General features: G+C 37.9%; 2 protein-coding genes and 1 non-coding gene across 3 annotated transcripts; 2 read left to right on the top strand and 1 right to left on the bottom strand.

Moving 5' to 3' along the window:
* Positions 1-7335: 7335 nt before the first annotated feature.
* Positions 7336-8115, top strand: LOC149007669 (uncharacterized). The gene has a single exon (XM_089167130.1). The coding sequence runs from the start codon at positions 7336-7338 to the stop codon at positions 8113-8115; it is 780 nt and encodes a 259-aa protein (XP_089023256.1).
* Positions 8116-18082: 9967 nt separating this feature from the next.
* Positions 18083-41388, bottom strand: LOC149007668 (uncharacterized). The gene is made up of 6 exons (XM_089165336.1): positions 41230-41388; positions 40283-40402; positions 34995-35055; positions 34704-34875; positions 32065-32605; positions 18083-20571 (listed from the first exon to the last, which is right to left on the bottom strand). The coding sequence occupies exons 1-5, from the start codon at positions 41386-41388 to the stop codon at positions 32506-32508; spliced, it is 612 nt and encodes a 203-aa protein (XP_089021462.1). The 3' UTR covers positions 18083-20571; positions 32065-32505.
* Positions 41389-60958: 19570 nt separating this feature from the next.
* On the top strand, positions 60959-61044 carry TRNAM-CAU (transfer RNA methionine (anticodon CAU)). Its single transcript is given in 2 exon segments — positions 60959-60996; positions 61009-61044. It is a non-coding gene; the product is annotated as a tRNA-Met (tRNA).
* The last annotated feature ends 2291 nt before the right edge of the window (positions 61045-63335 follow it).

The raw sequence follows: 63335 nt of genomic DNA, 5'->3' as shown, positions 1-63335 counted from the left end.
GTCTGTGATTGGAAGGTTCATTTTAATATGTTTGTGTTGGAAGGTACTTTTTCCTGCTGTTGTTTAATGTGATGAAATAGTTTCCAGTCTTGGGGGGGTGCGTTTTTTTTTCCTTTACCAGGCGGGAGTGTGGATGGTTGCATATGCTAGGGCAGCTGCCCATTGATCAGGTGTGTTGGTTTGTAGTGTTGGGGGTGTGTAGCTTGTCACTTTTTGTCCACTTTTTAAGGGGTGCGGTGGGTAGTTTTAGGTTTTTTGTCAAGGTACATGTTTATTAAGGAGGGGTATTTTGGTCAACTAAGATACGTACCACAAGTGTTGGAGGTTTTCCTTTAACGGGTGTGGTGGGTAGTTTTAGGTTTTTTGTGAAGGTACATATCTATTAAGGAGGAGTATTTTGGTCAACTAACATACGTGTCACAAGTGTTGGAGGTTTTCTTTTAAGGTACATGTTTATTAAGAAAGGGTATTTTGATCAACTAATATACGTGCCACAAGTGTTGGAGGGGTATTAAGGAGAGGTATTTTGGTCAAGTAATATACGTGCCACAAGTATTGGAGGTTTTTCTTTAAGGTACATGTCTATTAAGGAGAGGTATTTTGGTCAACTAATATATGTGCCACAAGTGTTGGAGGTTTTCCTTTTATATAGTAGTATGATATGATTAGACACAATGGAAGAGATTTAAGGTCATTAATTTTGCCCAACCAACAACTCTTATTAATATGCCAACTTAGATTACATTGATATTTTATCACAAATTTAATTTCTTGTTCACATATCTAAGTTTTAACAAGGGATAAAAGCATTAAGGGGGAAAAATGCGAAAATGATGTCTATAGCCATTTCATGCACCACATTTGCAAACTTGCTTTGCTGGACTGTATACTCATTTTTCCCATTTCGATCCAATTCTGATTGTAAGTATATGATGTTTTGTTTCTCCCACACACACACACGCACGCACGCACCACACACACACATATATATAAATCATTATTTTATGAGCAAATTGCACTGACACCCCAAAATGAAGGCTTTAAAGCACTGACACCCCACTTTTTGTTTAAAAAACACTGACACCCCAGTTCATTAAACATGTTAGTCCATTCCGTTAGTGAAACCGTTAACTCATTATTTGTTTTTTAAATTCCAAAAATGCCCATATCAAAACCTGAGGAAAAAAAATGGCCAAATCTATTCTCTTTCCTCACTCCGTTATCCGCTTCACCTCCCCACCTTCAATTCCGGCAGTGCCAGCGACGCCGCCACCACGATTACCGCCTCTAGACTAGATGAATCGGCAGAAAGCAGAATTGCAAAGCTAGGGTTCATAAAGATCAAATATATTCTCTCTCCTCATTCGGTTCTCCACTGCTTCACTTCTCCGCCTTCAATTCCGGCAGTGCCAGCAACGCCGCAACCACGATTACTGCCTCCAGACTAGAAGACCATAAAGCCTAAAGAGTTCAAAAGGCAAAAATATTAATGGGATTTTTCAATCTCACTCAGATTTGGTTCGACCCAACAACCTTTCAGTGCACGAAAGCCACCGATTAAATCTCTCTCATTCCCTCTGTTGCCGCCGATGTCTTGCTGTCAAATATTATGAGTCGAAGGTGTTCAAGCTTGGTGGCAAAGATGGAGGAGGACATAGGCAAGGTTGATGTAGCAACATCGAGATGGTCCTGGCCTTCCATTCTTCGCTGGATTCCTACCTCATCAAACCATATTATCGCCGCTGAGAAGCCCTCCTTTAACCCTAACATTCTAACTTACCTTTGGTTCTCTCCATGTTGGAATTCAGATTTCTACGCTTTTGGATGATAAGTCTACCATTGAATTGAATATTGATGTTATGCTTTGAATTCTTCAGTTTTGTTTTCTCAAGGTATTAGGTGTTACACCCTGCGCATCCTGATTATTGAAACTCTAGTTTCTTGAATGTTTTCCTTCTAGTTTTATGAACCCTTGCAAAATTCTGCTTTCTGTAGATGAAAAATTCTGCTTTCTGCCGATTCATCTAATCCAGAGGCGGTAATCGTGGTGGCGGCGTCGCTGGCACTGCCGGAGCTGAAGGTGGGAGGTGAAGCGGATAACCGAGTGATGAAAGAGAATAGATTTGGCCCCTTTTTTTTCTCAGGTTTTAATATGGGCATTTTTGGAATTTAAAAAAAAAATAATGAGTTAACGATTTCATTAACGGAATGGACTACCATGTTTAATGAACTAGGGTGTCAGTGTTTTTTAAACAAAAAGTGGGGTGTCAGTACTTTAAAGCCTTCATTTTGGGGTGTCAGTGCAATTTGCTCTTATTTTATTGTAGTCTGCCAATGTGCCTGGAGTGGTCACTGGAGGTTTACAAATGTTCGTGTGTTATATTTACAGGGATGCAGTTCCAAATCCAGCGGAGGAAGTCTAAATGTTGAGGAATATGTGTTATTGTCACATCCCGCCCAAATACACCCAGCCTATACCCTATCTGGGTTACTCGGGGGAGTGATCCACAACCCAAAAGATCAAGTTTAGGAACGACCATATCCATTTAGCACGATAACATAATCAAAAGCAAGAACAAATCATTGTATTCTAATAAGTTAATAATAAAATTCAAGAAAATATCTCAAAATGATCACTAAGAATATCATAGTGCGAATTAACAAGATACCAAATCAAAAGACAACTGTAGAGTATAGCGGAAATATATTCCACAACATATGCGGAAGGTAGATTGAAATCTAAGTAAAGCTTTAAGCTAATACAAGTAAAGTAAAAGACAAGTCTAGAAGAAACAAGAGATATCTAATCCACATCTCCAGTCGGCTCTTCTTCATCTTCTTCACCTTGCGCTTTCTCATACGTACCGTCATAGTAAGCCAAACCTGTAGAGAAGTCTAACAAAAGATATGGTACAAAAGGAGTGAGTTTCGAAAGAAACCCAGTAAGGCAGTTAAATCCATAATAACATAAATGGCAAGATTTCAAAGCAAAACATGAATGCAATATGGTATGAGACAAACAATGAATGTATGAATCTAACTCTAGGTATGTTGGTCTCTATTGGCAGACATGCTTTAAGTCATAGCATCATACTTCTTTGGGAAGATCTCATCACACAACGCCGTTTGGTAGTGGGTCCGACATCCCTCGGGACATTCCATGGTTGGGGTTTATGTCACCTCTCTTTCACATCACCATTGGTCTAAGTATTGGCGCATGTCAAGGTAAAGCCTAGCTAAATGCACGTCTTCTACTTAGTTATATCAACTCAGTTCTAGATACGTCCATTCCTTGCCCCTGGCGATCCTTTCCGGTATCCTTCACACTAGAGTCCTCATAGTCCCTGACTACGGACTCATCAACCCTATTGGTCATCTACATATGGTAAACGGGAAGCTCTCATGTCCTCTCACGGGTTGGTTACCGGTCTTGAGCGCCCATGAATCCCCATTGCTACCACGGGTCGTTTGGTCTCAATACCCTTCCGACTAGGGTCTGATACAACGGGGACATCCTAGCTAAACACTGCTAGACAACCCTAGGTATGAAAATCAATAGTTCAGGAAGGTGTCAAAGGGCATCTCCGGAAACATCCCATAATATTCACGTTGATGTCCAAGGACAGAAGTGTCAAAAGGACACCTCTCCTTTCCAAACCATACCTAAACAGTCACAATCATCAATCAATCATATCACAAGCATAGTAACTCCCCATATGGAAAGTAATCAAGAACATGATCCAACTCATATATAATTGGCAAGTAAAGTCATACATAAACTAAATAATGTAAACAAGTAATGCTACTATGATTAGAGTAGTAGCATCAGTAGTACATCAATATAAGAATCTATTTATGGAAATAAATAAAAAAGATTCAAATATGGAAACTAAATCATGCAACCTATGAAATTAAAGAAATAATTATCCTTACCTTATATAACTTGAAGGGAATCCCAAGAATCAAGGAGAATCTTCCCAAACTTGGCAAGAAGGTCCTAAACAAGTATATATATCATATTAGGAAAGAAACCTAGAAGGTAAGAGATCAAATCATCCAAAACAGACCAAATATGAGATTGTTGTCCTCATTGGTCGATTGATTGGTCCTAGTCGACCAATCAGTCTACCAACAGTTTCAGGTGAAGACAAAAATAGGGATTTCTAATCTGAATTTTGTGATTCGAATCGCCACCATACAAGAAAGGAATTATCATGATAGTATTCTAGTGCTAAGGAACAAACCTAACACTATCATTGATAAAAAAATCTAAAGACACAAATAAGGAAAAAAAAAACTTACCATAAATGTATCAATCATGGTTTTCGAAGAAAGCATGGTATGATCAAGAAGAAAGAACTAGAGATTGATAGGTTACAACTCTTGTAAAGAAAACACAGCGATTGACTACTAATATGATCAATAAAACAGATCTAAGAAGATCATAATTTGAATCAAAAGATGAACGAAGACAAGATCATGATTCCTTCAAAAGCTTGCAATGATCATGATTAAGATCATTGCATTAGCCATTAATCCTTAGGAAATCATGAGAGACGAGTAAAGGGATGCTTGCAATAGAGAATGCAGCATCTTCTCGACTGTCTCAGCCCAAAAAGGAAAGAAAATCAGAGATGGAGAAGAAGAAGAGAGCGTAACATACCTTTCGATGCAAGAAGAGAAGAAACGCAAGAGTCCTTGCAAGAATCCAACCTTGGATGCAAAAGAAATAGTTGAAATGGAGCTTTGGCTCGTTCCAGAGGCTTAGGAGGTAGAAAATACGAAGTAGACTCGAGATTAGACTTAAATAGAGCAAGCAAATACCTAATCAACAAAACAAATCTCATTAGTCGATTGATTGGTCTACTGGCCCCAATCGACCAATTAGTCGACCAATGGAGACTACAAGGTACATAAATGCATTGTTTTGGTCATAACTTCTTCGTTTGAAGTCCGATTGATCCGAGATTCGAGAGGGAACTTCACACAAACATACTAAGACTATCTAGCATGAATTGGACATCATCCATGGTCCAAAAATCAGTACTTTATATATTGGGAACATGAGTTTCTAAATTGGAAACAACATGGTTCTCATAGCAAACTCACCATGGATTCAAGGGAAGAATTAGAGAGAACAAGGCTTCACTCTAATGGAATATCAAGAACATATCAGAGGCAAGAATAACTAAATAGAAAGTCAAAAGAATATTAATTCTAGAATGAGAGGAATCAAAAATAGAAACTTACTAGAATGCTTATATCAATGGTCAACATAGAAGACTAAAATGGCTAGAAAGAAAGGGGAATTGATTCGAATAGATGAAATACATTAGAACAACAGTAAAGGCTAAGATCAAACATGTTAAACATTAATTAGAAAAGAAACTACAATAGAATGGTCATGCTGTCCAAAATTCAATCAAAATCAGTGAAGAATTGAGGTGCCCCCCCCTCTTCCCAAAAACACCCAAAAAAAAAATTGTGTCCCCCCCCCCACCACAAAAAAAAAAAAAAAAAAAAAGATAAAAAAAAAACAAAACCCCCCACACCCCCCCCCCTCCCCCCCCCCCCCCCCCCCCCCCCCCCCCCCCCCCCCCGTCCCCCCCCCCCCCCCCCCCCCCCCCCCCCCCCCCCCTCCCGGTTGGCCCCCCCCCCAACCACCCCCCCCCACCCCCCCCCAAAAAAAAAACCCCCCAAATAAATAAAAAAACCAAATAAAAAAGTGAATCCGAATAAGATTCTAGCCAAAGTTATAGTATTCAGTTACGACTCAACTACTCGTATTTGAGTAGGACACAATGACTAAGAATCAGATTACAACCAAACTAGGGTTTGAGTCTCACTCGAACTCGTACGTGGAAAATCTATAAAAAGGTAAAGGAGCACAAGAGAAAGGTACGCTGAATAGAATTATCACTATTCGTATTATTATTGTTCATTACTTTCTTGCCTTCCTTAGTCGGATTTCTAACTAGATCGTCGGAGTTGAAAACTCGACCTCCACGGTCGAGCTCATCATGCGGTGTTTAACCGGCTGAAGGGACGAACAGGATTGTGCAGCAACAATTGGCGCCGTCTGTGGGAACTTGATCAAAAGGCTATTATGAAGACGAGATCAGGTTTGGTAATCGAAGAGTTGTCTGGTGGAGAAAAGGAGGTCGACCAGGGTGGGATGGAAAAAATTCCCGAACTCCAGATTCAGCAAGATTCTCCAATTCTCCCAGACACACCAGCAAATCCATATGCGACAACACATCAAATTATCGAAGTTCAAAAGGAACAAGTTGAGATGAGAAAAGAAATCTCATCCTTAGGCGAGTTGATCAGGATGGCCATACAACACATAGTTGCTCCAGAGGCGATTCTCGAAAAAAAACAAAAAGTCTCGAGGGGAGCAAGGCGTGACCGACCACCACGGTGATCGACCGGATCCCTCAACAATCTCAAAAAGAGCTGGTGAAATCTCGAGCATCGAGGGAGGATAATCCTCCAGTCAACAACGATGAAGATCGAGGAAGCAGTACAGATCCAGCAAAGGCCTCAAAGGACAAAAAAGATCATAATGGTTCAAAGAAGCGTGATGACGAGATGAATAAGAAAATTGCCGACATTGACGAAACAACAAAAAGGCGTTAAAACTCGGCAAGGAAGAGCTATACGCCGTCTTAAAGGAGGACCCTTTCATCAAAAGCGTCTCGGAGGCGGAGATGCCAAAAGGCTTCAAATGTCCGACCTTCAAGGCATACGATGGATCGAAGTGTCCTAAGCACCACATCACCCATTATAAGTCCGTCATGTCTACTCAAAGACATAATGAAGCAGCCATGTGCCGTAGTTTCCCAAAGCATCATTGACCGGAGCTGCTTTAGATTGGTACCAAGCTCTGCCTCGAGGCACAATAAAAAGTTTCGAACATCTAGGTCGGACTTTCTTATTGCGTTTCCAAAGCGGAGTAGAAACCAAAAAGAGAGAAGATACCCTGTTTGCCGTAAAACAGGGGCGAACGGAGTCCATTAGAGATTTCCTTGAGAGATTCAATAAACTGACCATGCAGATTGAGAATCTGGATGAAAAGATAGCCTTTCACGCCTTGTACCAAGGGCTCACCCATGAAGGCTTACTTGAAAGACTTTTGAATGACATGCCAGAAACATATAACGATCTCCGTGAGCGATGTCACAAGCAAGCTGAGATATCAGAAACAATTGAATCTCGAAAGAAGGAGCATCCGAACATGGAGGCACGAACATATAAAGAAAAGTACCAACCTGTCAGAAGATCGACCATAAACCCGACCAGGGATGGTCGACCCGAACAGAAAGGTTACCGACCATGAGGAGATCGGAAATCCTGATGCAGATTAAAGATCGAGGAATCCTCCAACAACCCGAAAAGTTACATTCTCGACCAGGAAATCGGGACAAAAGCAAATATTGCGACTTCCACAAAGATCATGGACACTGGACAGATGACTGTCGACAACTAAAAGAAGAAATTGACAGAATCATCGATCAAGGACGACTCGTAAAATACCTCAAACCTACCCAGCCTGATCAAAAGCAAATAGAAGGGGGTAGGAAGAGGCATAGATCTCCGAGCAGAGAAGGACGCCAAAACAAGTCCCGACCACGAGAAGGAGGAGATAATCAAAAACGACCACCAATATTTACTGTATTTGGAGGTCCAACTGAGGAGTCTAGTAGGCAAGCCAAAAGAAAAGCACGATATGTGGGGAATGCCGAGCTTGAAAAACCAGGTGAGAAGATCACTTCAGAACCAATCACCTTCTCAACCAAAGATAAGCAGGGGGTAAATACTCCCCACGACGATGCCCTTGTCATCAAAGTCACTCTGGCCGGAACAGAGATCCATAGAGTCCTAGTAGATACTGGGTCGTCAGCAGATATCTTGTCATTAGAAGCTTTCCAAAAATTACAGCTAGATGAGAAAATGTTGATCCCTTGTGGGACGCACTTGTACGGTTTCACAGGAACCTCAACCCGAGCAGAGGGCACTATCAGATTGGATCTTCGTATTGGTGAACACCCCGCAGACAGGGGTCGTCCAAACAAATTTTATGGTCGTCCGAGATCCAGCCGACTTATAATATGATCTTAGGACGACCAACCCTTTGTGCCCTGGAGGCGGTAGTATCATCCTTACACATGAAGATGAAATTCCCAACAAAAAAGGGAATAGGAGAATGTTCCGCCGACCAAAAGGGGAGCAGGCAGAGCTACGCCAATTACATGAGAAAGAGGGTAAAAACAAGCTCTACCATGGCGGTTGAAGTCAGAGATGATCGTGATGAAGAAAACATGCAAAGAGCTGAACCGGTAGAAAAATTGGAAAAGATTATGCTGAATTCAAGGGAAGATCAAGGAACTATGATTGGAGCAGAACAAGAAGAAGAATTTAAAAATAGTCTAACCAGCTTTCTACAGAAAAATACTGATGTCTTTGCATGGTCCGCCGAAGATATGCCCGGAATCGACAGAACAAAGAGTTTGAGCACAAAGTTGAATATTGACCCGCATGCAATTCCAATAATACAAAAAAGAAGAAATTTTTCTTTGGAAAAGCATGAGGCAATCCGAACAGAGGCTCAGAAGTTGAAGCAGTCCGGATTCATTAAACCCATCGACCACCCAACTTGGTTGGCCAATGTGGTGATGGTAAAAAAGAACAACGGAAAATGGAGAATGTGCACAGACTATACCAACCTCAATAGAGCCTGTCCAAAGGATTGTTATCCTTTACCAAGGATAGACTTGCTCATCGATGCAACCGCCGGGCACGAGATGCTCAGTTTCATGGACGCTTATTCAGGATACAACCAAATCTTGATGAATCCAGACGACCAGAAACACACAGCATTCATGACAAACAGGGATAGTTATTATTATAAAGTAATGCCCTTTGGTCTAAAAAATGCTGGGGCAACCTACCAAAGAGCGGTCAACAAAATTTTCGAACAGCAGATAGGCAGGAATATGGAGGTATACGTTGATGACATGCTGATAAAGAGCACATCTCAAATCAACCATCTGAAGGACCTAGCAGAAGTCTTTGAGGTACTCCGAGCATACAAAATGAAGCTCAACCCAGAGAAATGCGCTTTTGGAGTATCTTCAGGAAAATTTCTGGGGTTCATGGTATCCCGAAGAGGAATAGAAGCTAATCCAGAGAAGATAAAAGCCATACAAGAGATGAAACCGCCAAAAAGCATCAAGGAAATACAAAGTCTCACTGGTCGGGTAGCAGCCTTAAACAGATTCATAGCCCGGTCAGGAGAGAGATGTTCACCTTTCTTCCAAGCCTTGAAAAACTTATCCAAAAAGGGAGTACCAGAATGGAGCGAGGAGTGTCAACAAGCTTTCGAACACCTAAAAGAAAAGCTAACTACTCCACCTCTGCTCGTACGACCAACCACAGGAAAGGAACTGATCGTCTACTTGGCAACTTCACCCCTGGCTGTTAGTGCGGTATTAGTGCAAGAAGAAGGAAAACAGCAAAACCCGGTTTACTATGTGAGCCATGTGCTCATTGATGCTGAAACAAGATATCCAGAAGTGGACAAGCAAGCTCTGGCCTTGGTCATAGCAGCCAAAAAACTGAGACCATATTTTCAGTCACATCCTATTGCAAAGATCGACAAATTTTCCCTTGAAGAAAATACTCGCACCGACCGGACTTGGCCGGAAGATTGGTATCCTGGGCGATCGAGCTTAGTGAGCATCAAATAGAATTCCGACCAAGGCCAGCTATTAAAGCTCGGTCCTAGCTGATTTCATCCTTGAAACTTCCGAGCCGAGCAGCATGAACAAGAGGAAGAGGCCACTCCCGAAAACATCAAGAGATGGATACTTTCAGTGGATGGTTCCAGCAACGCACAGGGGAGTGGAGCGGGATTGCTCCTAATCAGCCCAGGAGGATTCCACATCCGGTATGCCCTACGTTTCCAGTTCAAAGCCTCAAATAATGAAGCAGAATATGAAGCACTGATAGCTGGTCTTCGCATAGCAAAAGCCCTCGACATTCAGAATATTGAAGTTAGAAGCGATTCACAACTAATTGTGAATCAAGTGAACGGGCTATATGAAGCAAAAGAAAAAAGGATGACTAAATATCTGACCATGGTCAACCAATACAGACAGTTCTTCAAAAACATCCAAATCCAACAAGTCCCTAGAGCAGAAAATGAACAGGCAGATGCCTTATCTAGGTTGGCTACGGATGAGATAGAAGCAGACCCGGTTGTATATATGGAAGAGCTACAATTTCCGAGCATCAATCTGACCGACCAGATGCACATTCAGTCCGAGCACGGTTGGATGACTCCAATAATCAATTATCTTGAAGGTGATTTACTACCAGAAGATCCAAAGGAAGCTCGAACTATAAAGCAGAGAGCAGTTAGATACACTGTCAGAAATGACAAGTTGTACAAAAAGTCTCTCACCCGACCATTGTTACGATGTGTGGGGGCTCCAGAAGCAGCCGTCATCCTAAAAGAAATTCATGAAGGAAATTGCGGAAGTCATATAGGAGCCAGAGCCTTAGCAGATAAGGTAATAAGGCAAGGATATTATTGGCCCACACTACAACAAGATTCGAAGGCTCACGTCCGCAAATGTGACAAGTGCCAGGCACACGCCAACATACCTCATGCTCCCGCAATGCCTCTAACATCAACTCTCTCTCCGATTCCATTCGCTAGATGGGGGATGGACTTGGTAGGGAAACTACCAAAGGCCACAGGAAGCAGAGAGTACTTGGTGGTGGCGGTCGATTACTTTACTAAATGGGTGGAAGCTGAAGCATTGGCATCCATAAATACCGATTAGATGAAAAAATTCGTCACGCATAATATCATGTATCGGTATGGTATCCCAAAAATCATAGTCACCGACCACGGTAAACAGTTCGAAAATGCTGAATTCGAACGATTCTGTAAAGAGCAAGGCATAGAGCACCGTTGGTCTTCTGTAGCATATCCACAGAGCAATGGTCAAGTGGAAGTGACTAATAGATCAATGTTGGAAGGATTAAAGAAAAGATTGGACCAGTCTAAAGGCAGATGGGTAGAGGAGCTACCTAAAGTTCTGTGGTCTTACCGAACTACTGCCAGGACGACCACCGGTGAATCTCCATTCCGACTAGCTTATGGAGTCGAAGCTCGGATTCCCGTAGAGGTTAAGGTCGGATCTATCAGAGAGGAAGAATTCAATGAAGAAGCTAACATCGAAGGAATGAGGGCCAACATAGACTTCATTGAGGAAATCAGGGATAAAGCACAATATCGATTGGAGGAATACCATAGACGCATTGCAACACATTACAATGCAAGGGTCAAAATGCGACAAGTATCTTCCCGGAGATCCGGTCCTCCGCAAATCATCTGCCTCTGATCCTACAAATCAAGGAAAGCTTGCGCCTAACTGGGAAGGACCGTACATCGTAGTACAACAAGTTGCCCCAGGAGCATACAAGCTGCGCGATCCAGAGACCGGCCAACTCATACCTAGGACCTGGAATTCAAACAACTTGAGGAAATACTATCAATAGAATAAAAGCCTCAACAAATTTTGGAATTTTCTTTCAGTTTTCGTCTTTAAATTGTTTAGATATTCACTCTAATTGGTGATTCAGACATTTTGATTTGAATAAAGTTTTTGAAATTTCTACATATCATTACAGCTTAAGCTAAAATGATCATGGGGGTATTGCCAGATAACTGAAATTCATCAACCGAAACCAAAAGCCCTAAGTCACTTAGGCACAAAAAGCCCTAAGTCACTTAGGCACAAAAAGCCCTAAGTCACTTAGGCACCAAAAGCCCTAAGCCACTTAGGCATCAAAAGCCCTAAGTCTCTTAGGCCACCGACCTACTAAGGTCGGAAAAATCAAAAGCCCTAAGTCTCTTAGGCCACCGACCTACTAAGGTCGGAAAAACTAAAAGCCCTAAGTCACTTAGGTACCAAAAGCCCTAAGTCACTTAGGCACCAAAAGCCCTAAGTCACTTAGGCACCAAAAGCCCTAAGTCTCTTAGGCCACCGACCTACTAAGGTCGGAAAAACTAAAAGCCCTAAGTCACTTAGGCACCAAAAGCCCTAAGTCACTTAGGCACCAAAAGCCCTAAGTCTCTTAGGCCACCGACCTACTAAGGTCGGAAAAACCAAAAGCCCTAAGTCACTTAGGCACCAAAAGCCCTAAGTCACTTAGGCACCCAAAGCCCTAAGTCACTTAGGCACCCAAAGCCCTAAGTCACTTAGGCACCAAAAGCCCTAAGCCACTTAGGCATCAAAAGCCCTAAGTCTCTTAGGCCACCGACCTACTTAGGTCGGAAAACCAACAGCCTTACGTCACTTAGGCATCAAAAGCCCTAAGTCACTTAGGCACAAGAAGCAACTTAGACATACAAAGACTTAAACTTTGGTGTTCGGAAGAAAGGGGTAACAATTGACAAAAAAAAATCTGTTATAGATTAAATGTCTTTCTATTCCAAATAAATAAAGATTACATTAAGCCTCAAAAAGAGGGCAATATAACAACAAAAAGACATTTAAAAAGTCATCCGAACTAAGTCTTCTTCTCAGATTTACTGGAAGAGGTCGAGCATCCGACCTTGGGCATTGGAGCCCAGTTCGAATCCAAAAAGTCGGTTACTTCAACATTTGAGGGCTTTGGAAATCGAGGCTGGTCGGCACACCACTGGGGACGAGGAACTTTCAGATCGTCATAGATGCCCGGATCAATGAAAGCTTTGAAAGCCTCTAAATTCAAATCCCTAAAAGCTGCTATGATCCCCTGGTAGACTTGGCGGCGAGCATAAATATACCCAGGGGCAGCAACCTTCGCCATAAACTTCCTGCATCCTGCAGTCTTGATCCACCTCTTAATGACTTCATGACGAAGCTCGTCGGAAAGATCTTCGAAGACACAGGGAGCTTTTTCTTCAATCATCTTGGTCAACCGAGCAACCTCACTATCCGAACTCTCCAACTTTGCTTGCAGACTACTGATCTCTGCATCCTTTCCGACCAGGGAGCCTTCAGCCTCCTCCAAGCTAGTTTGCAGAGTAGATTTTTCAAGTACTAATGCATCATTAGTACCTTTCACAGCTGCAAGCTCGCTTAGCAACTCGGCTTCCCGAGCAATCAAAGAGTCGTTACTCGACTTCAAAGCTGACAACTCCTCTTTTAACTTCTCGTTACGTTGCTCGGACTCTTGAAGAGAAAAATAATCTTGCCGAGCAGAGCCAATACTTTGACCCAAGGATTGGATCAAAGCACAAGCCATCCTGTACACCAGGAAAAAAGGGTAAGATTACATATACAGTAAAGAGAACAACAGATAAAACAAGAAGAAGGTACACATACCTCACAGTAATATTATGTGCCTGAAGACGACCAAAGGTATGGAGGTATTCAAGGTCGGATGGCAGAATAGCCCCAGTCAACCACTCGTTGGCAACATGGGACATGGACCGAGGATCGCCTCTAAAAACGGATGAGTTACCATCCAACGACCAATCTGGTCGAAGAATGTTGGTAGACCCTGAGGTCTTCACTTCATCAGGATTACCCTGACCTGAAATATCTTCACCCAAGGAAGGATGAGAATCAGGATCCGAGCTACTCTTGCTAGCCATCCTCTTGGTCGGTCGAGGAGGAAGATCGGATGAGTTGCCTTTCCGAACACGGGAAGATGATTTGTCCTTCATTACACCCTTATCTTTTGAAGGGGAAGACCGATCAGTAGTTGGGGCCTTATCTAGTTTAATAGGATGCTTGGCCTCCACTTCCAACATACTAGCTGCAGCATCCTCAAAATCTTCCTCACCGAGCATCACTGCATCATTTTTTCCGAATAAGATGACTTTGGAAATAATAAGATGAAACGAAAGCAGGATGAAAAGGAGAAAAGACTCGTCTTACCGGTCAAAAACCCCCAATAACGGAGGATGTTCGGATATTCCGGACAATACCCATTAACAGCAAATAAATTCCGATCTGCGGTTGGGATCTTCCGAATACGATCCCGGGCTTCCTGCTCGGAACAAGTAAGAGGAGGAATGGCATTTGAATCCTCCTTAGGTGCTTTTGGCCACAAGGTAGGGAAACCAGGAGAAGAGGGAGGACGAACAAAAAAGTATCTAGACCTCCAACCCTTAGTGTTGGTAGGGAGAGTACCCTTCCCCACAAAATTCCCTTCCCAACCAGAATGAGAAGGAGTACGTTTGGAAAGATAGAACCAACGATCTTGTTCTTGTTTTTTACACATAAAGAACTGAAGAAACAAATTCAAGGTCGGCACTACACCGACCTCATCATGTTTACAGAATCCCCAAAAACAGATGATATTACGCCAACTGTTGGGTGCTAACATTCCCGGACACATCCCAAAGCGATTAAGGAAATCAGCAAAAACAAGGTGCACGGGAAGCCTAAAGCCACTAACAAAGGCATCTTCGTATACAACAAACTCACCAGGAGGAGGTCGGTGAGCCCGATCATAACAAGATGGAACGCTCTGTACGAAGCTATCAGGAATAGCATACCGAGCCCGAATCTCCTTCAGATCAGCTTCTGTAAGCTCGGACGGATAGAATTTGGGACCTGAAGTACTAGGGTCGAAATCTATGTGTTCGGAAGTTTTAGGACGACTTCTCTCAAGAGCTAAGGCTGAGGGGGAAAGGCTAAACAACCAACGTTTCCTATTCGTACTAAACCGACTACGAATACTCAATGAAGCTAACTCAGCATCACTAAGTAGGTTTGGACGAGTACCTGGAGACAAGGTCGGGTCAACAGCAGTGTCACTATCAGTGTCACTGCACCCGAAGAAGAAGCCCCACTGTCTCCGTAACGAGCAAAGGGAACTCCCCGAAGAGGGTTGGCTAAAGGAGGCCCCGGAAGGCTTAGAAGCTTTCCTCTTCACACCCATTACTAAACAGAGGCGAAACAAGCGAAAAAAGAACGAGAAAAGAAAATACAAAAGAAAACTCAGAGATTGAATACAAACGCAATGATAAAGGTCATCAAAAGATTCAAAAGAGGTAGGTAAACTTACTCGTGAAGGAAAAGCAGAACGAGCACCAGGATAAAGCTTAAAAGGAATCTTCAAAAGCACTGCAACTCCTTTCGTTTTCACAAAGAACGGAAATGAAACAGCAGAAGCAAATGAAAGAGGAAGAAGAAAGGTTTATGTACCCCCAAATATTCCAATCTAAGTGATAAAGTAAGGGGGCTGTAGAACTTCCAAGAAGATTCTGATCCTGCGATTGTAATAACACCCACCTTCTGATGAATCTCCAAACGATGGCAACCGTACATCTTCCTTAAAGATTCTAATCTAAAAGTGAGGATTGAAAATCAAAAGAGAAGACAAACGGTTGCAATTCCAGCTTTTTAAAAAAAAAAAAAAAAAAAAAATCAAAGCATCCTCATCCAAAGTCATAAATGCAAGGCCACGTGTCCAAAAAGTCTTCCTCAAAGAACGTGCATTGTCATTCTCAGTTGTAATGGCGCAGTACTCGACCAGCTGACGTCAGTCATCAAACTTCCACATATCAGGATTGCAACAAGTAACCGTGGTCGAAAACAGTGACATATCCGATCATTAAATCTCTAAAGTCCGAACAGGAGAAAGCTCGGATTTCAGAGATTGGGGGGCTTATGATAAGGAAAGAACAAGTCAACTTAAACCAGTCCGGTTTGAGCCCAATCCGACCAGATCCGAATCAAACCAATTCGGTTTGAGCCCGGTCCGACAGATCGAATCAAACCAGTTCGGTTTGAGCTTAGTCCAACTAGAACGGATCCAGTGCGGACCGACCAAATCAAAGTCGGTCGGATAAGTACAAAAGCTGAATAACAAGGTGAATCCGAATAAGATTCTAGCCAAAGTTATAGTATTCAACCACGACTCAACTACTCCGTATTTGAGTAGGACACAATGACTATGAATCAGATTACAACCAAACTAGGGTTTGAGTCTCACTCGAACTCGTACATGGAAAATCTATAAAAAGGTAAAGGAGCACAAGAGAAAGGTACGCTGAATAGAATTATCACTATTCGTATTATTATTGTTCATTACTTTCTTGCCTTCCTTAGTCGGATTTCTAACTAGATCGTCGGAGTTGAAAACTCGACCTAGGAGCGGGGGGGGGGGGGGGGGGGGGGGGGGAGGGGGGCAGCGAGCCCCCCCCCCCCCCCCACCAACACAAAGAGAAAAAAGGAAGGGGGGGGAGGGAGGAAGGAGGGAGAAGAAAAGAGGAAAGAAGGGCCCAGCCCGGGTGTGAATAACTCATTTTCTCCCCCCCCACCAAAAGGGGTGGTCTCGCCTTGGTTGGGGGGGTTTTCCTTTTTTGTTTTTGGGGTTTTTTTTTTTTTTTTTTTTTTTTTTTTATGTTTTTTTTGTTTTTTTTTTTTTTTTTGGGTTTTTTTTGTTTGCTTTGTTTTGTTTATTGAATCTATTTCTGTTTTTTTTTTTTTTTTTTAATTTATTTATTATATGTTGGATTTTTGTTTAATATATATATAACTCGTGAAGGTAATGAAATTATCCGTGAGGCTGACAAAACGGAAAAGGTCTTATAATATATTGTTTAAGAGATTTATTATTAGTCTCATTCGAATTTCCAAAGGGTTGGTGTGGCCACAGCTACAACTACTGGTGCTTCAAAAGGCTTAGATTCGTTGGGCGCTACTGAAAGACTATGGGTATAAGCCCCGAAAGCCTTTGGTACTTCGGTGGGGCGAGCAGCCCTTAAACCAAAAAAAGGCGACTTCCCCTATTTCTGCATTTCATTCTCTATTTTTCCCGCCTCAAAAAATGAGAATAAAGGGGAGGCCTATGGATTCGAAGTCACTACGAAAGGGTCGGTCAATAGCATAGCTCTTTCTTTCCCGGGTCTCCTTTCGAAGGCCTTTCTTCAAAAGCCTAATCCGGTAGGGCCGGACGGCTTTGTTTGCCCCCAAAAAAAGCGAATCGCATCCCCGCGCAACGACATTGTTTGTGCTGTGCGCCCCATATCTAGATTTATGGTGTACATTACAATGTGACAATGAGTAAAGTTACGTGCTTAAAAGGTTAGTCTTTTATATGTAAGCAATTCATAAATGCAACAATTTGATATAATCATTCCATTGAACCATACAAGATGTATACTTTCTAATTCAGCTAAACTATATCGTGCATATGGCATAACCATAATGAAAATGCATCAAACAGAGAAGGTTAAGTGAGGCAAAACCCAGACTATGGAAAGATTTTTTATTCAGAAATATCTGATAAAGCAACCAAACTTCCCTCGTCACATGGAAATGTTGAAGGAGCACATCAGAGTTCCTGTGAGAAATGGGGAAAGTGGAATTCACTTGATGTCCTTTGTATGAAATGTTTAATGGACACAATCTTTATTCAAATCACCTGATTACATGGGGTTTGTAAAATACATGTGTCTACAAAAGGAAAGACATAGCATCATATATATTGCTTTACTAAAATTCAGTTTCTCAGGCTGTTGGGTATTCTTTTTGCTCCGAATTTCAGTGATTTGGAATCGACTTGAATAGAAATATTGAAAAAGTTAAGAGAGCTATCTCAATATATCTATTCTGGTTAATTTCAACCAAATTCCTTTGCATCAGTAAAATCCAATATCTGAGGCTGCACTAACCCTGACAAACAAATTTTGATATAACTGCAGCAAGAAACTATTAAGCTCTCAAAATTCCAAGAGACAAGATATGAGTCTTGATGGAGTCGAACCATCATCTTCTGGAAACAAATCCAAATGCTCTTCCCATTTTGAGCTAAAGACTCACCTAAGAAACTTGAATTCCCATCACTAGTACCTAGATTATTTTCATTACTTCTCACTGATTCCCTATCTTGATTTCCCAATTCCTTCATATTTCTTTCTAATCATTAGTAATTGTCTCTTCTGAATCTTCATGCCAATTGACCAAAGACTTTTCTGGAAACAAATCCAAATGCTCTTCCTTTTATTTTTTTGGGGGTAAAAGTGTGATACATGTTGGATAATACTGAACTCATCCTTGATGGCGATGAATTATGGAAAGGAGTCACAAGATAAAAGCATCCGACTAATCACACATAATGAAAACTGTCTGGAATAACATATGTACTTCAACAATCAACAATGTTGATGGAGACAAAAGGACAAGAAAGATTAACCGAAAAACATCACAAGTAACTAACATAAAATGAAAATAATCCTGGATCAATGGAACAGAATAGAAAATGCAGAAGAATCATAACCGTAAATGCAAGTATAAGCACAACTGCATTCATAAACTAAAGCCAGCAAACTCATCTGAGTCCATTTGTGACCCCAAGCCTGAAAGTATGTTCAACTACTGCATACCTGTCTGTTATACTTTACCTAGTCGAAGTAATTGATCTTCATAGTCCTACTGATAAGTCCAAACCACTAAGGCACAACAAACTTGACAAAGTTATAACTCCAATAAATCACTCTCCAAGAGAATCCAGAAACAGCTTAAATTTCGGTTGAAACTTGAATGAATGCCTTCATCAGAACATGGATGGGAGTTTTATGGGGGGAAAAACAATAAACCTTGAAGCTTACTGGCTGAGCAAATTACTAAAATATATTTTCATAGTTCATTAGCCCTTTTTAATCCAATGTGAACTACAAATTCACATCACCATGTTTTAATCTTCAGAGAAGCCAACAGAGTCAAAAGAGCTGAATACAAACAGCAAAACTCAAAATTCTCTCTGTCTTCTCCTTATTCATAGAACGGAAAACATTCACTTCCAGGACTAGTTGATCGACAAAAATAATACATACTGAGCATAAAATCCCTTGTCAGACTAAAGAAATTGGGAAGCTATGACAACCCGAACCACAAATGGAAAAGAAAAAAATCCAGCAATTTGTCTCACCAGAGATGGGTGATGAACAATCATTTTCCTGCATAGCGATGCGGTATTAGCGCTACTGAAACATTGACGATAAGCTCCAGCAAGAGGATTTGGTGGCTAATTGTCACTGGAACTGGCATTCCGTCCAACACATTTACTTCCCTCCATTTGCTTCTTGCCACTTACATTCTGTTGCATTGCAAATTAAGTGGAAGTATAGAAACAACCTGAATCAACTAAATGAAGAGGAAATCAACTTTCAACTTTTAGGAATTTAGACAAGAATTGAATAGGAATTGAGTTTAGCTAGAGCATGAACTTGAGAATGAGCTAACATTATTTCATTGTGCATGCCTAATAGTTCATAAGTGACTAGTTGCTATGTGGTGAAGAAGAGATCTGAAGCATTGCTTTCCAACTGAAGTTGAAATCCTTTGGAGTTAAGGAAATGTGGGAAGGGAAACAGAGAAAGAACTGAAGGACATAAGCTAGAAAAATGCCAGAAACGTTCTTTAAGAGCATTACCAAATGCACTCCTAGCAATTTCCAAGTAAATATGCAGTTCCTAATTCAATAGCACTACCTTTCCATTGTCAGCTTGAATTTGAACTTAAAATATGGACATTTACATGGTTACCTAATCTCCGGTCCAAGGGATGCATGTCCCCAAATTTTAATACCAGTCCATAGAACATGCCATTCCCCAAAACAGAAAATTGAATTATACAGATGGAATCCCTAGATCCTCAGCTGCCCAAAGCCTCAGAGTTATCCTCATCTATGGCTGAATGGTCCTCAGAAACAGGTGAAGCCATATCTCTGTTGAAGTTGTAGAATATGTTTCATCATTGTTATCAGATTCAAATGCTGGGCCTTCATCTAGGCATTCAACTTGCTCACAATCGCCTGGACTGTTAGATGGACGCTGGAAATACTTGGAACCATCAGCCTCAAGCACAAGAGTAGTTGGTTCTTCCTTCTTAAGGACGTTGAATGCAATCCCCTTTTGTATACTTTCTGTTTGCAATATATCTCCTTCACCTTGCATGATGCTAGTAGTGGATGGTGGACATCTACAATTGTTGACATCCCATTGGTTAAACTTGTTGTTCCCCTTGGACTCTGATAGTATTGATCCTCCTTCCCTGCTGTCTGGAAAACAACAGAGTTGCAAAACTCGGCATCAACATCCAAATTTTCGATGAAGTCAGTGTACTTGTTTTCTGAAGTAGTCCTCATCAAAGGACCACCAGATCTTGTCCAGGGATTCCACACGCTCTGACTCACTCTCACTTTCATCATTCATGTTGTGTTTGACACGGAAGTTCCTAGCTGAACACCCCTCCTGTATTGCCACCAACACCTTGGTTAGATGAACACGACACATCTGAAAGAGTATCTTCTTCAAGGCACCCTGTTGAGTTCTCTCTTGCAAGGCAGTTCCATGAGGGAATCCTTTTAGGAGCATTAAACTTAACCGTACTGCTTATTCCATGGGAAGCAGCAGCAGCCCTCTCTGTGGTTGAGAATTGCCACACTCTCATCCAATGCAAGTTCAATGCCACAGTTGGCCTTTATGGCAGCAAGCTTCTCCCTAGTGCACCTCCTGCCCTGGTTCATAGCCTTCGGAAGCTCCATGTATGACTGAAAGAGAAAGAGAAATATAATTAAAAGAAGCTTATTTTTCATCACTAAAGCTCCTTGTGGGCTTTCGGGATGGAACCAAGAGATGACAGGCATCACATAGCCCTTCAATTGGTAGAGAATACACGCAGAAATTGGAAGATCAGCTTCCTACTTGTGACAAAGACTTGGAAAATAACAAACAAAAAGCAATGGTCCTACCAATGATTGTATAAGGACCAATGGTGAACTGATCGACTCTAGCTTCATTACTAATATCCATTATCTTGGGGAAAAGAAATGAACTGGCTCAATACGGTAAATGATTAGCCAGAGAAAGAAAGAAACCTGGGGATAATGGAAAGAACAGAGACCCAATCCCAAAAAACAAAGACCTAGATTTCCAGCAAAACAAAATGGACATACAGTCTTGTTCTACGCAAAGAACACTGAGAATATAGTTCTTCACCCTCATTTGTGTGTTTAGTAACTGAAAATGGAGAGAATGCCCCGTTAAGAAACAAAAAGAAAAAATCAATTAATCCCATAGTATAGGAAACACCTAAAGATTTTGGTCCAGAGACCTTCAAACCAAATCAAAAGCAACAGAGCAGATCCTCAAAACTCAAGCTGAGAAGGGTCATCAACAAAAACAATGGAAACCCAATATCTAACTTCACAAATTCCACTTAATATAATCCTCCAAATAGATGAATGTCGTTCAAAAACAGCAATACAAAAGATGATAATAGATAATTAACAAGAACTATTACTTCCAAGCTTGGATAAGGAAATAAGAAAACCACATAAGATGATTAACGAACCTGTTGTTTGCTTCTAATAGGAGCAAACGAAATCATGAAGACGCAATGTGTGATGAAGACAATGACTCAATGAAGTTGCATTTTAAATCTTCTAAAATTTACAGAAGAGCAGGCAAGCAACAGCAAAGAGGAGAATGAATCTCAATTGAGAGAACTGCGGCTGTGATTTAGAGACAGAGACAGCGAGATTCTACAAAGCCGTATGAATCTCAACTGTAACCGTTTATCTTTCTTATACTTTCGCTCGTCTTTCTTCTTCTTGCTTAACACGATTTGCACATGACTTTGATGGAACTGTATAGTCATGTTTAAAATATATATAAATATAAACATCCAAATGTGCGTAATATATACCTGTGGCAGATTTCTATCTGGCGATGGTATAGGCATAATGCATGTGACTTTTCTTTTCTTTTAAGGCATAACACATGGTTTTTACAGTGTCTTTTGGTTTGATTTCTTGAATACTACCTATTTAAAGCATGAAGAACACAACAGCATAGGTATTTTGCTAAAAAAACCAATGAAGAGTTATAATTCAAGTGTTAGTATACATGAGAGGTTCTGAGAAATACAAATTTTGTAAAATTGAACAAATTGTATTGCATACATTAAATGTTTGACACAAAATTACAAATACGATAACCAAAAAGGGACTCCCAGGCTTCAGTTCCAAGTTTAGTGTCGGGGTGGATCCATCCCTTGAGATGAGTACTCTGAATAAAGTTTCAGAGTACTCCATATCCAGCAACTCCACCATATAATCCGTAAGGACTACAACCATGGAGCAAGTAGCAAAGAAGATGAAGGAAGACAAAGAACTAGGAGTGATGTTTTTAAGTGAAAAAGAACTTGAAAGAGGCAAAAATGGCAAAAGATGGGGAAAATCTCTGAAACAGCCGGCGGAAACTGCGAGTTCCGCGAAATTTTGCAGATTTTGACTGAGATTTGGGACTTTTGAATAGGATTATGCAGATTTCGGTTGAAACCAGGGAAAAAAGATTTTGCCCATAGGATTTTGTCTCAGTTTTGGAGAAAACTGATATTTCGGTCATCTCAACCAAATGTGGATTTTGTCTATCATTACCTTTAAGGTGTAAAAATCAGACCTATGGAGTAATCCAACCAGACGTAGGAAAGCTAGAAAAAACTACAGAACTGAGTGCAAGGTTTCAGATCAGAATACAATTTTGAAGAGAGGTTTAAAAAAAATGCTTCAGAAGGCACTTATGTTAATACCGTTAAAATAGTAATATATTCAATCAGAGTCAGTTTTACCAGAATCCAAGTCAAACCAGGGAACCATAAATATGCAGAAAATTATAGACTCAAAAGAGACTCAACTAACTGACCAATCTAATGCATAATAGCAGAAGTTCAAAGCCAAAATAGAAACTGGGGTTTTTAAGAAGTGGACTCAAAAGGAAAGTCTCTTAATATAGGGAAATCCCATTAGCAAGTTAAACACAAATTTACGCCCAGTCCAGCCTGCACCAGCACTACCATGAGAGGTAGATACATGGGAGTGTTGGTTTAGGCCACAGTCCCGGACAGAGTTCTTTTTAACACTAAAACAACATAGCCTCATCCCAACTAAAGGGCTTGGCCACATGGATCCTTGCCCTCCAATCAGATCTATTCAAGGTTATACTTGATATAAGGCGTAAGCTATGCATGTCTTCTCACATCTAATGTTATCCTATGTCTATCCCTAGAACTTTTAGATCTTTCAGTCTGAAAATCACTCTTTCATCCTGGGTCACTCAAGGAGCCTGGATTGAACATGGCCATGCCACAAAGATTTAATATCTCATTTTTTCTTTAAATGTTTTGGCCAAACCAAAATTTTAAAAGTTCAGCAAAATATGGAAGTTCTTCGGCCAAGTTACAGTGGGTTGTAGACCATACTAAGGCCTTAAACTTCATGGAAACCCTTTTTTATGCTATATACATTATAGTATTATACACACACGTTTAAGTGATCATATTGCAAAAAATAACTACTTAGATTGGTGTTTAGGATTCGCACCCTAATTGGCAGTACATAATCGAATCTGCATAATTACACAATCACAAATTATTTAAGTATGAGAGGAGAAAAACATTTAGCAATTCGAAAGAGTAATGAAGTAAATCATCAAATTGTCAAAGATTAATTTTCAAGAACATCATCAAATCAATAACCCTGCTGCAGTCCTAATATAATCATTTAGTAGTTAATAATATATACTAATAATACTTACCATGCTGTCCAGAAATCCTACCAAAAGTCTGATGAGCCAAACAACATTGTACATCAGTCTGAGAAGAAAAAAATGTAGTCCTCCACAACTGACATGTACATTGCATCATCTACATACTGAAGGTAACCTATCCTAGGATATGGATCATCAAACTGGGAAGAAATCTATTGGTCCACCGTGATACGAGTCATACGATGCAGGTTGTAGCATGTCAGCTGGCGGGTTGGGAATGAGAAGATGTACTTTGCAAGAGAAAATCCAATATGTCCATTTGAGTGGTACTCATACTCGATTTAAGGACAAGTGTCATATTAATAGCTCCCAGGTCTATACTGAAATATGAATCCAGCCTGTGGAAGCAAAAGGGGGGGGGGGAGGGGAGAAAAAAAAAAAAACACAGCCCCTAAAAAAAAAAAGGGGGGGGGGGGTTTGTTTGGCGGGGGGGGGGGGGGGGGGGGGGGGAGGGGGGGGGAGGGCAGACAAACCCCTTTTTTTTTTCTTTGGGGTGTGTCGGGGGGGGGGGGGGCCCCACGGCCCCGGGGAAAAGTTGTTATAAGCATGGTGGGAGATCTCGCGAGATATCTCGCCTTTTTAGAAAGGCGAGACGAGATCTCTGGCGAGATCTCGCCCATCTCGCGAGATCTCGCCAATATCTCGGCGAGATCTCGCCAACGGGAGGATTTTTCACACTTTAGGGGCTTTTTAAAGCCCCTATCTCGCTCGAGAGAGGCATCTCTCGCCTCTCTCGAGCCTCTCTCTCTCCTCTAACTCGCTGGAAGCCCATATTTGGCCGGAAAACTTCATTTTTGGCCGGAATTTGGCCGGAATTTGTTGGGGATTCAACATAGCAACATCATCAACTCATCTACAACAACAAATTGAAGCATATTTGTAGTGATTCAAGCATATTTCAAGGGATCTTCAAGAAATGTAAGATTTTCCCCCAAATTTGATTTTTTTCAAATACAAGGTTCTACAATGATTGTATGAGTGTGATATAAATATATGTTGATGTTCAAGCTTAGATCTACACTTTCATGGAAAAAAATTTAATTTTCTGTTATTAATTTTTTTTTTGAATTTTCGTATTTAAAAAATATATTATCTAAAAAATTAAAATTAAAGATTATAAATAAATACTTATGATATGAATGTGATTATTATTTATGTTAAACTACATTTAGAGGGCTACAATCTCATGTATTAATATTTTGATTATCATGCTTGCTGTATTTTTTTTATTTAAATAATTAAATAAAATAATTATGAAAAATAATATTTTATTAAAAAATTATCTGTTTTTTTTTTTAAATGATGCTTATATTATGTAGTTTATTTTAAAAATACAAACATGTCTTATTGAGCATTGTATATATGTTATCTTAGAACAAAGTGTGTGTTTTGTTGTTTTATAAATTATTTTTACATAAAATAATTATAAAAAATAATATGTTATTAAAAATTTATCTGTTTTTTTTTTTAAATGATGCTCATATTATGTAGTTTATTTTAAAAATACTAACATGTTTGTTTGAGCAGTGTATATATGTTATCTTAGAACAAAGTGTGTGTTTTGTTGTTTTATAAATTGTTTTTACATGTTTTTATGTATCTAAAAATTATTCTAATGATTATTTGGGAATATTCATGATTCATGTATGTATTTCAGACTTTCAAAGCTGTACATTTGAATCTTAAATGGCAACTAGTGGGAGTGGCGGCACCGGTAGTGGGACTCGGGACATTGCTTGGCAACATGGGGATCCACCGATCACGACAAGAAGAAATCCCGATGCAAGTATTGCCTCAAGACTTTGAATTCCGGTGGTTCAACCAGATTAAAGCAACATTTGGCTGGTGGTTATAAAGATGTTGCCAAGTGTCCCAGGGTTCCTTATGAAGTCCAAAAAACAATTGCAGCAACTTTAAGGGGAGGGAAACAAAAAAAGGAAGAGATGGCACAAAAGCAAAGGGAATTTGAGGATATAGTGCTATCTAGACCTACTCTTGATGTTGATGAGGAATCAAGCGATGATGAAGAGAGGAGGAGGGTTATGGGTGTTGAGTCACGAGCCGAATGGAGACAAATGAAGGCTGCAATGGAAGCTAGCAGACAGTCCTTACATGCTGATAGTGTGAGGCAATATGAACAAACAAGGGGAGCAGGTGGTTCGTGGTCAGGGGCATCCATGCCACCTAGACATAGTTTTCAGGGAACTGAGACTGAGAGGACCGAAAGGAGGAGGAGGAAGACTACACATTATGATTCCACATTTGTTTAAGACCCCTCCCTCTTCAACCAACAAGACATCTATCAAAGAAGCATTCCCTATATGTTTGTTGGAGGTAGAGAAAGCAGTAGGGAGGAGGAAGCTAGGTTATCAATCAGCAAATTCATGCTCTATAACAACATTGCACCCAATGTAGCCAAAACACCATACTATCGGGGATGATCAATGCAGTTGCTAGGGCAGGTGTAGGGGTTAAAGGCCCAACAGCTTGGGAAGTAATGAATAAATATTTACCCAAGGTAAAGCAGGAGGTGGATGAATACATTGAATCATTAAAAGAACAATGGAGTACATATGGTGTTACTGTGATGGCTGATGGATGGACTGGTCCTACTAGACAGTCCATCATTAATTTCATGGTGAGCTGCAATGGAAAGACATCCTTCCTCAAGTCAGTGGATGCCTCAGATAAGATCAAAGATGCTGACTACCTTTACAAGCTTCTTAGGGAGGTGGTACTCGAGGTAGGGCCAAAGAATGTGGTCCAAATTGTCACAGATAATGGTGCAAACTTCAAAAAAGCTGGTGAAATGTTGATGAGGAAGAAGAGCAGCAGGATCCACCTCTTTTGGACACCATGTGCTGCTCATTCGATTGATCTTATGTTGAAGGACTTGGGGAAAAGAAAGTCAATCAGTACTGTGGTTGAGAGGGCTAGAAGGGTAAGTAATTTTATTTATAACCATGGTTATGTGTCAAGATGATGAGGAACCACTCAGTAAGGGTGATCTAGTCGACTGGATTGACTAGATTCGCCACCAACTATGTAGCTCTAAAAAGCTTCCGTAAGAAAGTGGTGGGTCTTCGGCACATGTTTGCAAGTGAGGAGTGGTTTGGTTGGCGTGGATCTAGCCATCCCGATGCAAGATTAGCCCAACAAACCATTGCCGATGATTCCTTTTGGAGGCAGCTGAATAGGACACTGGGCATTATAGAGCCTATTGTGTTTGTTTTAAGGATGGTGGATTCGGAGAAGAAGCCCACAATGCCCCACATATATGCTGCCCTCCAAAGAAATGAAAGAGTTGGTTAGAGCTGCTGCCCCTAGCACCTTCAAATCCTACGAGAGGATCATCGATAATAGATGGGAGATGCACTTGATGCATCCTTTGCACTTGGTCTGGTGAGTCACTTTTAAGTCTTTAAGTTTTTGTTGTATACTTTAATTTAAATTCTTTATTTGTTATAACTTATAACTTATAATTTATAAACAAGTAAGTTAGTAAACAACCAAATCACTAAGTCATTAACCAAATTTTTTATTTCCACAATGCAAGCTTACTACCTCAACCCAAAGTACCATTACAAGAATGATCCGGGGCTTGATGTAAAGTTGATGATCATGGTGCAAGAGGTGGTGGAGAAGCTTGTGTCAAATCCCATCATGCAAGGGACAATTAATGGAGAGGTGAGAACTTATTCAATTGTTTCTTCAACTTCTTGCATTAGTGCATTAGCCATTAAGCATATACATGATAATAGTATAATACAATAATTGAAGAATTGGTGAATTGGTGTACAGATCAGGGAGTTCAGGGATGCCTCTGGGAGTTTTGGAAAGCCTTCTGCAGCTTGCAACTAGGAAAAAAACTGATCCCGGTAAATAGTTTACTACTCTATAAGTCATTAAGTCTATAAGTCTATAGACTATAAGTCTATAACTTTATAAATGATAACCGATAAGTTATATAAATATAAAGATTTGCTTGCCTAATGCATTCTTATTTTTGGTTATGCAGCTGACTGGTGGTTTCTATATGGAATTAGTGCGCCAAATCTCAGGGACATAGCAATTAAAGTACTCTCACAGACTTGCTCATCCTCTGGCTGCGAGAGGAACTGGAGCACCTTCTCGCTCATCCATAGTAAGGTACGGAACAGATTGGGGAGTAAGAGGCTCGAGAACTTGGTGTATGTGCATTACAACATGAGATTGAGAGTAGGGCACATACAAGATAATATAGATGACGACAATCGTGAACCGATTGAGTTGACTGATATATTCCACGAGCCCCCCGCAGAAGATGAGGAAGATGATGTCATATATCAGTGGGTTAGGGATCGAGGTGGCCCACTGCTGGATGGGCCAGAAGGGCAGCCTGATCCTACCATTGCTGCTGCTGTGGGCCCAGATGTTGTGGCTGAGCACCTATCTTCTGATGAGGGTCGCCGCCGTAGCGGCATCGAAGGATCAGCTGTACCATTTGTGGAGCCACCCGGTCGACTTCAAACAACCGAGGTGACAACTAGTAGTGGGGATTCAGATGATGATGCCGATGATACCACTCATACCAGACGGCCAAGTGGCCCAAATCAGACATCGAGTTCGAGTCATGGAGGCAATCAGGCTGGTCGTGTTTCTGGTGGAAGTCAGCGTCAACAAAGGGAGTCACCTGACTCACCTCCACCAGTCCGAGTCATCCGACACATGTGAGCCACGCTTCCCCTATCTCTCGGACTTATAGTAGGAGTCGGAAGAGCAGATCAAAGCAAGGGCAGGGGGCAACCGAATGATGATGCAAGCATGCATGATCTTGAATTGAACATGGGAAGCATGAGCCTAGATCGAGTGATTCACAACAGCAGAGCTCGTCATCGGGGTACCAATATGGGGATCACAAAGACCGGGTCGATTACAAAGTGGGTATTCTTCTTATGGAGGTCATACTATTCCTCAAGACCCTTCACCTGGAGAGTATGCATATGGGAGTGAAGGTGGGTTGTTAAATGAGTGGTTTAGAAACCCGTACCCAAATACTCAACAACTATATGAACAACAACAACAACAACAATGGCTCTTTCACCCACCCATGATTGAGGGTTATCCTGCATCGCTATTCCTCCAAAGATTCGACATGCAAACATATAATGATCATATAAACCGATATGTGACATACTTCAGTGATCAATTGACTTGGGAGTCATATGTGGCCACCGTTCAGAATCAATTGATGCGGAATGTTGAGTGATACTCTTAGTCTTGTAACTTGTAAGTTGTAAGTTGTAAGTTGTAAGTTGTAAGTTGTAATCTTCTTAATTCTTATGGAGTTATGGTTGTAAAATTTTGAAGACATTTAAGTGTTTAACAATTTATTACTTTGAATCTTTGATAGTTTGAAGTTTGAACTTTGATCACTTGTTGACTTGATTCTTGAATACTTGATGTGTAATGTTATTATATATTTGTATTTGATACTTGATGGTTGATAAATGATAACTCATTAACTTGAAGTCTTGAATTACTTGATATCTTTACATAATTACATTACATGTTGTCTATTCTCTAAGACTCTAACTTTGCATTACACAGAATTTCGGTTTTACACATAGGGTCGACGTAGGAGACATAGTTAGGGTTATTTTCTCACAAATCTAAGGCCACCAATGTGTTCAAAAGGCCTTAAATAGGCTAAGTACCAAGTTTCAGCCCAACCAGAGCCCTAAAACTCACCGAGATGGGCTACCGAGACTACCGCCAATTTTCTGGCATATCTCGACCGAGATCTCGCCATCTCGGTCGAGATCTCGATATTTCTGGGTGGCGAGATCTCGCTCGAGAGCGAGATCTCCCACCCCGTTTTTTTGGTTGTTTTTCCCTCCTCTTTTAAACTTCTTCTTCCCCCCCCTTTTGCCCCGCTGGCTAAAATCTAAAAGATTTTAACCAAAATACCAAAATCTTCAACTGGAATACTGTATTTTTTTTTTTTTATTTCAAAGTGGCATTTCATTTCGGCCACACTAAAATACTCACTTTCAAAAATTCAAATGGCATGCTACCTCACATGGATTTCTCATAGCTTATCATGCATTGGAGCTGCTCCCAAATAACATCTATTATGATCATTCCTTAATTAATGCTTCCTAGTTTTGCCACTCATCCTTCTTAAAATCCTCTTTCACTAACATACTGAGTCCACCTACATGAAAATTACGTATAAACCCACTATACTTTGGCTAAGACATTAATAACGATGAGATCCCTTGAAACAACCTTGGATAACCTCACAGTTTCTAAAAATGCAATGAAATAATGGTCTGCCATGAATTTGCTGTTAAGTGACAATGTGGTATATAAGTTGACATACATGTGATCCTTAAAACCTCATCTTCCCTAATCACAAATGGTTTTAGGTTAGATAAACAAAGAAGTATTTGGTGTGCAACTTAGGCAAGAATAGGATAAGCTATGCGGTGGTCAAACTTGGTGAGAGGGGGATTCCACAAAGTAACTATTTTAGGTTTTTTTGGCTCAATCATAAATTAGAAGGTGATACAGAGGATGACATTTCATATTGAATTAAAATAGAATGGATGAAATGGAGAGGGGTATACTGAGTCTTGTTTGATGGAGGCATCTTATTAAAATTTGTAGAAAAACTAGGATGTATTGAGCAGAATGTTGGGCAGTTAAAAAGCATCTTATAGATAAACTCAGTATGAAAATAATGAGGATGTTGAGATGGATGAATCATGAAACAAAAAAAGGATAAAGTAAAGCATGACCATTACTAAAATTGGTTCAATAGTAGCTCTTGTAAATGATAAACTATGAGAAAGTCGTTGAGGTGGCATGTTCATACTCAAAAGAGAGAAAGTCGTTGAGGTGGCATGTTCATACTCAAAAGAGATCTTTGAATGTTCTAGTACTAAGGAATGATTTAGTCCACATTGAAGGAACTAAAAGAGCCAGTGGCAGAGCCAAGAATGCTTTAGAAGTAGTGAAAAAAGACATGCATGGCTTTGGCCTTGTATCTGGCATGACCTCAAATGGAGCTGAATAGCTTATAGGAAGGCGAGAATCCATATATGGTTGCAGCTTATTTGCTCCTAGTCCTACATTATGGCATATATAAATAATGCATTTTGTTCCTAAGCATACACCATCGGTTCAAAATTATGATACTCTAAAGTTAGGAATGGAAGTGATTTCACGCACTGTCCAACCATAGAAGATAGAAATGGTGGATTGCAAACGAATTACTCAAATACTAGAACTCCTAACAAACCAGGGATTGATTGCAGGCAGACAGCAGCAGATGGCTGGTTGGGAGAAGAGGGAAGCCTGCAAGAAACTGGCGTTGCAGAAGAGAAAAGAATGCATAAGAAGAAGGGGACTGCACTTCTGGCCATGCAGACACTCTACGAAACACCTCTCTATTTTATTCTATTCAACTACTGGGAACCACATCCCAAGGAGAAATAAAAGACTCATAGAACAACAAATTCACTAACTAAGAAACTAGTATATTACAGCCATTTGTATCCTGACCAAGATAAAAGATTATACAATACTTTTCCAATTAACAAGTAAACTTCCTAAAATCCTACTAGATCCAAACACTAAACTGGGCCCTGTTCATCTCCATCTAGAAACCGAAATGGTTTTGAATTGGTCCAAGGCAATGCACCTGCATCAGATGGAATCAGACAATGGACTATCGGCAGTTGAATAGTCTCCTCTCATTGCTCTCAGGTGGAAGTACCACCTTCCTAACAACAGAATCTGGGGTTTTTAATATTCCCCTTTTGGTTTTAATTTTTTTTTTTTTTTTTTTTTTAATTATTTTCTTTTTTGCCTGAATTCCAAAGCCTTAGTTAGTCTGCGGAGTCCTTCCGGGGGGGGGCCCCCTTCCTACACGTCTGGGGTTAACATTATCTCCATAGTAAACATTTTTTATGGATTTTTGTGCTCAATAATTTCCTTCTTTGCCTGAATTCCAAAGCCTTAGTTAAGTACCATGGAACTCAATCAAATTTTAATTGGACAAAACTTTAATTGTCTGGATTCTGTTCTCTTTCTCAACACATATATGAACTTATGATAAGTTTTCCTCTTTTCACCTCCATGGTGCACCAATGCACCATCTCCCACCTATGTGTTGACTGTTGACCCAGTCAGATAAGCCCGACCATGGTTTTGGACCAAGTTTAGAACTTCATAATGTACTATATCAAGCAAAATGATGGCTTCAACCGTGGTGCTTATGTTCTAAATTAAAGGAGTTTTTGGCGAATTAAATCTTCAACATGTCAACAAGCAAAAGTTACTTTGATGATATACTAAGACTGGGGCAGCTGGATGCTTTTAATTAATGGAATTTTCATGTTCTTGACCCAAAAAAAAAAAAAAAAAAAAACGGGGGCAGCTTGTGATACCTTTAGACCTTTGAATCAGTAGTAGCCTCTATAGACAGAACTACGAACAGCATTTCTGTTGTTCTTTCTCGGGCTCGTCATCTACAATTTCCATCCCTTTCCTCTGCAGAGTTTATGAGAGGCCTTCAACACTGTTTTTCTTTTTCTGGAGCACACCTACAAGAAATTCATTAAAATCAGCACGTCTACATGGATATGCATGGAGACTGCTGAGGCCCTACAGGTTACAAAGACAGATTATGCACGTCACAGACTTAAAATAACTAATGCAAGGAAATGTTTTCTACAGTAGTCATTTCCTTGGATAATAAGAGGCAAAAGAAGTCAGACTTTAGTCTATGGATTTTTGTAATCAAACAACTGAGGGCAGCCTTCAAATAAAACAAGTATAGCCGATCTGAATGAGTATAACTTAAAGATCCTAAAGATGAAACAAAGTAGTCATAACATATGGGTTGCAATATCAAGGAAAACTTCATCAATGCCAGAGCCCAATTTGGGAGACGTAACAAACAGTTTAGCTCCTATTGATGCTGCATAGCTGTATTCAATAACAAGTTAATTCAACATAAAACTGGAAATAAACCATCATTCTACTGTACTCCTTTTACAAAATTTGAGCAATCATCTACACACAATGAACAATTATGTAATGATATTTATTTATTAAAAAAAAAATTTGGAGATATCTCCATATCATAGAATTTCAACCATTGCAATTAGTTTCATATCATCTGCCCTTCTGCCTCCTACATTTCATTACCTATAACAATTATCGAACACAATGGTGTCAATTAAAGCAAAACAGGTGTCAAGTATAGTATTCCACTTTATATCAATCGCACACTATTCCTTAACAATCGATCAACATAACACTCTTCCACAATATCAATTAGAATCACCATGTAACCCATTTCCCAAGTGAAAAGTTTGCCACAACCAATTCTCAATATGGCAGTATACATCTACAAAAGGATTTAGGAATTCAAAGACCTAGCAACCATGATCCTCCTGGACATTGAAGTTTTGAACAACCAGAAAAACCTGATTTTTTATACAACCAGCAGGTTTTCACACAAGGGAAAGAGGCAGCAACCAAGTTGCACATGCAAAATTACTAATAATCTGATCTCGTATATTCATCAAGTAAGCATTCATAAAAAGAGAAGCAAGATGAGAAAAAAGGGGGACAGCAAGCAGACTAACAAAATACGTCCTAATACTAGCAGGAGTTGACAGGAAAGTATAAGTAGAAACAACAAAAGTCCTATTAGGGTTAGGACATGAATCAGACTTGGAAAAAGAAATTAAAACAGATGTCTACCATACAACCTTGGGATGAATCTTGCAAAATCTTGGTAATATGAAATTTTTGGATATCTCGATCACCTTGCCCCGAGACGATATTGGGGGTTGAAACCAATTTGACCAAAATTTTGATTCAAATTCTGTGAGATTTTGAAATTTCAGAACTTTTCTTGAGATTTCGGTATCTTGAGGGTTTCCTAGTAAAAAGATATACAAATACCAACTTTCGTCAATTAGTAGAATTAAGATTTATTTTGCATATTTTAGTTATTTTCATTAATTTTGTATGTCAAGGTATTAACTTATGTGTAGCATAGGGTTTCTTCGAAAATCATACAGCCAAGTATACCATACACTGCAAACCTAGAGTAGGGAACTGGAACAAACAATTTGATCTCTTTTTAACAATCTAAAGGTTCCATTGTTTCAGGATGCTAAATTAGGATCTGTATGCCATTTGACGATTGAAAATGTGAAAAGTTTCAACTGAAATGTTTCTATGAATTATTTCTGTTTAATTGAAGGTCAAGACTTACTTCTTGAAACTTGTGCAAGAGCACCAGTGCTACCAGTTTTTAGTTAAAGGACAATCATGTCATCTAAATCGGTTATCCAGCCATTAAAACAATCTACAGTGAATACCTGAGAGAAATCCAAAATCACAGAGAAATATCGAAAGCTAGAGTATTCACTATTGCTGGGTAGTAGATGCTTGTGGATCCTCAATTGAGAAGGATAGTTCATTAGTATCGCTGGCAAGATAGAATTGTGCACTTTTAGTCGGATACAAGACTCGACTGAACTGATTTAGGGTCCATCTGAATCTTAGGTTGGACATGAACCAAGAAGCATCATGATTCCAAGCAAGGTCTGATCAATAAAATTTGGATGTGGAGTGGAGTCACAAGGATCTCACTCACTTCATGAACTAAATGATAAAAAGATCAGAACATCATGTATAAGCACCATCTTTTGAAAAATACAGGTCCATTTGTGCAGTGTAAACTGCTTCTGCACCTTGACTCAAACCACAGGGTTGTGAAAAATCATAGCTGCATCAATCTGGAGCTCTAGAAATGATCAAGGCTCGGTGGTCATTTTGTGCGACCCTGTGTCAGGGTGCAAGGGCTGTGTGTCTGGCATGACTGGGTCACATTCCTTCTCCCAAGAATATATTTTAAGTCCACCAAAATTGAGACATTTACATGTTCTTGTCTTAGCATTTAGAAAGGCATACCAAACAAATTGATGATCCAACTTTCCGAACTAGAATAGTCCAACACATAGATGGTACAAATTGCTTCCTAGGAGGCAAAGGAACAGCTCCATACCTTTCTGCCTCTTGAAGATCAAATTTCTTTGATCTAACCAAGTCACTTTTGTTGGCAGAAATTGCCATAACAATGTTTTTGGGAGTGGGAGCCATTTGTTGAAGTTCTGTCACCCAATTTTTCACCCAAATGAAGGTATCATCATCTGTAACGTCATACACCAAAAGTGATGCTGCAGCCAACCATTAACATAAAAATCTGTCAGCGCAGACTTAAATGTTGAGATGTTGTGATTTCATCAACATCAATGGACCAAACAAAGAACTTGACAGAAAATTCTGATATACAGACCATCTGCATCACGATAGTATATTGGACCCAGAGCACGAAACTGTTCTTGACCTGCTGTATCCTGCAATCAGAGCACACAATGCAATATAACATTATTAATTTCTTATAAATAAACGAAGCATCCCAATGCAAAATGGTAAGAAGATGTTAAATGATAAAAACTCAACTTGACTCCAGCCAAGTGGCTGGGTATGAGATCGAATCATCGCAAGATATGATTAGTTGATCACAAACAGGTGGAAGAACTTAAAAAAATCAGGTTACACAAAGGAACTTGGAGCTTAACTACTTTGAGCATATACGACAATAATTTATTCCGTTTGATACGAAAAAGAATTCTTAGTGATACAATCATTCTAATTATAGAAGAAAGACATTATATTACCCAGCTTTCAAACAAATCCAAGATCTCTCAAATCTAATATATACTGAAGGAGTTATGTTCCGACCAAACTTATTTGGTGTACACGAATACTTCAAAATCCGGTTCGAATGAAAACAAAAAAAATTAATATTTTACCACACTTTTAGTTTTTGGAAATCTTTTATCATATTAAGATTTTGGAATTTTTACTTTTGACTTTTGGGGAAAATCCCCAACATTAGAAAGTTGATTATTTCATCTACAGCTGAAGTCCAATTTTTGTCCTTTTAGAATGATTTCTTAAATTATTTCATTATATCCAAAAAGGGATTATTTATTTATTTGTGACCATTCCTCAGTTGGCACATTTAGTAACAGGTTTTTTTTTATTTCATAACTTAATTGATGTTGTTCTTTACAATCTTGTCATAATATGCAGACGAAGACAGTCCTAAAACTAGGGCTTCAAGACTTGGTTGAGAAACTTGATCGAGAGAAGGGAAAGTATAAGAAAACGCCACCAGATGGCTAGAGAGATAGGCACACCTTCTATAACAAGGCATTTGGTCAGATAGGAAGCCTGTGCAGTTGCTTCTTGTTTCTCAGAGAATGAGCTATTCACATACCACAAAACAAGTGAAGTTTTTCCAACCCTACCTGCATAAAACCCAAAGAAATCTCAAAACCAACAAAGCCACAAGTTATGGAGTAGCCAAGACATCAGATGTACTGTAATGCTTTATGTAAAGGATAAGTCTTTGAATTCAAAGACTTATCGATTAGTGAGTGGGAGATGTATATTAATATTATATGAATTACAATTCAAATATTTGAATTCAAATATTTGAGTTTGAACTACAACTTGTTTACAATCAAACTCTACAACTTATTGATACTTTAACTATAACTCAAAACTCTTCTTGATCGGTTGGAGCATGGAACAAAAATCGATCGATATGGTCGAAATATCGATCGATATGTCTGCATTTTTTGAATTCGAAACGAAATGTAGTAGTAGGATCAGAAAGTATCCATATCGTTTCGTATCGACCGATATATCGGTGGATACGAGTCAAAATATCGGCCCGATACCATATCGGGCCGAAATGTTACTTGCGCAGCTTATAAAGTGTCCAAACCGAGCCACTTTTTGACCTATCGAACTATTTCAACCTACCGAGCAATATTGCCCTCTACATTTCGACCTCCTATGGAAAATTTTGCTGATTTCTCTTGCTTTCATCCCCTTCTACACCTAATTTCTAGTATTCCATTTCTTTCAAACACTTGATTTGCTCCTCCATTTGTGCATTTTCTCAAATCTTGCAAGGTGAGTAACCAACTTCCTCATTTTTTTATTTTTGTTTCATTTGTGCCTTAAATCATGTTAGATTGCTTCCAAATTTATGTATGTTTACTTTAGAGTATTGATCTATGAATTTGTAGTGTCAAAATTATTTTTTCATTTTTCTGTTATTAAAATTATTTACTAATTATGTATATTGCTAAAAATGTATATGTATAGTACATGTATAAGCTTCAAATGAATGTATGTGAGAGTTGAGACACCATATTGTTGTGATGGTGTTGAATTAATTTTTTTTTCTGTTAATTATGTAATTTTTCTGTATTTAATATATATTTAAATAATTAAAAAAATATTTAAATATTAAAAAAACTAATTAATTTCTGTTTTAAATTTTAAAATAGCAGAGTATTAGTGGAAGCATGTATGCAATTTTTGGAGCATGTTGTGGATATTTTTAAGATAGTTTGTGTGTAGAATAGACTTGTAACTCACTAAACTTGTAAGTAATAACATTCCCGCTTCTTCTCTGATTCATGTTACTATATACTTGGCATGTTGGATACTTGGATGTTACATTTTCAGTAGTTTTTTAGTAAACTAGTAGTTCTATAGTGTTTATTATGCTTGAAATAGGTAGTATGCAAAAATCCAAATCAATTTAAGTGCATTTGAGGCTCGAAATTGACTTTTCAAGAGTAAGATAAAAAGTATCCAGTTTCGGTCGAAATTTTGATGAAACATGGAAGTTTCGACCTTTTTCAAGGTCAAAATTACCATATCGATCGAAATTTTTTCCTTGGGTTGGAGATAAGATCAATCGAAGATAGAGCTAATTACGTGGATTTGAATTTGAATTTGAATTTGAATTTGAATTTGAATTCAGAGATTTATCCTTTACACTTTAGAACTTTGAAAAGGATAAGACAAAAACCAACCTAAAAAGTAAAGCTACAACACAGAAAAGCTTAACCGATTTAGCCACAACAAAAAAAAGGAATCTATGAGATTCAGCATTTTGGTGCTCATATTGCATAGCACTGTAACTTACAATTTATGGTTCATATTTGATTAAGTAAATTATTACTTTTTAAGGAGTAGTATCTACAACAAACATTATGGTCAATATTTTTTACCACATTTACTACTTTAAAACCCTAATGGGCTCAACTTCATAAAATAGCTCCTATACACAAGATGTTAAATGGTTCCAAACCTAGAAACTCACCCAAACAACATCTTGAAACCCAACACCAAAAAGAAACACAAGAACTTAACAGATACAGAACAAAGAAAATCAACTAGAAGGAGACTCACTACTCACATGTCCAATCAAATGAGACCTCAACATCCATCTCAAGTTTTTTTTTTTTTTTTTTTTTTTTTTTTTTTTAATCAATGGCTAAGCTTCATGCTTTAAAGAAGAAAATGTACAGAGAAACGCAGCCTCAGAGAACTCTTTCTAGAAATTCCAAGAAAAAGGGGAAGAGATCCACACAAGCAGTACAGACCCTGCAACCAATAGAATCATCTAGTGGAAACTATAATTAACACCGGTGATACATCTTCCTTCCCATGTTCTACTGTTTCAAGTTGAGAAGCCTTTCATTGAAATCTCTAGGATGTAGTATTACATCTAGCAGTATAAAAGATTATCCTCCAATATAGTCTGCAGATTGGATTTCCTAACCTCGGATACTCCGTGTTCAGTAAGCCATTACCTGAGGTAGAGATTATTATGCACTTATGGGTTTGAGCACTCCAAGGCCCAGCAATTTCACCATTGAGCATATCAACTACTAGCTGAGAATCAGATCCGGTTGGTACTTCAATAAATCTGTTATGAATGCAGATGCTGGATCCCATTAGAATAGCCATCAGTTCCATGTTTAGCACAGATAAATCATAACTTGTACCCGTGAACGCTAGGACTGGGCTCCCTTCTCTATTTCGGACCAATCCACCAAACGAGGCCCTGTTTTTGGATACAGATCCATCACAGTGTAGTGTCATCCTGTTCTCTTGAGGGGGTGAACTGGTAGCAAGCTTTAGGGAAGCCCATCCACACAATCTGGATGCCTGGTTTTTCCAGCACAAATGTTGTTTGAAATTCTGACAACCAGATAACGAGAGAGTGGCACATTTAGAAATAACTTGTTCTTTGATATCTGCTACAATGAGGAATCTTGTCTCCAAGACTATAGTGTTCCTTTCTGTCCATAGATGATACACCATGGTACATACTGCCAATTTTCCAACCCAGCTGATTTTTTATTATCTCCAGAACACCATTTGATCCAAATTGCAGCCTCTTCCAAGGTAAGAGGAGGTTTCCATCGTCAGCGCACAATGAGAAACTATCCCTCCAAACTAGAGGGAATAGTGAGAAAACCTCCAGCTCATTGATGGACTGTAAGACACTTCCAATGGAATAAACACAGAAAGGCAACTGAACAACCTTTTGGATGAAATTCACCATAGTAAAGGATGAAGACACGACCCTTCTTTTTATCTCTTGCAAAATAAGACACTAGCTTTTTAAAGAAAGGCAACTTGACAACCTTTCAAACGCCAGCAACCCTACTAGTATATCATTTTCATAATTTTCAGATCTTGGTCTTCAGGTAAACATTAAATAAAGCCTAATGTTATTACATTTTTAAAGCATTATTGCCCAATATAATATTGCTTGTTAATTTAGTTTCACAAAAAGCACGAATAACTTTTGAAACATGTTAGAGATAGCTTAGGTTTTCTAAATGACAGAACCATTGTGACTTAATCTTCTTCATTTGAAGTTGAAAGGCCTACAAAAATGTCCCACCAAGGTGAGCCAAAAAAAAATCAACACTACTTGGAGCAATTGGTTTACAGGTTTAAGCGCATCTAATGCTTTGCGAGTCTTGATGGGTTAATAACCAAATTGATGAATACTGGAAAAGGGGGAGCCCAAAGGTAATCAGATGACACCCAAACTTCCACTCTGCTTACAATAGTAACTTCGGTATACAGCTTTGGCTTTAATACCAATGCCATATCTTTCTCTCACTCTAATTTATAACTGGAATTCCAGGCAAAGGGAAAAGGAAGAAGACACTGAACCGTCCAGCAGTAGAATTGTAAAAGTCAATGAAGATCTTTCTATGAAACTCTTAAGTATGAATACCAACGAATTTCTATCAGATTGAATTGCAGGGGAAAAAGAAAAAAGAAAATGTCGATTACAATGGAAACCCATTTGTAAAGGTCATATATAATATATTTAATTTTCAACAATGCCACTGGGATTTTTTCGACTAGACTACGATCTGGAGTTATGTTATGTCGGTCGTTCAACAGTCTTGAAGTTTATTCTAATCAAACATATGAAAGAAGTTAACTTTACAACAACTTGGGACTCAATCATCTATGAATTGAAACAAATATATCAGTGAACGAGTAGCCGAAACAAAGATCGACAGATGAGAGAAAAGCAAACCCTAGCCCATAAAAATCGCGATCCTAGATACTCCCAAAGCAGGAGCATTAAGCGCAAGCCAACCTCAAGACAGAACATGCATTTCAATACAAAAGTAACGAGGAAGAGGTCCAACAAATCAAGTTGTGATTTTGAATTACCGTCACCAAGAAGAACGAGCTTGAACGACAGACCAGATGGTTTTGGAATTCATCCTCGGACTTCTCAGCTGCCAGAATTGATCCGATTTCAACAACGAACAACAGCGGAAAGAAATCTAATGAGCATCACTGATCTCCAGAATGGAGAGATGAATATCGTTCTTTTCACGCCAAAACGCCAAAACGGTAAACGCCGAGAGACACAGTAGAGTTCTGAATGCAGAAATACTGAAAATTAAACTGCGAAGAGAAATTGCAAAAATGTAGAATATACGAATCTAACAAACCCTTGTGTAATTCCCCAAAAAAAAATTAGAACATGTTCAGAGAACATCAAGAAGACGGTTTGGTGTACATTCTTGGTTTTGCAATCTTCAATCCGAGTCCAACCGCAGACCACTTGGGAAGAAGAAGCTTGGCTTAGCTCTAGCTTTAAGCTAAAGTAACACCCACTTTAATCTGGCAGTTACGCCAGCACCGTTGAGTTATGCCACAGAAGCCCAGCCCACTAGATGAATTGTTTACTTTAATCTGGCAGTTACGCCAGCACCGTTGAGTTATGCCACAGAAGCCCAGCCCACTAGATGAATTGTTTACTTTAATCTGGCAGTTACGCCAGCACCGTTGGGTTATGCCACAGAAGCCCAGCCCGCTAGATGAATTGTTTTTTTTTTTTTTAGTAAATCAACTTCTACTCAAGCGAGGTAGGGGAAGGGGGTTACATAACTCCTCCAACCACAAAGTGGAAATGGGCCAATCAGTCGTGCTTGACAAGGACTGGGCCTTCCTTGTTAGGTTATCCGCCACAACATTGGCTGACCTAGGTATGTAGGAGAAACTACAAGACACAAAGTAGCTGCCCAATAGAGAAATATCTATTACAATGGGCCTATTATCTAAATTGGCAGCAAAGGGATCATTCTTCACCAGCTCCACCAAGGATTTACAGTCTGACTCCACTCCACTAAGACATTTTCCAAGCCTTCTCCGAGTGCATAAAGTATAGCTTTCCTCATAGCTAATGCTTCTCCTTCAATGGGAGAGCTAAACTGTGTTGGTTCTGATATAGCCTTGACTGGGGCTCCCAAGTGATTTCTAATAACCATGCCTAGGCCACCATGTTGGCTTTTTTCTTTAATTGCTGCATCGGAATTGATTTTGAATGATCCGTGAGGTGGGGCAGTCCAAATTGTTGTTGGTCCATGGGCTTTTGATGGCTTAGTGTTCCTTGGGTGGGCTTGGTAGTATTCTTCAAAGGCTAGCTGGGCTGCCTCAACAACTTGGATAGGAGTCCAAGATCTTCTTTTAAAAATTGAGTCATTTCTTGCTTGCCAAAGTTTCCAACACATGAAAGCACATACACCTATCATACTTTAGATGAATTGAGAATTTACAAAGTCATACTATCATACTTTATATACTACTATCTAAAAACCCCCCAACCAACCCACCCCAACCCTCCCAACTATTCGTATTCATTTTAGACTCTACATTCAGCCAAAGCATTGCGATCAGTTTAGCGACTGACTTAAGCTTCGAAGGTAGCCTCCCGACCCCAACGGTCGGGCCACGTCTAACCTCATTTTGAAGATTATCTTCACAGATCCAGAGGCTTAACATTTTCTGGGACGCATCGATTCAAAATTGAACTGTCATAAACTCCTCAAATTTTGGGTAGGCTCACTTTAGAGTTAAGATTATATTTCTCTTCTTATTATATTAAATAAAACTCACAATGATAAGTTATATTATTTTTTTTGTGTGGACTCCACATAATTTGTGGTTGTAACGCCGTTAAGGGAGCACAAAGTACTCTCCATCATGGGAGATAATCCACACTCATCACTACCGATCCTTATTAACTATGAATGTAGTTTAAATTCTGGTCCTACTTGGAAATTAATGCTTTGACCACCTTGTGATAAACCAAGGCTTCACTGATAAAGAAGAGAGAAGAAGAAGTGAGTTGAGGCCCACATAGTTAACTTGCTCTTAGAGTCCAGGTCGGACTCGATAGTCACAGAACAAGTTAAGTTCTACCTTAAGCAGATTAGGTTTAATCTTTCCTCTAAAAAGTAAAAGAGCAATTATAGAGTTCGGATTGAACTCAATCAAGGTAAAATCTTCTAAAAACTATAAATACACATACACACACCAATGGACGTGTACATTTTGGAGAATCATACCAATTATCCATCTGGTCGAGCACGTTTTTTATAGATTCGCTTGTTCGTTCGGTCGAACAAAACTTTGCAGCAATATTATATAAACCCATTTTCCCGTATCGTTGAAAACTTTTGCTTCTCATTCTCTATTGATCTAACTCGGAAAAGGTTTTGGAAGTCATCAGAAGAAGGCAACCATCATGTTTCTTTCCCATGAAATCAATTCAAGAGGAAGCCAAACCCTCCAATCTCTACTACCCAAACGAGCTAAAAGCTAATGTAGCACTCTTCATTGTCCCTTTCTTAACTAACTCAATCGTTTTCTTGATAGCAAAAGATACCAATTCGTAACAAATTCATATATTTGACAAAAAAAAAAACCCAACAAGGAGTGATCTTCATATATGTAACAAACAATCTAATCTATTGAGTCCAGTTTGACCTTTGAATATCAACTTGATTAGACAATTCAGAACCCAAATTGCTGAGGATATCACCTTTCACTCTTTTAGTCTGTTAGGCATCGATCGGTTGTAATGGGTTTGGTGATCCTACAATCCAAACAGATGCTCAATGTTAATATAATCTTGTAAAGCAATCATTTGAAACTACAGATTTTTATTGGCACAATACTTTCCAATTAACCTCACGAAATTTGTGACTTCCACATTAAAAGCTGAGATTCGAATTGATTAAGTCTTCATTGAAAGTAAGGGTAGTAAAATTCAGATAAACTAATGCACCCGTTTTGGCTTCAATTAATTCAGGCTTAACATTTAATAAAAATGGGTCTTGATCATTCGGATTTGTTAAATAGAAAGGCTTAAAATGGGTCCTTAGATGTATACATTCATCAAATTCAATCCGTCTTTTCCTCGAATCTCATTCACCGTTCCGTCAGTCAGGGAGAACAATGTGTTCTCTTCACACTTTTAAACCACAAATAGTAGTATGGCCTACCTATGAATCTATAACGCCTAATCGATTTTGTAACACACACATTTATCAATCTCATAGTTGACGCATACTTGTGGATAGCAACAAACATATTAGTGTCTTTTGGATGTGAGATAGGGTGAGCTTGAATATTATGAGAACCCAAGAATGAAAACCAAACAAAAGCTAAGGTCATAGTTGTTATTGACTTAATTGACAAGAGGAAAGAGTTGCCAAGTCAAGCAATTGGAGATAATGGTAAGGATTCTAAGAAAAACACTTTGATTCAACTTCTTTTTCTACCCCTTCTTCTATTTAGTTTATGGAAAATTTATGATTGATTTTTAACTTTAATTAGACACAATGGAAGAGATTTAAGGTCATTAATTTTGCCCAACCAACAACTCTCATTAATATGCCAACTTAGATTACATTGATATTTTATCACAACAGCTTCATATCACAAATTTAATTTCTTGTTCACATATCTAAGTTTTAACAAGGGATAAATCTTTTTTTTTTTTTTGAAGTTGGGGGGGGGGGTTAAAAAGAGCATCAACATGAACAACAATAGAGAAATGACTAGGTTGTAACATTGTTCATCTTTTTCTTCAATAGAAAAACAACACATTTACTTAGCTAAGGATGTAACCTTCAAAGGAATCACATAAAATATTGTTTTGTATGTGTGTCGATGCTCTGTTTTTTCTCAACACAAACCAATAAAGAAAATTAGTTGTGACTTAGTAGGATATAGTTTTGACATTGATACTGGCTTTCTGCGGAACAAATTCATTAGGTTTTGGTCTATATCCAAGTTTACATCTAGAATTCAAATCATTGATTAGGAAAGATAAACTAACTAGCAGATATATTCGCGAAACTTTTGGGTGGTTAAGGCTTATATAGTTTTTTCTATTAGTTGTGACTTAGTAGGATTTAGTTCTGACATATTTACTAGCTTTCAGTTGAACAATTTCATTAAGTTTTGGTCTATATTAAAGTTTATATCTACAATCTAAATTGATTAAGAAAGATAAACTAACTAGCAAATGTATTCACGAAACCTTTGCCACATCAAAGGTTCACTTCTCCGTTAACCAACCTCAACATGTTACCTTTTATAGCAACATGATTAAGATATAGATAACTATACTCGTTCAATTCACTAGAAATAAAAATATCATCATCATGTTATATTTGTTGATGATTATAATAGATTGTAAATGCAATTACAACTAAACCATGTAAAACTTGTGTGCTTCCTTTGCACTACGACGATAATTTACCAAATAAAATTACAGTGGATAAAAATCCGGAAAGATTATCTTAGGATGGCATTAATTAGAGATTACAGAAAAGATTACAGTAACATAAAAAATCCTGAAAGTCTATGTTGGGTTGGCATTAGGCGTTAAAAGGTGTGGATCTCATTTTTCGTCTTTATCTTTCTTTCTTTCTTTTTTTAATTTAAATAAAACAAAAATAAGATGATGTGTTTATGAAAAGAGTCAACTATGGGCTTGACCTTTCAATAGAACTTTGCCCAAGTATAAGAGAAAATACCAGATGAGTCCAAGGCCCAAAACGTCTCATGCGGCCCATTGTTCGAGGCCTCAACTGTTTTTAAGTTGTAGACTCTGCCAAATCTATGGCATCGCCATTGTAATCACAAGAAAGATCCACATTTGACGGTCATTGAAACGAAGTAACTGGCAAAAAAGAGAGAGATTTTGTACGAGACAAAGAGTGAAAGACAGTGCTCTCAGCATACAGCTCATACTTATCCTCTGGATTCTACTCTTTTTGTTCTGTGCAAACCGTTGTGTCTATGATATGGTTTATGAACCAGATCAGCAAAGCAAGGAGAATCACGCACAAAATGCCACTGCCAAATCAACAGCTCCAAACAACAAAGAAGATCACGTAGGGGACATACGGGGGGCCAGCACGATCACCACCATGCCGCGTTGTAACCATAGAAGGCTAGCAACTTTAGCAGATTACATATAACCGTTTGAGATAGGGACATAAAGGGTGTAAGGGGTTTTAGGGTTTTGGAGAATCAATGGAATATTACGCACATTGATGCGCTATATATAATGTAAGCAGCAATTGGCAATGAACAGAAAAGAATTATCTCTGCCTCTCATCTCTTTCTCCTTAACTAATCTGGAGGTCACCACCCTCGAAGCTGGAAAGTTGTATCAGTCTGCAATTCCAAGGAAGGAGAAGACGAAAGGGAAGAGAGAATAGAAAATGGGCGAGGTATTAGAAAAGATTGCATGTAATAGCTACCAAAGAGCTCCAGCTGAGCGGGGGGATATCAAGGGAGGGAGAAGGAAAACCGACAATTCACCAAAGTGGTATATCCTCAGGCGATGGGGGGGATTCAGAGAAAATAGGGGAGATGGAATCATGGAAGAGGAAAGTGATAGATTGCAAAACAAGGAAAATCGACAATTCACCAAAGTGGTATATCCTCAGGCGATGGGGGGATTCAGAGAAAACAGGGGAGATGAAATCATGGAAGAGGAGAGGGATAGGTTGCAGAGCAAGGGAGAGGATTGTTTTCATATAGTTTTATTTTTTCAATTGTTTCTTAAAATATGTTTATCTTACAACATTGAGGATGAAAAATTTCATATCTCATTTGCTGTATATCCTTTTTTTCAATTATTATTTTGAGAGTGTTAATCTTACAATACTAAATATTTAAAAATTCATATATTTTTACTACTATTATTCAACTATTTTTATTATATTCTAATTTGAATATTTTACATTGGTATCAGAATATTATTCAATATAATGTTATTGTGGAAGTATTTATAACCATTACTTATCTTTATTATAAAATTAAGTAAAGATTATTAAAATAATGAACAAAATATTCACCAAAGTGGTATATCCTCAGGCCATGGGGGATTCAGAGAAAATAGGAGAGATGGAATCATGGAAGAGAAAAGGGATAGGTTGTAGAGCAAGAGAAAAGATTAGGCTCATCCAATTGAGACTAACTGACTTTCCAGAGAGGAAAGCCAGAATTCTAAGAAAAAACATTAAGGGCGTCAAGTCACATCTTATGTGATCTGATCAATTAGGAGCATCATGTCATCTCTTTTGTGAGTTCGATGCCTCGAAAATCAGAACCTTTTATATGCATACTCACAAGTCATCTGGTTTTGAGACAACCACTGGCCAAAAACGCATCTGGTAGGCAATGAAAAGATCTTAGGAAGCTACAAACTTTTGCTTCAAAGTCACTATAAAGCGAGTTTCTTTAGACCAAGAGATCATTAATGGATGAGCTGGAAGAGATTCTTTGAAGGAAATCACTTGTGATGAAATGACTTGAGGGAAGAGTGTTAAGAGGGAGAGCTGTCTTACCAGAGGAGAAAATCACTTGTTAGCAATTCCTTTAAATCTTTCAACTCGTTGGTGTTCTCTTTCAACTCTTTCCTTTCCCGTTGCAACTCCTGAACGGCAGTGATCTTAGCTAAGCTGGTGTTCCTCGCTGGTGTTCTCTTTTAACTCTTTCCTTTCCCGCTGCAACTTCTGAACGGCAGTGATCTTAGCTAAGCTGATGTTCCTCGCTGGTATTCTCTTTCAACTCTTTCCTTTCCCACTGCAACTCCTGAACAACAATGATCTTAGCTAAGCTGGTGTTCCTCGCTGGTGTTCATTACAAAAATGGGGGCTAGTTTTAGGATGGTAAATGGAATCATGGGCAACATCTTTAGTTTAATGTTGTACTTGCCCCTCTGAAAATGAATACCAAGATCTTCAAGCAACAATCTATTGAGGGATACGATCTATTCATATTTCCTCGCAACGATTTTCTCCAGCCTTTGCTGGCTTTTATACTAAATGATAGGTTGTAAAAACCAGCTGAACACTGCTATTAATAGCTTTAGCTAAGGTTGGAGTGTGCATGCTTATTCCTTTTCATTTTGCAACTTACTGAGGTCTATAACGCAGGAACGAGAATGAAGGTAGATTCAAATTTTATTTCTATATAACAGAATTTTTTTTTTACTGTAGAAGCTAACTACTTTTCTTTGCATAAAATTATTTATATTGTGCTTGCGGTTGAATGTGCAATCGTTATAGTGATAGTGCTGGTCGTCATCTTGGTCATGGGCACTAATGTTCAGACAAACTTGTTCATTAGAGTTGTAAGTAGCATTGCAGCAAACATCATGTATGTTTTGCCATGGAAGCCTCTAGTATAATCTTCACCTAAATGGTTTTGTTTCTTCTACTTTCAGTTTGAGTTTGATTCTCTTCTTAGTATCAGAGCTATTTTTATAAAACATTCATGACGTGTCGGATGTATAATTGGTATCAGAGCTATCTTTATAAAATATTCACAACGTGTAGGGTGTTCACCTTGCAATATTAAGATGTAAAAATTCATATAGTTTTGTTTTTTTAATTGTTTCTTAAATAAAATATGAATATATATATATATATATATAATATTTATATATTTTTTTTAATTCTCAGAATCTCCCGATGGTGCCATAGTGGTCCATTCGTGGAATAAAAACTCACTACCAGAATCTCCAAATGGTGGGTCCCAGTAAATCCTAACAAATTCATTCAGTTACTCGGTACGCAACACTGAAACGTGAAACAAGACCCAGCAGATGAGAGGACCTGGACTTTTTCACATTTTCTTTAATCCTCTGTTTCTTGTACTGATAAAAATAACCGTTTCTTGGAATTTGTGTTTTGGAAGAATTTAAGCTCTAAAATTTAAAAGAAACATCTGTTTACGTGAATCAAAGCATCTTTATTGTACAGTAAACGCATACTTGGTTGATAAATGAATAGATTAGGCGTTATATTGAAAATGTATGAAGATTTGTAATAATTAATTACCCAAGTATTAGTGATTTACTCAATAATGAAGAATTTGTCTTCTTGTGTGGTAGGGCCACTAGAGTCCTTCTTTCTTAGAAATTTAAAGGTTCATCAACAAAGGCTAGGGCTAAGGCTAGGGCTAAGGCTAGGCTTATGAGTGTTATGTACACTAATAAAAATTAGACCAAATAAAAGAACGACTACCAAGAAGCTCGCAAGAGCAAGCGAAATGATACTTGAAAGTGGAAAATCTCCAATGGAAAAACCCACTTCAAAGATGTTATTAGCAACAACTTCTTAGATTATGTCAATGTCATTATCAACAACTTCTTGGATTTCGTCGGAGGGTTGCTGGTTCATTATGGTCAAAGAATGGCATGTGGGGAGCTTCCCAAAGAATGAAGGAAAACTCATGCTGAAAACTGTTGTTAATAGCATTGGCTTAGGATTGGAGTGTGAATGCTTATTCTTCTTCATTTTGCATCTTACTGACGTTCGTAACACGAGAACGAGAATGAATGTAGTTTCAAATCTTTTTCAATATAACAGAATTTTTTTTTTAACAGTAGAAACTAACTTCTTTTCATTGCATAAAATTATTTATGCTGTACTTGCGATTGAAGGTGCAATCATTATATCGATAATGCTGGTTAGCCATCTTGGTCATGGGCACTAATGATCAGACAAATATGTTCATTGGAGTTGTTAGTAGCATTGCAGTGAACATCATCTATATTTCGCCAGTGGAAAGCTCTGTATAATCATCACCTAAATGATTTTGTTGCTTCCACTTTTAGCTTGAGCTTGATTTTCTTCTTGGTATCAGAGCTATCTTTGTATTCTAATTTGAATATTTTACATTAGTATCAGAATATTATTCAATATGATGTTATTGTGAAAGTATTTATAACCATTATTTATCTTTATTATAAAATTAAGCAAAGATTATTAAAATGGTTAACAAAATATTCACCAAAGTGGTATATCCTTAGGCGATGGGGGGATTCAGAGAAAATAGGGGAGATGGAATAATAGAAGAGAAAAGAGTCATTCTTTCTTAGAAATTTAAGGGTCCATCAACAAGGGCTAGGGCTAGGGCTAGGTTTATGAGTGTTATGTACACTAATAAATATTAGACCAAATAAAAGAGCAACTATTAAGAAACTCGCAAGAGCAAGCGAAATGATACTTGAAAGGGGAAAATCTCCAATGAAAAAACCCACTTCCTGGATGTTATTAACAACTTCTTCTTGGATTCCGTCGGTGTCATCATCGACAACTTCTTGGATTTCATCGGAGGATTGCTGGTTTGTTATGGTCGAGGAGGGCATGTGGGGAGCTCCCCAAAGAATGAAGGAAACTCATGCTACGTATCAACTGCAATGAAGGATCATTCGCAGAATGAAAACTGAAATCTGGAGATCCAATCGCGGAATAAAAACTCTCACTATCAGAATCTTCAGATGGTGGAAAGGACTCACTTGCCGAATCTTCAGATGGTTCTTCTTGTGGCAATCTTGTTAAAGATGATAATTGTTAACACATAAGGACAAGTCATATGTAAATAACATGTAAGTCCTTAGTTCTCTGTATAAAGCTATTGTATCATCCCATTATGATAATAAGAAAAATTCATCTCTGTTATCTCTTCGTTATGTTTCTTTATGGTATCAGAGCCATTTTGGTGCTGACTTCTCCTTTGTCTGTCACTTGAAATTCTGTTTTTTTTTTTTTTGCGAAGCTTGTTCTTGCTTCTATCAAGGCTGCTGCAAATCCTTCTTCTCTTTATCATTATCCTTGCACCTTGAATGTAACGAATTTTGTAACAATTCGTTTAAAATCTGAGAACTTTCTGTTATGGGAGATGCAGATTTCTTCGTTAATTGAAAGTCAAGATCTGTTAGGTTTTGTTAATGGCGAGTGTTCTTCTCCTAATTGATTGGTTCCAAACGTTGTTGGGGAGGATATTCCTAACCCTAATTACCATGCTTGGCTTCGTACAGATAGGAAGGTGTGGATTATAGAAACATAAAAAATCTTGAAAGTCTATGCTGGGTTGGCATTAGGCGTTAGAAGGTGTGGATCTCATTTTTTGTCTTTATTTTTATTTTTATTTTTATTTATTTAATAATATTTAAATAAAACAAAAATAAGATGATGTGTTTATGAAAAGAGTCAACTATGGGCTTGACCTTACAATAGAACTTCGCCCAAGTATAGAAAATACCCGATGAGTCCAAAGGCCCAAAACGTCTCATGCGGCCATCGTTTTTTTAAGTTGTAGACTAGGGCATCGCCACTGTAATCACAAACAGAGACTAGGGCATTGCCACTGTAATCACAAACAAAGACAGAGAGGAAAAGACACCAGCAAACACTCTTGTTTATCCTATGGTTTCTATTCTTTTTTTTTGGGCAAACTATCACCTCCAGAGGAGAGAATGACAATCGACAATTCACCAAAATGGTATATCCTCTGGCGATGCAGAGAAAATAGGGGATGAACCACATAAGAGGAAAAAGATAGGTTGCAGAGGAGCAGGGGAGAGGATTGTTCATCCAACGATCAAGTCATCCCATAGGTAATGGTAAGCTACAAACTTCTGCTTAAGAATCACTATAAAGAGAGTTTGAAGTGAATCTTTCGCAACTACTGAGTGTTCTGTTCTCTTTCAATTCGTGTTCTTTGTTGTGTTCTATTCTCTTTCAACCTGGTGTTTTGCCTGAACGTGTTCTTTGCTGTATTTTGTTCTCTTTCAACTTGGTGTTCTACCTGAACATGTTCTTTGTTGTGTTTTGTTCTCTTTCAACTTGGTGTTCTGTTTTCTTTGTGGTGTTCATTACAAAAATTGGGATTAGGACGGTAATCGGAATAATTAACAATATCTTTAGTTTAATGCTTTACTTCACCAGCTGGATATGGTGGCAAAAATTTTTAAACAACAATCCATAGAAGGATATGAGCCTTTTATATTTCTGGCAACCATTTTCTCCAGCCTTTGCTGGCTTCTATATGAAATGATAAATCATAAAAACCAGCTGAACACGGCGGTTAATAGCATTGGCTTAGGTCTGGAATCTTCCTGTTGTTTTCTCTTCATTTTGCATCTGAAGGACGTCAGTAACACAGGAACGAGAATGAAGGTAAATTTTAATTTTTTTTCTATATAACAAAATTTTTTTTTTTTTTTTTTTTTTCTACTGTAGAAGCTAACTTATTTTCATTACAAAAAATTGTTTATACTGTGTTTGCGGTTGAAGGTTTGATCGTTATAATGATAGTACCGATCGCCATCTTGGTCATAGGCACTAATGATCAAACAAACTATATGAATTTTAACATCTTAATATTGCAAGGTGAACACCCTACACGTCGTGAATATTGTATAAAGATAGCTCTGATACCAATTGTACGATACAAAAATCAAAATATATTTAAAGATAACTCTGATACCAATTATACATCCGACGCGTCATAAATGTTTTATTAAAATAGCTCTGATACCAAGAAGAGAATCAAACTCAAACTAAAAGTAGAAGAAACAAAACCATTTAAGTGATGATTATACCAGAGGCTTCGATGACGAAAATACATGATGTTCGCTACAATGCTATTTACAACTCTAATGAACATGTTTGTTTGAACATTAGTGCCCATGACCAAGATGACGGCCAGCACTATCGCTATAATGATTGCACATTCAACCGCAAGCACAGTATAAATAATTTTCTGCAAAGAAAAGAAGTTAGTTTCTACAGTAAAAAAAATTAAGTTATATAGAAATAAAATTTGAATCTACCTACATTCTCGTTCTTGTGTTACGGACCTCAGTAAATTGCAAAATGAAGAGGAATAAGTATGCACATTCCAACCTAAGCTAATGCTATTAACAGCAGTGTTCAGCTGGTTTTTACGACCTATCATTTAGTATAAAAGCCAGCAAACAGTTTAGCTCCTATTGATGCTGCATAACTGTATTCAATAACAAGTTAATTCAACATAAAACTGGAAATAAACCATCATTCTACTGTACTCATTTTACAAAATTTGAGCAATCATATTCATACAATGAATAACTATGTAATGATATTTATTTATTAAAAAAAAATAGATATCTCCATATCATAGAATTTCAACCATTGCAATTAGTTTCATATCATCTGCCCTTCTGCCTCCTACATTTCATTACCTATAACAATTATCGAACACAATGGTGTCAATTAAAGCAAAAACAGGTGTCAAGTATAGTATTCCACTTTATATCAATCGCACACTATTCCTTAACAATCGATCAACATAACACTCTTCCACAATATCAATTAGAATCACCACGTAACCCATTTCCCAAGTTAAAAGTTTGCCACAACCAATTCTCAATATGGCAGTATACATCTACAAAAGGATTTAGGACTTCAAAGACCTAGCAACCATGATCCTCCTGGACATTGAAGTTTTGAACAACCAGAGAAACCTGATTTTTTATACAACCAGTAGGTTTCCACACAAAGAAAAGAGGCAGCAACCAAGTTGCAAATGCAAAATTACTAATAATCTAATCTCGTATATTCATCAAGAAAGCATTCATAAAAAGAGAAGCAATATGAGAAAAAAGGGGGACAGTAAGCAGACTAACAAAATACATCCTAATACTAGCAGGAGTTGACAGGAAAGTATAAATAGAAACAATAGAAGTCCTATTAGGGTTAGGACATGAGTTAGACTTGGAAAAAGAAATTAAAACAAATGTCTACCATACAACCCTGGAATGAATCTCGCAAAATCTTGGTGATATGAAATTTTTGGATATCTCGAGTCTCTCGACCGCCTTGCCTCGAGACGATATTAGAGGTTGAAACCAATTTGACCAAAATTTCGATTCAAATTCTTTGAAATTTCAGTCCTTTTCTTGAGATTTCGATATCTTGAGGGTTTCCTAGTAAAAAGATATATAAATACCAGCTTTCATCGACATCTCAATGGTTTTGACCGAGATTTCAACCGAAAGGTATTTCCAACAGATAACCCCATGAGAGAGGGAATTTTTTTCTTCCATTTTGAGCAAAATCTTCTTCAAATCAACACCAGCAAAAATGTGGAAGCAGTGGATTGAAGCTCCAAACACTAGGATTGAAGTGTTTTCTTTAGTTTGAGGTAACCCATTTTTCTCTAAGCAATTATTTTGGAATATATATGTACAAAAATTATTTAATAGTGATGAAACTAATATATGATGAACACCATGGGCCAATGTATGAACCCACAACGTCGGAATTCTTTGTTACAATATGTATTTTTTTTACTATTTTCTTACATGAAAAATGTAAAAGAAATATAAGATAGATGTATTGTATAGCAATGAAATAGATATATGTTGAACACCATTGGCTAATCTACTTGAGAAGTCCTGTGGGTACTAGCCTGGTAGACAGACTAATATGATGGTAATTGATACATTACCTAGCTCTATTAGTGGACTGAGTATTGGCGAGAGGGACTCCAAATCGAGTGGGTATTGGCATTTTCCATCTTTTATCAATGATGATAGTTCATCAATATCACCCTCAAAGCACAGTGGATCATATTTCAACCCACATGGTCAGTTGATTGGGATGGGCAGCATTTGCCTGCTCCATTGTATTCCAGTGTTTGACTATGAATCCATTAATTGTATGGCGATATTGGATCCTTGTTTTATTGATGAGATATTCTCCTACCTTGCACACCAGCCACCGTCCCCATACATGTTCCCAGTGGCACCATATGTTTTGTATGATGGTGGATCAATGATTTTTGGTGCCAGTACATCACAATTTGGTGACTCATATCCTAGGATGGGTTACCTTTAGTATGTCAATAATGTGACATCCATGTTTGTAGTGTCAAATTATATAATATTCTTCTTGGAGTCTATGAGACTATGACGTGGGATTCCAATTTGTCACAATCAGATTGCAGTCCAAATCGAGTCTAACTGACTTAGTGGGATTGAGCAAGGGCAATATAGTAGCTTACATTAGTCAACACTCAAGGGGAATTTCTCTGGTTTTGTATTTCCTATAAATTGAAGTTGTCATGTAAACTCTTATTCTCACATAGTTTGCACAATTGTTTTTAATATTTGATATTGATGATATATGTGCGTACGTTGGTAGTTGAGTTAATATTTTAATATAGGTTTAATATTTCACTTCATTATCAATTGAAATTGCTCAATCATTTATGTCAATTTATACTTCAAGCATGTTTAGATATCTAAATGTATATTTAGTTTTGACTGAACACAAACAAGCATGAGTGTGATTCCAAAAGACCACTATGGTTGTTTTTTTTAGTCAAGCTAACCATAGATATGTATATATGGGCCTTGAAATAGGATATCCAAGAAGAACCAGAACCCAAAAATGCATGAGCCACCAAAACCTGGCAGATTTTGTACTAGGTTTCAGCAAGATTTCGACCAAAATCTCAACATCTCGGTGGGGTCGAGACAAAACGAGATTTCAGATCCTGCTTACAATAGCTTTAAGGAATTGCCTAACTAACTTTAAAACAAACTAGGATTCCTAACTAACTTCTAATTGAAGAGATAACCCAGCTCAACTATAACTCTATAAACTAATTCAAAATAAAAGTAAATTAATTAACTATCCATTTTTGAACTCAACTTATGTTCCCATGCTTTAGGTCCAACTAGTTAGCCAATTAAAATGTAGACACAAGGCCAAAGGCTCATAGCCCATGAAACCAACCCATAGGCGAATTCCTATGAAAAGACGCCAAATTTGGTGTCTGACCTGCATTATGGGTAAACATGATTTAAACTTTAAAAATCGATCTTAAATATTTAATGGATACGTGTATGCTGTACTTGTAACAATTGATAATTAGAAGTATTAACATTTATTTTTGCAAATTGCAATTGCATATTTTAGTTGTTTTCATTAATTTTGTATGTCAAGGTATTAAATTATGTGTAGCATAGGGTTTCTTCAAAAATCATACAGCCAAGTATACCATACACTGCAGTAGGGAACTGAACAAAAAATTTGATTCTCTTTTTAACAATCTAAAGGTTCCATTGTTTCAGGATGCTAAATTAGGATCTGTATGCCATTTGACCATTGAAAATGTGAAAAGTTTCACCTGAAATGTTTTTATGAATTATTTATGTTTAATTGAAGGTCAAGACTTACTTCTTGAAACTTGTGCAAGAGCACCTGTGCTACCGGTTTTCGTTCAAGGACAATCATGTCATCTAAATCGGTTATCCAGCCATTAAAACAATCTACAGTGAATACCTGATAGAAATCCAAAATCACAGAGAAATATCGAAAACTAGAGTATTCACGATTGTTGGGTAGTAGATGCTTATGTATAAGCACCATCTTTTGAAAAATACAGGTCCAGTTGTGCAGTGTAAACTGCTTCTGCACCTTGACTCAAACCACAGGGTTGTGAGAAATCATAGCTGCATCAATCTGGAGCTCTGGAAATGATCAAGGCTCAGTGGTCATTTTGTGCGACCCTGTGTCAGGGTGCAAGGGCTGTGTGTCTGGCATGACTAGATCACATTCCTTCTCCCAAGAATATATTTTACGTCCACCAAAATTGAGACATTTACATGTTCTTGTATTAGCATTTAGAAAGGCATACCAAACAAATTGATGTCCAACTTTCCGAACTAGAATAGTCCAACACATAGATGGTACAAATTGCTTCCTAGGAGGCAAAGGAACAGCTCCATACCTTCTGCCTCTTGAAGATCAAATTTCTTTAATCTAACTAAATCACTTTTGTTGGCAGAAATTGCCATAACAATGTTTGACTATGGATCCACCGCAAGACATGATAACTGTTGGTCTGTTGCAACAAAAATGATTTCATAAACAATTAAACAATACCAATATAATATTTTAAACAATATTTAAATTTTTTTCGACAAAAGAAAAGGCTACCATATCAAAACCTACAATGAAACCATACAAGAAGCACTTGAAAATAATTATATAGGTATTCTATAATTTTTAAAATCATTTTCCTTATTTATTCCTAATTTTCTCTCTTTTTTCATAATTATTTATATTTTATATGCATATTTTAATAAATTTCAAAAAATCAAATAATTATGGGTAATTTTCATCTGGACCCCTTGAGGTTTGGTCTATGTCATTTTTAGTCCAAAAAAATCGAGACTTTGCATCTGCCTCCCCTGTACTATAGAAAAAAATCAATATAAGGACAAATTATTATTTTTATGACTAATTTGCCCTTTTTATTTTTTATTTAAGTAGAATTTTAGCCAAATGGAAGAAGAGATTCCCCTTCACCCATCTTCTTCATTGATTGAATTGAGCAAACGACCTTGTAGACAGAAATTTGTTGGCGAGGTGGGGTATGGTTTTGGAAAAGAGATTGACAGCACTGTAGCAGGTTGAATCTGAATTCTCCGACGATCTGACGAACACCAACTGGTAAATATACAAAGATCAGACCCAGCGATGGAGCGGAAGCGACGATCTGATCTCCATACCAAGAATTCTTCGACCAACTTTGTGTAGAGGTCTCTAGGTTTATAGGTGGCCGGCAAATCACTGAAATAACTGCTGCCAATGGTATTTTTAGCAAGCTTCTGTTTTCAAAACAGAGCAGCAAATGAAACAGTAAATGCTAGAAAGAGGGAAAAGAGAGGGCTGACGAATGGTATTCTTGGCGAACTTCTGTTTTCAAAACAGAGCAGCAAATGAAACCGTAAATCCTAGAAAGAGGGAAAAGAGAGGAAGGGAGAAATTAATTACATGGAATTCTTTCTTTCAAGGTGAAGATATATCTCTTATTGGAAATAGAAAAAGGTTAAGCAAGGCAGCATTGTTGATGGAGATGCAGCTAGCTTTGGGCCCAAGATTCTAATTGATGTCGTCCTGGTGCTACTGGGATAATCTACGAGAGAACCATAGCAGCGGATGATTGGGCTTCTTTCAATCCTCTCACATCGCTTCTGGGATAATCCTCTGATCCCGGTACCAAGATCAAATCGTAGCTACCGCTGGTGCTCATCAGATCGTGGGAGAATCTAGACAACCTGTCCTCTGATCCCCGTACCAAGATCTGTGGTGCTCTTCAGATCGTTGGAGAATCTAGACTCAACCTGCTACAGCGCAATGTCAATCTCTTCTCCAAAATCATACCCCACCTCCCCAAGCACTCTCGATCGATCGGTGTATGTTTTCCAACATGTTATTTGTCAAGCAATTTCTGTCTGCAAGGTTGCTCAATTCAATCAATGAAGAAGATGGGTGAACGGAGAATCTCTTCACCACCTGGCTAAATTTCTATTTAAATAAAAAATAAAAAGGGCAAATTAGTCATAAAAGTAATAAATTGTCCTTATATTGACTTTTTCTATAGTACAGGGGAGGCAGATGCAAAGTCTCGATTTTTTTGGACTAAAAATGACATAGACCAAACCTCAGGGGGTCCAGATGAAAATTACCCAATAATTATTTATTGGGTCGAAAAATATTCCGACTCTGTGAGTTTGTAGATTGACCCATGGAGATCCACATATATTTTTTCAATCACGATACAACACAAATAGCATGCAAAAAGCAAGCATTTAAAATGTAGACAAATATAAATTTAACACCCGAAAATAAATAAATTAATTAATTACGAAAAAAAATTTCAACTCCGTGAGTTTGTAGATCAGCCTACTATATTCAATATAGATTAATTTCGTACACATCTAACAACATTATGGTATGCATTTAAAAAAAAAAATTTAGTGAAGAACAACAGTTTACCTCTCAGATGAAAAACACCCAGATCTGTGTGAAATCTTGCTTGATCGTCGCGAATAATGCTATACCTGTCAAGAATAAAGTGAGTACTGCGGTTTTATGTTGAAGATCAGACGAAAATATGGCCAAAACACCTAGAACTAGGAGAGAGAAGCTCTGAATGGTTTGGGTTAGGAGATAGAAAATCCGATAATTCAAATGATACAACCCCAAAAAATCCCATGGAACCCCCTTATATCGCCGAGATATAAGGGGGGCGAAACCATCGAATTTCGGCGATATTTCACTGAAATTCGCCAAAAAATAGTTTCTTGAAAATAATGTTACCCTTTACTTTTTTTGGTAAGAATGTTAACCCCTTTTTTTTTACCCTTGAAGGTAGAGGAAGCAAGCTTGTTTGTCTCTATGGGCCTAAGCCCACTCCAAGTAAAATAAGGCTATGGATGGATTTTTTTTAAGGCCTCAAGCTAAGCCCATCCCAGCACTACGTTGGGTTATGTTTTACTATTTATTGTTTACATTTTGGCCATGGGAATTACCCATCTAAACCCATCAATTTGCCAAAAAGAGCCCACAAATTGGCCAACCCATCTCAACCTCACTTTGATCCCCCCTCCCCTTGCGAAGTCTGGATCAGCTCTCTGTTATGAGAGAATTATCACTCCAGGGCCCTGTGGGGCCCATGACATTTAAATTTTATCTTTCTTTATCAATTTTTTTATATTTTAAAATCAAATGAATTTTTCATTCTTTCAGAATATTCAAAGAATCAAACGAGGCTTTCCTTCTCTCTCTCTTCGTTTTCTCCCTTCTCTCTTCTCTCTTCTCTCTCTTCTCTCTCTTTGTTTTCTCCTTCTATCTCTTCTCTCTTTTCTTTTATCTCTCTTCTCTTTGAAAACGGCCATTTAGCCAAACAACCCCCACCCTCTTTTATAGTTGAAAATATAAAATTATTTTTTATTATTAATGCACTTTATTTTATCTAACCAAACAATGACATCTCACTGTTTCTTTTTTCCTTTTCTTTTCTTTTCTTTTCTTTTTTTTTTCCCCTCTTCCTTCCCCATGTTACCTGCATGGCTGTATAGGTGTCACCTCCTCCCCTTTTGTCTTTCTTAGGCTCTTTTTGGTATCAATTATCATTGTCAATTATGAGAAATTTTCATTATTTTAAATGGTTTGGCATCTATCCTGAATTTTATTTTTATTTAAAATAATAAAAAAACCTCCAAAATCCATAATGAACTTTTTGTCCATTATGGATTATGATGAGAATTTCATTATCTTCATTTGTGTAAGTTTACTTAAAGTTCTATAAGTAAGATGAGGGTAAAATAGTCAATACACATTCTTTTATAACAACCATACTTTTTCCTTCTTTTCTCACTTGTTTACTATCATTTTTAATAATTTTTTATCTTGACACCAAACTTATTTTCCATTTTATAATTTATTTTCGATAAAATTCACCAAACCATTTTTCATTCTTGACCAATAATGAATTCTTGTACTTATTTATTTTAAATAGGCATAATAGAGAATGAGAATTGATACCAAAAAGAGCCTTACTCACCACATTTAACATTATAAATTATAATAATAGATACATATGTGTATAATTATCTCTATACATTATGTTGTAAACATTATTAATATCATATATAGTATATATACATATATAGTATTTTTAATTAAATAATCAATGGGCCTGCCTTATGGGCTTGTACGCTCACTCTAATTTTCTACACAGGTCCGCTCAGAAATCTAATTATTAATTCTTCCAAGTTCAGAAAATTAAGTTGATTTTTTTCTTGTCATTGGTTTAATCTAATTACGCCATATAAGAGACCGACAGATGGATATACATATCAACCCGGTAACTGATCAAGGTTTCAAACGTTAGTAATTGTTTAAATAGTCTAGGGATCGAAAGCATACTAACACCACATTAAAATAATAGTATAATGGAATGTGTGACATCACAAGAACAATGTGCTCGCTTGAAGATTTTGAACTGCACAATAGGGGGTCCACTGAGATTTTTATTTTTAATTATTTTTAATATTTGTAAGTGAATCCCAGTCTCTATTGTGTTGTTCAAAATTCTTGGGAGAGTACAATAACAATTTGGTAGTAGCAACATAGAATGAGAAAGTGAAGGTCATATTCCATTAAATAGAAAGTGTTTCTGGCCTTCCTTGCCACTTACAAAGCAGCACTGGAGATTGTATACACCAAACCCAATTGAGACGTATCCTCCACTTCCCAAGACAAAGAGTAGATGTTTGTACATGCACGAACATGAGTTTTACATCTTTCCTAGGTGGAGAAGGGAGGTCACTTTTCACAGAGAAATATCAACCAAAACTTTTATGTGATTTTTCTCTTGTGTTAGTTTGGATATGAGGATAGTGTTCAAATCTCCTCAAGATTACCGTGGTAAGACCGATGTCTCATAATTATGAGGTCAAAGGTTCATGAAACTCTGCCTTATGTTTAAATTATATGTAAAACTACTCCTAAGAAAACGGCCCGATAAACCTAAGTTCCAAAAAGAGGCATAAAAACCCTTCTTTAGGATTTAGAAAAGAGAAAAACAAACTAATAATTCCTCTAGATCACCTCTAATAGGTACTACCCACTTTCTCTCTTCGGCCGAAAATAGATATGACAATTGAATACCAATAATCTTAGCATGTCAATCCATGTTAAGCAACCACTGAAGTATTCTCCTTTTCTTTTTCGTTTTTCCCTAGGGGTGAAAAAATGAAATTAATAGGATTATTATAATCTCTTTTTAATACCTCACTTTAAGCTTTAGAGTCTGAGCTTTGCAACACTATTGTTGCGGGGTAGAAAGCAAAGTGACAATAAATTAGAATATTTTGTGGTAGACAAATAACATATTGGGGTGGTGGCGCAGTTGGCTAGCGCGTAGGTCTCATAGCTGTCTGAGTAATCCTGAGGTCGAGAGTTCGAGCCTCTCTCACCCCATTGTTTTTATCTTTATTAGCAACTGAAGGTACTAGATGATGTAATCCTTACGCAAAAAACAATTAGCATGTTTTTTGTCTTTTTTCAGGTGTTTTGGTAGAATTTTGAGTCCACTGTCTTCTGAAGTGCATTCTTGTCTTGTTAACATCAACTCACACAAAAAGAGAAAATAGAACAAAAAAGCCATATAATCCCTAACTAGGAAGCAAAATAAACATGTCATTGATAATAAAAATGGGTCCTAATTCAGATTTGTTAAATAGAAAGGCCTAAAATGGGTCCTTAGATGTATTACATTAATCAAACTCAATCCGTCTTTTCTTCGAATCTCATTCACCGTTCCATCGGTCAAGGAGAACAATGTGCTCTCTTGACACTTTTAAACCACAAATAGTAGTATGGCATACGTATAAATCTGTAACGCATGATCGATTCTGTAACACACATTTATCAATCTCATAAGTTGACGCATACTTGTGGATAGCAGCAACATATATATTAGTGTCATTTGGACGTGAGATAGGGTGAGCTTGAACATTATGAGAATCCAATAATGAAAACCAAACAAAAGCTAAGGTCATAGCTATTGTAGACTTAATTGACAAGAGGAAAGAGTTGCCAAGTCAAGCAATTGGAGATAATGGTGAGGATTCTAAGAAAAACACTTTGATTCAATTTCTTTTTCTACCCCTTCTTCTATTTAGTTTATGGAAAATTTATAGATTGATTTTTAACTTTAACTAGTAAATACGCACGTGCAGTTGCACGTGGGCTTTTTAGTTAGATTTTGATTATGTTGAAGATTATCGAATATTGTTTTTTAATGGTAATGCACGGTTCGGCTCAAATAATCTTTAATTCTACTCTGTTTTCATTTTCTGAAAGAAATTCTTGTTTACAGGAGAATATGAGATAATTAATTTACATTAAGATAATTCTAACTTAATTAATAAATTTCTTTATTTATTCATTTTCTTTTGGAGGGAGAGGGGGCTTTTCATCTGTCAAAAGGTTCAATGAAGGTTCTAGTTAGTTTAGAAATGTGAGCTTCTTGGCAAAAGACATCATTTCAATTTGACCAAGAAAAATATGTTAATTCACTTAGGTTGGTGTATAATACCAAATATGTAACAAAACAGGAAATATTTGGCAATTCTTTTTTATAGGATAATAACAATATGATTTTGAAAATGGCATACTTTGAAGTTATAGCACATGGGAGGAACTCAGCAAATTACACATATCAATTATCAATTAATGAAAGCCCTTCAAACTAATTGAAATAGCTGTAATTGTATAAATTGAGATAGTGGCTTTCTTTTCAGTTGGTTTTCCTCTTTCTCTTTTTGGAACTCCCTCTTTATCAATCGATGATGCATTATCTTGTCAACCCTTTTATTTTCCAAGAAAACAACTTGACCACATCGACCCCAACGCTAAATTAAGAACAAGATTTAAGAATATGAAATAATGGAAACCTAATAGATGGGACTACCCGCGGTTTAAAGTTGCTGTAAATTACCAATAGATACAAGTTTTACTACAAGTAGTCGCACTTTTTGATATTTATTATCTTTTTGTTTTTATATTAAAATTCAAAACAGTTTCATAAAAAAGAATATTTGCATAGTTCCACGGCGAGGGGTACGTCGCTTGGAGAAATGCTTTGTTCTGATCAGGGGAGGGGTACATTGTTTGTGAACGGGTACATGTCTATTCAGGGAGGGGTATGTTGCTTGGGGGAGTGCTTTATTCTGATTAGGTGAGGGATATGTTGTTTGTGAATGGATACGTGTCTATTGAAGGGGGCATTTCTGATCATGGGAGGGGTATGTTGTTTGTGCACGGGCATTTCGGTTTTAACAATATCCAACAACAACAAAATTTGTTATATTTTGCCACCTCCTTTGTAAGTTCTAACATCTTGGACGGATCCCTGCTTCTACCAATATCAAATTTGAAACCAATGGCTTCTTCCAAACTCCAAGACATTGGATCAAACGAAAGAGTGAAGATTGATATAGCAATTTCATTAATTAATCCAGATGCAATAAATATTTTTGTCAATAATTGAAGTTCCAAATTTCAATATTTGTCTCATAAAACTATAAATCTATATTCCACCTTTACTAGAAAACAAACACACAGTTGATCCATATCCTGGATCAGCAATGCAAAGTCTAAAGAACCAATATTTAGCAATTATCACACTCCTCCAAGTGGGAATAAAATCTACTTGATCATCAAAGTTTTAATTTTTTCAATTCAAATAACAAAGAAATATAATTTAC

This window comes from Hakea prostrata, chromosome 8 (assembly GCF_041222555.1).
Source record: "Hakea prostrata isolate BN-2017 chromosome 8, UWA_Hpros_2, whole genome shotgun sequence".
Taxonomy (NCBI): Eukaryota; Viridiplantae; Streptophyta; class Magnoliopsida; order Proteales; family Proteaceae; genus Hakea; species Hakea prostrata.
This window is presented reverse-complemented; position numbering and strand designations above follow the sequence as displayed.

Excerpts from the sequence above, each read along its gene's own strand:
- LOC149007669 (XM_089167130.1), top strand. The coding sequence starts at position 7,336 with ATGAGGAGATCGGAAATCCTGATGCAGATTAAAGATCGAGGAATCCTC.
- LOC149007668 (XM_089165336.1), bottom strand. The coding sequence starts at position 41,388 with ATGGTTATTAGAAATCACTTGGGAGCCCCAGTCAAGGCTATATCAGAA. Across the intron at positions 34,876-34,994 it reads ATACTATCGTGATGCAGATG|CATCACTTTTGGTGTATGAC; the intron begins GTCTGTATATCA and ends GGTTGGCTGCAG. Across the intron at positions 32,606-34,703 it reads GATCTTCAAGAGGCAGAAAG|CTATGCAGCATCAATAGGAG; the intron begins GTATGGAGCTGT and ends TATTGAATACAG.